The 72,089-nt window shown below is 34.4% G+C and overlaps 3 protein-coding genes across 8 annotated transcripts; 2 read left to right on the forward strand and 1 right to left on the reverse strand.

The window, feature by feature from the left end:
* Positions 1-2,632: 2,632 nt before the first annotated feature.
* LOC142644594 (disease resistance protein At4g27190-like) lies at positions 2,633-30,936 on the forward strand. 5 transcript variants are annotated; one of them, XM_075819195.1, is made up of 7 exons: positions 2,633-2,773; positions 2,856-2,936; positions 18,551-18,617; positions 26,099-29,083; positions 29,719-30,047; positions 30,182-30,300; positions 30,443-30,936. In XM_075819195.1, the coding sequence occupies exon 4, from the start codon at positions 26,101-26,103 to the stop codon at positions 29,038-29,040; it is 2,940 nt and encodes a 979-aa protein (XP_075675310.1). In that variant the 5' UTR covers positions 2,633-2,773; positions 2,856-2,936; positions 18,551-18,617; positions 26,099-26,100; the 3' UTR covers positions 29,041-29,083; positions 29,719-30,047; positions 30,182-30,300; positions 30,443-30,936. The 5 variants fall into 5 exon arrangements, with proteins under 5 accessions (XP_075675310.1, XP_075675315.1, XP_075675305.1 ...); XM_075819200.1 differs by having other exon boundaries at positions 29,719-29,760; XM_075819190.1 differs by having other exon boundaries at positions 29,719-30,039; positions 30,443-30,935.
* A 22,604-nt stretch (positions 30,937-53,540) lies between these two features.
* LOC142637009 (uncharacterized) lies at positions 53,541-55,524 on the reverse strand. Its single transcript, XM_075811303.1, has 2 exons — positions 54,816-55,524; positions 53,541-54,298 (listed from the first exon to the last, which is right to left on the reverse strand). The coding sequence occupies exons 1-2, from the start codon at positions 55,522-55,524 to the stop codon at positions 53,541-53,543; spliced, it is 1,467 nt and encodes a 488-aa protein (XP_075667418.1).
* Positions 55,525-58,151: 2,627 nt separating this feature from the next.
* On the forward strand, positions 58,152-70,831 carry LOC142640923 (uncharacterized protein At5g08430-like). 2 transcript variants are annotated; one of them, XM_075815246.1, is made up of 11 exons: positions 58,152-58,360; positions 58,903-59,069; positions 60,163-60,242; positions 60,825-61,012; positions 62,012-62,930; positions 63,645-63,745; positions 64,288-64,347; positions 66,308-66,358; positions 67,392-67,461; positions 68,349-68,591; positions 69,662-70,831. In XM_075815246.1, exons 2-11 carry the CDS (start codon positions 58,975-58,977, stop codon positions 70,282-70,284), a joined length of 2,430 nt encoding a protein of 809 aa, XP_075671361.1. In that variant the 5' UTR covers positions 58,152-58,360; positions 58,903-58,974; the 3' UTR covers positions 70,285-70,831. The 2 variants fall into 2 exon arrangements, with proteins under 2 accessions (XP_075671361.1, XP_075671369.1); XM_075815254.1 differs by lacking the exons at positions 58,152-58,360; positions 58,903-59,069 and having other exon boundaries at positions 60,166-60,279.
* The last annotated feature ends 1,258 nt before the right edge of the window (positions 70,832-72,089 follow it).

Here is a 72,089-nt window from a genome sequence, read left to right on the forward strand (position 1 = left end):
CCTTGCTAAATATTTTATTTCTACATCCTTAACATGTCATGTTTACTTTATGCATTATTGCATTATGTTTTTAAGGTGTTTTGTCTTTTGTTTGAGCCTCTTTCTCATTCATCTTGTACCCTATATTTATTCATATCCTTTTTCATTTCTTCATTTTTTCCCTCATTCTTCTTGGCGCCTTTGTCTATTCATGTCAAAAAGGGGGAGAGCATACTGGTCTTATGCACATTCTTAGGGGGAAAAATTTCTTAGGGGAGATGCATATATCAAGGGGAGAAGACATCTTTTTATGCGAAAACCTTGTTTAGTTTTGTTTTGTTTTGCTTTATGTTTCTATTCTCGTTTTTTTTTTATTTTTTTTTTTATGGTGCTTTGAGTTACTTTTAGTTTCTATACTTTGTTGTTCTCAACACATCGTATTTATATGTTGGACATGCATACATTCTTTATGCCTTATGCTTTATTGATTTCATGTTAGGATGATCATTTGTTTTGCTAAGTGATCATTGTAGTAAATTCCATATGACTGTCATGTGTTTGAACAAGTTGCTCATATGTTTCACATCATGTTTACTTGATCGCAATTTACTTGTTACTTTATTCTTGTCCTTTATTGCTTGCTTTATCTTGATGGTCTAATGTATTTTGTGCAAGTGTTTCAAGAAACAGATGTTTTTTTTCCAAGTTCATCACATGTTTTAGATTTGAGTGTGAGTGAGTTTTGCCATTGTTCTCAAAGTTATGTTTAAGTTTAGAGTCTGTTATAATGTGTTTTGTCATGGAATAGACAAAGGAAGAGATTGTAAAGTTATGGTTTTTACGTAACATTTATGTGGGCTTTATTCCATGATAAAAAGTGTTGTAATTTCATTAATTTATTTTCTTGTATTTTGTGGGATTTAATTATAATGGATTTTGTCTTAAGTGGTGAAAATTTGATCAAGACAGTTGAAGGTCACATGAAGAGCACATGCTGAAAGTTGAAGATTCAGTGTATCTTGTGAGTAATCTCGCAACTTGGTCAACTCACGAGATGACTTGCAAGATGCACTGATAGCTAAGATTTCAAGTGTAACTTTTATACTCTTCACCCATACTATATATACTCTTATTACCCACAAAATTGTAAGAAGATTATTCAAATAGAAAACCCTAGAGAGAGCTACTCATTCTTAAGTGAGAATTCTTTTGTAGTCTCTTCTCCTTCCTCTCTCCCATTGTCATACCTTGAAAGGAGATTTGTACCCAAATATAACTCACACCTATTCAAAGTGTAGATAGTATTTTGGAGCTTGGAAAGCATTGGGTCTTTGCCAAAATAAGTCGGTGAGGCTTGGCAATGTAATCGAGTGGTATTGCAGGATTCGGGAAACTACTTAAGAAAAGACTTCGAGAAATTCATTGGTAGTTGGAGCTTGAAGGACTCAAGTACTTTGGGTAGATTAGGCTTGGAGAGTATTTTTGGTTATCCTTGTACTCCAACTTATAGGGTTGCTGAGAAGTTTTTACACTGAATTCTTCAGTTTTACTCTTTGATAATACATCGCCGTATTATCTTGGGTTTGCTATTCTTTGATAATACTGCACTTTACATTTTAGTGTTGCATCCTTGTGCCCATCCATGCAATTGTTGAATGTTTTGATTAATTAATTTGCTAAACACGTATATTTTGCATAAAGTGTGTTAAGCTTAAAATTAATCAAGCTGCAATTAAGAATTGGGGGTCTAAACAACCTCTAGCATTTGCTATATCAAGCCTTCACAAACAATTCTCCACCATTGCTCAAAGGGCACAGGCCGACAGAGAATCGGCATTCGCTGTGCCAAGCCGTGCTTTTTGCTCCACCATTGCTCATCTTTCTCCCCATTGCGGCCCAGATGGGTCAAATTGACTTTTGTCTTTTGAGTTTGTATTTTAGTTGTGCTTGAATTTAGAAATGTTGGAGAGAGAAAGAATTTGAGATTTGGTTGTGTTTGTAGCCGTTGTGAATGTTATGTAAAAGTTGGATATTTTAGTTAGTTGGGTTAGATTTTTTATTCAAGTTAATTTTTTGCTAATAAACAGTACTCTGCAAACCAATAGAGTGAATATATTTATCAGCAAAAATAGAATTCACAATTTAAAGAGTGCGTTGGAGCAACTTTTGTGGGTATACTTACTAAACTAAGATTAAGGTACCGTTTGGATAGCATGTTTACTGCATCTGCCTCTGCTTTTGCGTTTTTTTTTTTTTTTGAACTGCGTTTTTGACTTTTTGTGACTTTGAGGGCGTTTGGATAGCCCAAACGTGCGTTCACGTCTAAGATTTGTTTTTTGTTTTTTGTTTTCAACGCGTGTTTGTTACTGTTCATTGGCCTAAAATCACTTTTAGGCCAATGAACAGTATTTTTTACTCATTTAAAAATTATTTTGTTACAGTATTTTCAATTTTCAGCAATAAATTCTATCCAAATGGACCCTTTATGTTATACCAGTGTACTTTTCAGCAAAATAAGCGTTATTTAAACAAGGAGATTGGATTTAAAGAAACCGTCGAAAATGCTGGCCAGTTTTTGGTAGCTGTAATGTAACATGTAACATTGTTCTATTATTAACGTCGATCCCAAAACTTTTTCTTTTTCGGGGAACATGTGGGCCCCAAAACTTGCCCTGTCTACTTTATGCTTTGTCAATGGCTAGGCAGGGGAGTCGGAAGTTCCAGATCTTCTTCTTTGTACTCTGAAAAAAAAGAAGAGAAACACTCATTGGTGATTTCATTGAACTGCTCCGAGGTTAGTTTTCATAATTGTAACATTGCTATATTATTACTGGGGGGCCAAAACTTACGCCGTCTAACCTTACGCTTTTTCTTAGAAGTCAATGGCTAGGTAGAGGGAGCCGGAGGCCCGGAAGTTCCAGATCTCCTTGTTGGTGATTTCTTTGAGCTGTTCCAAGGTCAGTTTTCTTATTAATATATACCATTCTCTCATTCATGCTTAGGCTATGCTTTTGGAATAGAGTGCTTGAACTTATTACAGTATTATTTATATGCCTTCTCTTTAATTGGGGAAATTACTAAATTGTATGCCTCTTCGGTGTTCAATTTGGCCTGGATTACGATCTTTTTTGTTCAATCTTATCTGATTTTTAGCTGTCCATTATTACCATTTCTTATCATGAAATGAAAATTTATGGGGGGTAATAGTTAGCTGGTAAATTTCTTAACGCACTATTAGATATGTGGAATTGATAATTTGTTGGAAATACATGAGGTGTCACTTGAGCGCTCTTGGCTCTTGGAATCAAATTCTAATTTAATTTTCCGGGGATTAAGGATGGAGGGAGGGCTACCTCATTGTGTAACCAAGCACTAGACCAAAACCAAAAATAGAAGAAATTTAAACCATTAAATACTCTCTCTAAATAAAACAGGAGCGATTTTATTGATTTGAGTGTGTTAAGGATAATTTCAATGAAGCTCTGCTGTTTATAGCTAAGCCTGAGCAAGAGAGAAATGAGAACAAACCACATATATACACTGTTACAACTGAAATTAAATTAAGCTAACTCCACTAAAGCTAGTTAGATCTGATGACCTTATGATACGTTGCCCATTACTTAAGCCTTTCGCTTGCTTCGCTAAAATTAGTGTTGTTTTGGGCTTCACCCCGAGTTGTAGTTTTCTTAGATCTCAATGATAGGACCTCTCGTTATCCCTTACAGGACAGCATGCGATCTTCACTGACATCTTGCTTTCATGTTTCAACTTCACTTTTGTTAATCCCCCTCAAAATGACAGCTGCTGACTTCACAAGGTCATTTTGATGTGAAACAGTGCAGATATGTAAAAGTCCTAATTTGTTTGTCAATGTTGAGAATGCAGGAATTCCAAAATTTTTTGTAAAAATGTCTGCCACTTGATGAAAACTTGAGACAAGAAGAGTTTTGACCATCCCTTCATTAATTTTATCTTGAACTATATGGCAGTTTACTTCAATATGTTCTTGTACGAAATACTGGGTTAGTTGCAATATCCAGTGCTGCCAGATTATCATAGTGCATGTAAAAACACAGAGAACACAGAGAGAGAGAGAGAGAATTTTATCTATTGAAGAAAACTTGTTATTAATGACTTAATTTACAAATAAGCAAAGCTTGTACAATATATACCAAGAGAAACAAGAAACAGAAAATATCTAGAAACGGTTACAAAATTCTGTTAACAACTTCTCCCACGTGCACATGCACGATCACTGACAAACTTAATACACATATACTAAACGACATCGTTTTACTTAAGAGAAATGGCACCGTTTGCATTTAATTGAGACGCGTGTATTGTCCTTCTTAGACGACACTGTTTCTGTGTTACCATTGGAGCAGTTTCGTCTTCATTCTCTTCAAATCTGCAACTGGGGCTTTCAACCCCCCCCCTCAAACAAAAGGGGAATTTCCACATGAGTTTGGAGGTAAGCCAATGAAAACGTGGAGAAGGCAAAACTTTCGTAAAGATATCAGTAAGCTGATCATGGGAAGATATAAACTTCGCCTGAATATCATGTTTGAGAACCCTTTCATGGACAAAATGGTAGTCCACCTCAATGTGCTTTGTATGAGCATGGAAGACAGGATTCGAAGTTATAGCCAAAACACTAACATTATCACACCACAAGAGAGGTGGTTGGGAAAGACAAATTCCCAAATCACGAAAAAGCATGCAAATCCAACACAACTCAGTTGCTGTGGATGCTAAGGCTCTATATTTTGCCTCAGTAGAGGACCTAGAAACTGTGGCTTGCTTCTTAGCAGACCAGGTAATTTGAAAAATACCAAAGAAAACAATAATACCAATGATGGACTTACGATCAACTGGATCCCCAGTCCAGTTAGCATCACTATAAGCAGATAAAGAAGGATAGCTAGGAGTGAAAGCAAGACTCCCCCCTCCTGTGAAAACCAGGTGGCAAACACGTTTAAACCTCCTCCTCTAAACCATTATAAAGGAACTCATTGTTCATTAGGAGGTGCCATCTTTTCACAGCAGCCACGAAGAGCAAGGTTCTGATAGTGATGAACTTAGCCAGTAGGGAGAAAGTTCTAGAATAATCCAACCCCTCCCTTGGAGTATACCCCTTAGCCACTAAAAAGGCTTTATATAGCTTAATAAAACCATCAAAGTGGTATTATGTGATAAACCGTAAACCCATTTGCAGTGAATAGTAGTCTTGTTAGGAGGAAGTTTAGCGAGCGTCAAGGTTTGATTAGCTTCCAAGGCTAAGATTTCAGCAGTCATTGATGCCTCCTATGAGAGTGCTGGACTGCTTGATCGTAAGATTTAGGTTGCTGGAAGTGAGAGCTAAAGCAAAGCATTTATGCTTAGGAGATAAACGAGAATAAGAGAGGTAGCATGCAAGATTATATGGTTTACCTGTAGGAGGGGAATGCCCAATAGGTGATGAAGGAATGAGTGCATAAGCAATGTGGCATGAAGAAACCCATTTGATTACTGATATTAAAATAATATCCCAAAGGAATAACGAAAAAAAAAAAAAAAAAACTGAACAACAAAGGGAGAAAATAAAAATATGCAATGCAAGATCAATAGCTTCATTTTGCTGCTTATATTTTACCCCAAAATATCTATCAAAACCTTTACATGTTGTTTAACAAGAGTTTTATTGCTTAAACACTGCTCCATGTTTACAATTAAAAAATAAATATATCAAAATTTCCTTCTCTTTTATGTTTTTTTTTTACACAAATAAATTTGTTTATTTTTAAAATGTCAGATTTAAACAAATTGAAGGGTAAAACATAGTTACGAAATAAAAATTGTAAAACAAAGAACATGCATAGCAAAAAAAAAAAAAAACTCGTAGAGATTTCTAAATCCCAAAAACCCCTTCTCATCATTGGAAAACCAAACCCTAACCATCCCACCAAAAGAAGATTTAGCCACAAACCATCAACAATGCAATTAAAAAGCCGAAGAAAATTGGGGGGGGGGAAGAAATAAAGACCAAATGGAAATGCTTGGAATCCTTGCCATTGTCTTTATCATTGTTAAATTATCAATTGTCTCAAAAGTTTAAACTATTAGGAAATAATGTATTTAATTATTTAGCCATAGTTCTAACACCTCCCTTCACGTGTGAGCCTAAACTCTCCCTTAATAAGTGGGGCCCAACATGTGGAGTTTTTAACATGTTAAATAGGAGGTAGAGTAAAACTAGAGATTGGACTCATGATCTTCAGCTTTGATACCATGTTAAATTAACAATTGTCCCAAAAGCTTTAGCTATTAAGAAATAATAAATTTAATCATGTAATCATAGTTTTAATAGTCATGGGATTTCGTAAACCACTTCTTTATATCTGTCTTCCTGTTCTCTGATTATAATTCCAACAAAACACTCAATACTTCAAATTTGCAAACTATGATATTAGATTAATAGCATTGCAATTCATCCCTAACTCTCTGTTGGTTTATATAGATATAAATTTTAAAATAAATAAATTTAGTTCATATTTGTTAAAGCATTGTATTTTGTTTTTCCTCTTCCTTACCCAAGAGCGCAATGACTTTTCCCGAAAGGGGAAAAAGAATAAAATTGTAAACCCTTACTAAGGGTCTGTTTGGATGTAGCTGAAACTGAAAACTGAAAAATACTGTAGCAAAATAATTTTTTTATGTGAAAAAACACTGTTCACGCCTAAAATCACTATTCATAGCCAATGAACAGTGAACAAAGCGCGTCCCAGAGAAGAAAAAAAAGTAAGGGGCTGAAACGCAGACGCTGGGCGTTTCAGCCCCTCCCAAACGCATTCTATTCATGTTTGAACTTTATGGAGTCCAAAATATAAAACCATGATTTTGCCTTACGATTTTGTGTTTGAAGAACAATTTGGCCAATAACACAGTAAGATTTTGAGTTGCAAAACAGTGTTTGCTAAAAAGCATGTTAGAATTACCACTATGACATACTGATGATTGTGGCATTGACAAATTCCAAATTTTAGAAAAAAAAACAAAACAAAACAAAAAAGGAGAAAAGTTAAAGAAATGAAGAGAAGTGATGGTAAAAGGTTATCAAAATGTTTTTGGGTTTCAATGTACACTAATAGAAACTAGAAAACAGAATTCTGGTAGAGGTCTTATAAGAACCCTAAGTTTTGAAAGAAACTAGTCGCTAACTCATGCGATTCACGGATTTATAAATTATCTCTTATTTGAGTAGTTTTGCTATGAACATGTGAGTTCAAGCTTATAGAATGATTTGGTGTCCATAATTTTTTTTTCATGGTATAATAGCATCCATAAATTGCAAGAAATATTATATAGCTGAAACACTCAAACATGCAATGTAGTTCAAACTAATACAAAGTTTGAACATCTGTGTTTGTAATTTACTCTCATGAACAAATAATTAGAAAGCTGGTATTTTTCATTTTGAACATAAGTTGATAGTACATTTTCACATTTTAAAAAAACACAAAACAAATAATTAGAAAAAATAAAATGATTTTCAAAAGAGAATCACATATTTGAATCTTTATCTAAGTAGATAACTTGAAACTTTCTCACATCTTAATTATCGTGTGTGGTACATTGCAACTTGTTGAGGAAATTTCTCTTTGGATTCTCCCCTAGGGTTTTGGTGCTTCCATTTGAACCATACACTTTCCCCTTTGATTGAAGATATCTTAGCAATATCAAGTTAGGATCTAAGACACAAAAATCCACCTCCAAAATATGCATGCAGATTATATATATATGAAATGCTTCTAGTTCAACCTTAAAGTCCTTTAGCAAAACTACACCAATTATGCTTTATTTGCCATTAATCCCACAAAGCAAAGCAAAAAATCAACAAACAAATTGATATTATGAAATACCTAATCATTAACCTTCTTCAATTACTTATATATCATTGAATTAGATAGCCAATCCAATGAATCAGAAGACAGAACCAATCCCTTCTATTCTATAATTTGACATCCAATTCTCTTTTAATAGCATCCAGTGATTCATTGTGTATTAATAATTTATATCAATCAAAAGAGTTATGGATTAAAAAAAAATTAAATAATAATATAGTTCCCATAATCTAGATTTAGTGGGTACTAAATAACTTTTTCTATTTTATCTAAATAGCAAGCACAACAAATAACCAAAAGAATGATATCTATAATACAAAGCTATAGAGCCAATAATTTGAATAGCGCCAAGAATAGCCAAGCTTCTTAATAGAGCTAATACTTTTGAATTGAAAAAAGCTAAAGACAAAACAATACTTTGAATTAAAAGAAAATATAATCTTAAAATATTAGTAAACCAAAGTGCTTCACAAAGAGAACAGGTTAAGTGACAAAATCCTAAAATTACATTGTAATCTTATCTTATAAGGCCGAATGTATAGATGAAATTATATAGATAAAATCCTAAAATTATACAGATTTTTTTTTTGTTGGCAAAATTCTTTATAACTTTATATACTTGTTTTCTTTTAAAAAATAGATATCTAATGACATACATAAAGAATTTAATCTTTAAGGCAAAGAAAACTAAATATATTATGAAATGTGTTTAAATGGTACTAAATATATTTATATATTAAGCTCCACCAAGGAAATATATTTATTATAAATGAAAGAATTTTAAGATATGAGATGTATATATAGATAGCAAGAGTGTAAATTTTTATTAAGAAATTTTGTGGTTAAGCAGCTATGAAGTAAGGTGACCTTGATAACATAAGTAAGCTTCCTTCACACCCTTGAGCATAAGAGCCTAGGCATCCACCCCAAATTTATTATCTTTGACCCCATAGTTTCTTCTCAAACTCAATCTACTACCAATCTAAATCACACACAAAAATAAAACACAACAAAAATAGGGGGATCAATACAAACACCAATGCTATAACACAGATAATTATATAAGTTCCACAGTTAAAGTAAATACAACCACTGATTCTCTCACCTGCTGGGTTGTGTTCCTAGCAACCTTACACAAGTAAAAGCAAAAGCAAAATTAAAAAAGCATTAAGATTTTTTTCCTTTATACAGCAGTAAGTTTTATAACCATGAACAAAAAAGAATTAAAGATATCAACTATTCTAATTCTTTCTCTTTTGATGTTGGTTTTCCAACATGTTCTCAGGAGCAAATAGAAAAAGGGCCAATCAAAATCAAATAAACCCAATTGTAAATCACAAAGCAAGTGCAGCAACTTAGATTACTAAGCATCAGAATTAGATAGTGACTGGACAGTCTTAACCAACCAATGACCGCAATAAAATCAAGAAAAAAGAGGAACAAAATTAAGACATTGAATGTTGTTGCAAATGCTTCATTGCCGACAAGGAGTTCTAAATTCTAATTACCAGAATCGGGTACATGTTTCATGTGTTGAAGAGCCCCTGCTCAATGTTATGTCACACACACAAGCTACCTACGCCATGAAGAAAGAAATTAAAGATAGAAGGAAACTATCAGCTAGTTATTTGTCTCCCAAAACAAAATCACAACATTTTAATAAGCAGTTTGTATTAGCTGAACTTTAGACCCAAGAGAAATTCTCCTGTATTTGGTCATACAGATTTTTTTTTTGGACTTTAAATTTATCTTCTCCCCCACTACTTTTGTGGGTTGGCCAAGGTACTCAAGTGAAAATCAAGGAAGGTATCAAGTAGAACAGACAAAGTAGATAATATCTGATATAAGAATTATAAATGTCCTATTATCATCATTAGCGACAATGATATCTCCCAGTGCTAGATTTCCATTATAGATAAGCTCAACTACCACCATGTTTCAAATCTTCAGGTACATATAGATCTGTTATGCAGTAAAATTATGCAGAAAACTTACCGCAAAAATTGAAACACCCAAAAAAATTTGCTTTGATCCTAGCACTATTGAGCAGCATAAACAGCTCCTTTTATTTTTGAAACAACATTCAAACAATCTCACAAACACATCAAAGGCAAGCCAAGGATGCTCGTCTAATATAAACACAAACACAAACAAACGAAAAAAAAGGGGTCTCATATTAATTTAAACAGAGCATAAAAGTTTTGCACCCAAAAAAAAGAATTGAGATGTGGAGATACCTCAACCAAAGCACGTTACAATCTTCAAACTCTCTCGCTTCCCTTTTTTTTTTTTTTCTCTTCCAAACCTGCTTGAACTTAAAACCCTGAATGCTTCCCCTTGTTTTTTTTGTTTTTTTTTTTAATTTCAAACTAGCTTGAACGTTTTATATTTTTAATTTCTTTTTCTTTTAAGCTGAACTGAAAATGCTTTGGGTTGGGCTTGATAGTGGAACTAAATAAATAAGAGCTGGGCTAGATTAATTATACAAATTTATTATAGGGTGATAGTGGGAGTAAATAAATAAGTAGTGGGGTGCATTTATAGGGCTGGGATTTATAGGGTTGAAAATTGTAAAAACCATTTTAAAATTGAATGAAAAATTATATATATTTTTTTAAAGAAAATGACGTGGCAGCTGATGTGGCGCAATGTGAGAGCAACAATATTAAACTCTACGCTTCAGCTTTTAGTAATATATAGATATAGATATAGATGGGTAGAGAAAGAGGGCATACTATAATAATAATTTAGTCTAATAGTTAATTTCATAATGGCTAGCAAAAGAATTAAAGGGTTTGGATAGCCAATGATGAAAGTGCACTAATCTAATTACTAGGTGCTAATTAAGACTCCCAAATTTTAATTACGGCTGGATTAATTTTAAGCTTAACACACCAAATGTGGAATTTAAGTGATTAGCAAATTAATCAACCGAAACCAACAACTAAAGCATGAACATACATAATTGACAAGTAAATAAACAAGAGTATTAAGGGAGAATATAGTGCAAACACAAAATAATACCAAAAGTGTTATCAAAGAGGCAAACTGGAGAACCTAGTCGGCAAAACATCTCTACGGCCCGAAAAACCGAAATAATCCACTAGTAAATCAGTTGGAAGCTTGGAGCACAAGAATACATAAAGACCCTAAAAGCCTAAGCTACTCAAGGTACTTGAACCCTCTGAGCTCCTACTACCTACAGACTTAACGGAGTCTTATCTTTATTAGCTTTTCAGATCCTGCAATTATGCCTAATTGCACTACCAAAGATTAGTATATAGATCCAATGCTTCCCAATTACTCCAAATCAAGACTCTACACTCAAATTGTGTGTAGGTTTTGTTTGGGCTAATAACTTCGAATTTCAATACATATCAAGAATTAGTCAAACTCATTATATACAAATCTACTTTCTTGGTCAAAGACCTCATTATCTAAGTAGCCAAATAGAAATCTTTTTTAATTCCCAAATTTTACTTTAACGCATACAATAGTGTGTGTGTGTGTAAGCTGAAGCGTAGTATTTACTGCTGCTATGTTCCTGTTGAGCCACATTAGCAGCCACATTATCCACTCATTTCCAATGTTCTCTCTCTTCTTCTTCTTCTTCTTCTTCTTCTTTTTAACTTTTTTTTTGTTTTTCTCTCTTATTAATTTTCCAACTTAGGGTCCATTTGGATACCGCTTATTTTGCTAAAAACTGAAAACAATAAAAAAAATAATAAAAAAGTTATTGTTCACGCGTTTGACATTGTTCATAAGTCTAAAAGCATTGTTCATGACAATGAACAGTGCAAGAGGCGCTGTCCAGGGAAAAAAAACGCAAAACCCAAACGCATACTTAGAGTCCGTTTGAATACAGCTGAAAACTGAAAATACTGTAGCAAAATAATTTCTAAATGTGTGAATAGTGCTGCAGGACTCATTTTTAATAAAAAATTGTTGAAAAGTGTGTGAATAGTGCGCACACAGTACGTGCATAGGCGTTGTCCCCTGCAGCAGAAACAAAAAAAAAAAAAAAAAAAAAGGAGGAAAACGCGTTCAGCACTATCCAAGCCAAGCCTTAATGTTATACTTTCACCAACTTTTCCCTTATTTTTATCTTTTTATCTCTCTACTACTATCTATCTTAATATCACTTTTCCCCAATCCCTTTATCTTCCTTTATTTTTGGCTTTTCTTATTCCCCCTCTAACTATAAATTTACAATTCTCTTCTATACATAGTTTTCTCACACACATAAGGTTATTTCTCTCTCAAATTATTATCATTTTTTTTATTTTTTGGTGGATTTTTTATTATTTTTCTTGCATCTATACTTTAAGTTGATAAGTTTTTGTATTATTTGAAACTCTACGTTGGGTTGATATGATTAAGTTAAGTTTTAAGTTGTTATCTTTATTCTTCTCTTTGATTTCATAGATATTATCCTATTGCATTATATATAAATATAATATATAAGAATATAATGCTATTTTATTACATAACATGACTTGGATAATTTGGTATTTATCACAATATTTTTTATTTTTACTTTTTTTCTTCTCATATTATTTTCTATAAATTTCTTATTATTCTCTCACAGTCTCTCTTGAAATATGGTTTCTCTCTCTCTCTCTCTCTCTCTCTCTTCTCTCTCTCTATATATATATATATATATATATATATATATATCTAAAAATTGAAACGTAGCATTTATTGTTACTACGCTCCTAGTGTGCCATATCAGCAGCCACATCATCCACCCATTTCCAATGTTCTCTCTCTTCTTTTTTATAACTCCTTTTTTTTGTTATTAATTTCTCAACTTAATGTTATACTTTCACCAACTTTTTCCCTCCCTTTTGTCTCTTTATTACTATCTATCTTAATATCACTTTTCCTCAATTCTTCTATCTTCCTTTATTTTTGGCTTTTCTTATTCCCTCTCTTCCTATAAATTTACAATTCTCAATTTCATTCTATACATAGTTTTCCCACACACATAAGGTTATTTCTCTCTCTTTCCCTCTCTCTCTCTCTCTCTCTCAATTTTTTATTTTTTGGTGGATTTTTAAATTATTTTTCTTGCATTTCTACTTTAAGTTGATAAGTTTTTGTATTATTTGAAACTCTACTTTGGGTTGATGTGATTAAGTTATATTTTTTCTTTTCTTTGATTTCATAAATATTATCCTATTGCATTATGTATAAAGATAGTATATGAGAATATAATGTTATTTTATTACATAATATAATATGACTTGGATAATTTGGTGTTTATTATAATATTTTTATTTTTACTTTTTTTTCTTCTCATATTATTTTCCATTTAAATTTCTTGTTATTCTCTCACATTCTCTCTTGAAACATGGTTATTCTCTCTCTCTCTCTCTCTTCATTTTTTTATTCTTTCTTACAACCCTTCTTTACATTGATGAATCATTGTGATTTTTAAAATTCTATTTTGGGTTCATACGTTTTGGTGTTGAATTTTTTAGTTTTCCATTACAAGTAGCATATTTTTCTCTCTTATAGTTTTGGTTTGATTTTTGTTTGAGTTAGTACTTGATTATTTTGGAAGTAAGAATTTGAATTTATATCAAAACACAATCTTGGCTATGCTAATATCAGATTGGCATTTGGTCCATTTCGTCAATTTGGTCCGATTCAGTCTACTTTGGTCAATTTTGGTCTAATTCGGTCTACTTTAGTCCACTTCAATTCAATTAAGTTCATTCGGACTACTTCGGTCAATTCAGTCAAATTCGGTCCATTCAGTCTACTTTGGTTAATTCGGTCCAGTTCGTCCAATCCGGTCCATATTGTCCATTCAGTCCACTTTGATCTATTCGATCTATTCGGTCCAATTTGGTCCATGCGGGCAACCTAAGTCTATTCAGTCCAATTTGGCAAATTCGGTCCAGTTAGGTCTATTAGGTCCATACGGTCCACTTAGGTCTATTCAGTCAAATTTGGTCCATTCCGTCTATTTAGGTCTACTCGGTCCAATTTGGCCAATTCGGTTCAATTAGGTCTATCCGGTCCAATTTGGTCCATACGGTCAGCATAGGCAATTTGGTCCAGTTCGGTCGTTTAGGTTTAATTTAGTCAATTTGGTCCTGTTCGGCCCATTCGGTCCAATCCAGTCCATTCTATCCACTTCAATCTATTCGGTCTAATTTGATCCATTAGGTCCACCTAGGTCTATTCGGTCCAATTTGGCGAATTCGGTCCAATTAGGTCTATTTGGTCAATGCGGTTCACTAAGCTCTGTTCAGTCCAATTTGGTCCATACGGTCCATTTAGGTCTATTCGGTCCATTTCAGTGGATTCGGTCCAATTTGGCCAATTCGGTCCAGTTAGGTCTATTCGGTCTAATTTGGTCCATATGGTCCACTTGGCCAATTCGGTCCAGTTAGGTCTATTAGGACCAGTTCGGTTCAATCCGGTCCATACGGTCCATTCAGTCCACTTCAATTGGACCAAATAACAATTGTTTAATTTTTATAGAGAACAAATTACATATTATATTACAATTACAAAATAATTATTTATTCCCATGCATCGCGTGGGTTTGACAAGTCTATATATATAATACTTGGAGGGAATGATTCCTTCTTCAATGCAGTTAAGATCAGCACCTGAGTCTATTAAGGCGATGACCTTAAATTCAAAATCTTTACTGATGACAATCCTGACTTTGGAATACCATTTGTGGAAGTTAATTCTGCTGATGGTATCTAAGAACTTTTCACCTTAAGCATCTTCAAGATGAGATGAAGTACAAGAAAGTTGAGGAACAACTAACTTGTAAAATCTTCCAAGAAAAGATCAGAAAGTTTGAAGAAGACTTAAGCAGGAAATTTGTTCTGATCTACCCACAGCCTTTTGGCATAGAAAGAGACACGAGGTAGCTCTCCCATATGTCAAAGATTTCAATGAAAAGGATATCCCTACCGAAGCTCGACCTATCCAAATGAACCAAGAACTCATGGATACTTGCAGAGTAGAAATAGAGGACCTCCTAAGGAAAGGAATCATCAGAAAGTCTAGATCACCCTGGTCTTGCCCAGCCTTTTATGTCCAGAAAAACGCTGAAATAGAAAGAGGTGTCCCTAGATTAGTTATCAACTACAAGCCCCTTAACAAAGTCTTAGAATGGGTAAGGTACTCAATTCCCAACAAGAAATACTTAGTCAACAGGCTTAGTAGAGCAGTGGTCTTCAATAAGTTTGATATGAAGAGTGAATTTTGGCAAATACAAATCAGAGAGCCTGATAGGTATAAGACAGCCTTTACTACACCCTTCAGACATTACGAATGGAATGTAATGCCCTACGGTCTCAAGAATGCACCTTCTGAATTCCAAAATATCATGAATTTTCAATCCATTCTCCAGCCATGCAATTGTGTATATTGATGATGTGCTCATCTTTTCAGAATCCTTGGAACAACATCAAAAACACCTAAGAGCATTCCTCCATACCATCAAGCTCAATGATCTTGTTGTTTCAGCTCCAAAGATTAAACTTTTCCAAACCAAAGTTCGATTCTTAGGTTTTGATATTCATTATGGAGTTATCAAACCCATAGAAAGAGCTATTCAGTTTGCGGATAAGTTTCCAGATGAAATTCTAGACAAAATACAGCTTCAAAGATTTCTAGGATCCCTCAATTACATTTCAGATTTCTATCAAAATCTCAGACAGCAGTGCAAACCTCTCTTTGATAGGCTTCGCACCAATCCATCCCCATGGACTCCAACCCATACCACAGTGGTCCAACATATCAAAAAATATGTCAAGTCCCTCCCTTGTCTAGGAATTCCCACAGATAATTCCTTCAAGATTGTCCAAACAGATGCCTCTAACATAGGTTATGGTGGCATTCTCCTCCAGCGTGTTAGTCCCAATTCCCCTGAACAGATAGTCTGTTTCATTCGGGAATATAGACTCCCACTCAGATCAATTATAGTACTATTAAGAAAGAAATATTATCCATAGTACTATGCATCTCCAAATTTTAAAGTGATCTTTTGAATCAAAAGTTTTTAATAAGAATTGATTGTAAATCTGCAAAACATGTTTTAGAAAAAAATGTTCAAAACATTGCATCAAAACAGATTTTTGCAAGATGGCAAGCCATCCTTTCAGTTTTTGACTTTGATTTAGAATTCATAGAAGGAAGCCAGAACAGCATCCATGATTTCCTAACCCGTGAATTTTTGCAGAATCACAGTCAAGATGTCCGAGAAGAAACCCGTACAACCCCAACCCCCAAAACTGCCTAAACAGCAAACACCTGGTGGTACCAGTCAGGCACAAAACCCTGCCAAACTTGTACCAATCACTCGTAGCCAGATTGTACCATTCTCCCCTAGCCAGGCAAAAAACCCTAGCCAGCATGCTCCAGCCTCACCATCAGCCATTGCCAATCGTTATTTGGTTTCAACAATTCCAAAACCAAATTATGAAAGGCCACCTTATGGTCAGCTCAGCTATAGTTCAGCTTTAGCCACCCCAGCACCAAAAGCAATCAACCCTTACTTGGTAGAAGAACCTTTTGGCCCTATCCAAAGGCCTTCATATTCAACCAAGAAAGCAAATTCTTCTTATATTAAGAAATCTTATCTCCAGCATATCTTTTATATTGAGCCCCACTTGGTTCATATAACAGATCCTCTTGCCCTAGCCATGGAAGTTCTGTGACAAGGATGGCATTTCTTACCAAAGCATCCAGAGAAAAATATCAAGTTGTACAAAATCCTCAGCCAGGAAAAGTCTGTTCAATTAGAAAACATCTTCAATAATAGGGACCCCTCAGTAGTCCTCTATCACAAGTTCATCATCACAGGCTTTGTCAGTTGCCAAGATTGGGGCAACATCCTTCTGAATTAAGGACCCTCAAGAATTACAAATCTCCCTTAGGCTCAGCACTCTGTTATAGTTATTATGACTATATTGATGCCTTTGAGAAAGTTCTCTTCATTCAGAATCAGAATTACAACCATTCATGGTTCTTAATGTTTAGCAAAGACTTCTTCGGTCAGCTTCCCTCTTGGTTTCTCAAATGGTGGGAAATGTTTGGATTAATCCCTTAGATTTTTCCGAAACCTTTATAGGATGCCCTGAGGTACTTTGATTCAAGATATAAGACTTCAAGCCATCGCTCTCAGTTTGCGATAATTCTACTTTTTACCCAAAGATTCAGAATCCACTGGATTAGTAAGTGGGATTATAAAATCAATACCAATCTCTTAGACAGGGAATTTTCGGTAAAATGGTGGGACAATCTAAGGATTGAACAAATCATCAAACAAGTCTATAAGAACTATCCTCCTCCAATCCAGCAACCCATTGCTCATAGAACAAGATCTCAGTCCAGCCTAGATTCTGTCCAGATCGCCGGAAAATCTAGCAGAGAATTAAAAGATCTTGCCCAGCAACTCATAGACCGGTCAGAACAACTAGAGACAGAAGAAAAGGTTTCTCGTGCCTCTTTAGAAGCCTCAGTAAACCGATGCCCAATTGACCCCTTGCAGGATTCACAAGATCATTATAGTGGTTACAATTTGGATAGTGATTAAAGCATCTTGACCAAGCAACTCAGGATAAGGTTTCAATTTGGTTACTATTAGCACCAGCCACTAATATGAACAGTACCCGCATCATGAACAGTACCAGCACTCAGCTGATTCCCCGACAGATTACTATTCATCCAACAGCGACAGATGAACAGTAGCCCGAAAAGCAAGGGGACAAGTCACTATTCATTGAACGGTAAAAGTTACTATTCACAATCATTTCACAGACACAATCATTCAGAAGCACTATTTGCTTTTGGTGGAAAGAGTTTTCACCTCAGTAAAAGCATTTCACCGTCCGTGATTCCAGCAATCCTCAGATAGCATCCAAGGCTCCCTCTAGTCTATATAAGGCAGCCAAGACTCCATTCTGAGGCAAGTCCAATTGTAGCATCAATTACCTCAGAGCCAAGATTCCTCACTCAACCTTTAGCATTGTTATAGATGGCAACCACATACACAACCACATACACTTGTATTACCCCAACCGGTTTTCACAATTGTAATCACATGGCCTCAACCGGCCTTTTGTATTTTCCGCACATGGCCTCAACTGGCCTTAGTCTGTAACTTATATATATATATATATTATATAACTGAAGCCTCTAAAACTCCCACAATTTTTCACGTCAGCATAATATTTAAATAAAATTATTTTTGTTTAGTCCAAACTTAATAAGGAGTGAAAATCTATCTCTCTAACAAGTTCAACTTAAACTTAAACTTAAACTCAAATTCAAACTCAAACTCATCATTTTCATTTTTTTTTAAACAAAATTATTTTTGTTTAATTAAAACTTAATAAGGAGTGAAACTTTATCTCTCTAATAAGTCCAACTAAAACACAAACTCAAACGTTAATAATTTATATATAAACAAAAATTCTGATAGGACTAAAAAAAAAAGACTTACGTTGGAAAAAGAAGACACGAATAAAATTTCAATGAATTTTATGTCAAATTTGTTTATATTGTTATTATTAATAAAATTTCAATTCAACATATGTGAATATTTGTTTATACTGTTATTAATGAATTTTATCTTTTATGTCGAATTTTTTATTTGCTTTCATATGTGCTTGAGATTTTCTACTAATAATTTTTTTTTATATTGTACATGGCAGATAAGACATCTTTATTTTTTTGGAGAAAAATCATCTTCCAGCGTAGGGAACGATAAGTTTTTATTTGGTATGTTATATATAAATTTGTTGAATTTGGTTTGGTTTTAAAGTAGAATTTGAGGATTTTATAAATTTTGAAGTTTTTAAGTCTTGAGATTTTAGGTATTTGTGTCTCAGTAGGTTGATCTGAATTCTTCATCTTAAATGCTTTTTATTTAGGTTCATGTGATCTTTTTTTTCTTATTAAAAGTTATGATTTTTGTTAATTAATTATTTGTTTGGATTAATTTCAATTAATTATTTGTTTGAATTCAACATAAAAGATAATAGAATTAGGTATTATAATTTTGATATTGTTCCATATTTTGAATTATCTATATTGTTATTACTACAAGAAAATCATATTACTACTTAAATTTGAAACTTGGTGTGTCTTCCCATATCATGATTTTTGTTTATATATTTGCAGTTTATATTAGTTTTAAGTGTGTGTGTGTATAAAACTATTGAGAGTTTTGTTTTATTAATTTAATAATTGCAAATTACTTAGTAGGTTTCGGTAACTATACATTTGCAACTCAATAATGTTCAAGGTCGTTTTGGTCGCCATCGTAATGGAGATATCTGGAAGGCCGTTCCTCATTGCTTGTTGTGGTGTATTTGGAAGGAGAGAAATAGTAGATGTTTTGAAGACATCGAGAGTTCCATGCCTGATCTTAAGTCTCTTTTTTTCCGAACCTTACTAGATTGGTTCTCTGTGTGGAGAAGCCTTCCTTTTCTTTCTATTTTGGATTTTCTTGATTTTTGTAATGTTCGTCTTTGATTTGTTCTCCCTTGTATACTTCCTGTGTACTTGGGTGACTCTCTCTTTTTTTTAATAAATTTCTTTATTACTTATCAAAAAAAATATTAGACATCTAAACTATGGAAAAGTATAGAAGTTAGATATTTCTTAATTTTTTTTCAGAGTCAATAACTTTTCGTGCATCGCACAGGTTAGCGACTAGTTTTCTTAATAACCAAACCTAGAGTACTAGTGGCAACAAATTAGCTATGCAACAATGAAATTGAAACATCTTTCACTTAAGAAAAAAAAGTAATTTACAAACCTAATGCGAATCAAAGACAATTTAAACAAACATTTAGCATAAATTTATCTAAAATTTCAAAGTCAAATTATATAATTAATTAATTATAGTAGAGGGTAAGGTTAGAGATCTGAGCTATGAAGCACGGGTGTGTTTCCAGATTCGGGTGCGGGTGCGGGACTAGGTAATTTTTGAAAAAGTAGGGTGCGGGTGCGGCGATTAAAAAATTATTAAAAATATTTTTATTTATATTTTCTATATATTTTTACTATTAAAATATTTTTAAAAAACACATTACTATGCCTTGAGTCACAAAACAAAGAAAGAAGAAGGCAAGAAACACAAAACAAAACACAAAACACAAAACACAAAACACAAAAGAAGCAACAAATATTCGTAATAAAATTTAGGAATGATAGATTTAGGATGTTTGGGCCTAATTCAAAGCCGATTTCAGCTGTTCTAGCATGTTTCAAGGCTGATTTCGGCCATTTCAGTCGCCAGCCGATACGACCCGATTTGGCCGTATCGGCCCTACTCTGGCCAATATTGGCCCGGTTCGGCGTGAGTCAAGCCGAGTCGGTGCGAATTCGTGAAAAAGAAACAAAAAATAAAAAGCCTAGACGCAGCACCAACGCGTGGGCAGCCACGTTGGATGCCGCACCCCGCATCGAACTCCGGTGCAGCACCCTCCCAGCCACGTCCGTGCTTCATAGGATCTGAGAGACGAGCCTAAAATAAATTGTAGAGAAGATGAAGCAAAAATAGAAAGCAATAAAGCCAAAATGAATGGAGCCAACTTAAAGGAGGAAGCAGATTGGAGAGAGAGAGGGCAGCAAAGCCGGTGAAGAAACCCATCTCAAAGCAGAGGTTCATTAAGAGTTACTATTGTGGTCTCTTTTGGCTTTCCCTGGCTTATGAACCCTCTCTTTCTCTCTCTACACATCTTTAGTGCCTCGCGACTCTCTCCATTGCAGTATTTTATTTTTACAAAAAAAAAAAAAAAAATACCTGTAACAGATCTGGTGGTACGATGGTTGAGGAAAGCCAGTTTTCTAGTGGTTGGAGATGGATGGTGGTGTTACTCTCAATCTCTCTTGAACCTGTCAGGTTTTTGTATTAAGTTAAATGGTTTTTTTTTTTTTGAAACGTATTAAGTTAAACGGCGTCATCTTATAGGTATGTTTTCATATACAACGTATATTTAGGCAAAAATGGCCAAATACCATCATTGGTCGAAATTATTAGTGTTTTACCACTGTTTGAGAAATAATTAGTGATCTATCACCTTTTTCAAACTTGAGCTTGTGAAACTCGAGTTATACATGTAACTCAAGTTTCAAAAACTCAAGTTCCATTAAAAAATACTAGTGGCACGCACTGACCTAGAAAATTCGAGTTTCATAAACTCGAGTTCCTTGTAAATAAGACCCGAGCTCTATAAGCTTGAATTATATAAAAATTTGAACATAGAACTGGAGGTTTACAAACTCGAGTTCTGTGTAATTTGCATGCTTGAACTTTAAAATTATGTCTTGAACTTTAAGTTTTTTTGGGTTAGATGAGAAGTCACTATTTATGCTCTGAACTTGCAAAATGGAAACAAAGTTTCACACTTTATGCCTAATGCCTTTCTAGATCTGGGCTCTAATGCAGGACTTGGCAGTTTATGGCATTTATTGTGTTTTTAAAATTTTCAAAGATACTATTTACACTGCATTATTAGCATGCAAACCAACATTGACTGACTTTGCTCGTGGAAGACTTCCAGTTATTTAAACTACGTTGATTACAACATTGACAGATTTCACTACTCATTTTTCCTTCGTCATTTGTTCGCAGAATCAACCTTTATATGCAGATGGGCTGGCTTTCATCCTCACACCTAATGAATATGCAAATGAATATGCTATTTTTATTTATCATCCTTTCTTTCTTACATGTTACTCAAGTTTTATAAACTTGAGTAACACATTACAAGAAACTCGAGGTACATGTCAAACTCGAGTTTTTAATTAAAATAATCAACATCAGTGGGTGCCACTGTGCAGATTTTTATGAAACTCAAGTTACATGTCAAACTCGAGTTTTACAAACCCGAGTTTTAAAAAGGTATTAGATCGCTAATTATTTCTCAAACAGTGGTAGAACACTAATAATTTCTACCAAAAATGGTATTTGGCCACTTTTGCTCCGTATATTTATGGGAGGGAAATAAGGATTAGGCTTTTGCTATTATATACACACACACACACCCATCTCTCTCTCTCTCTCTCTCTCTCTATATATATATATATATATATAGCTATTTTTAGAAACATTTTATTGGGAGAATAATAAAACAATAAAGTTGTTGACAGCGTTTTATATTACTCATGAAAGTGGTGTCAAAATTTTCCTATTATGGTTTATTAATAATTGCCCTAAGGGCATCCATTAACATGACCCATATATTTTAAGGTTTGGCTTACCTCCAGTACTTTTTAAACTGGACGTGTTCTTTTGTTTTAAATATATAATGATAAGTGGTAGTAAGTTTTAATCTCCACATTTTATTTAGTTAGTGGATGACGTGGCAGTCTCTCATTAAAATAAAAAGAGATTCCAGTTGAAAAAGTACTGAAGGTAAACCAAACCCTATATATATATATATATATATATATATATATATATATATATATATATATATATATTTCTCTTTTTGATGTTAGGACAATGAATCAGTGATGCAAGACAACCAGAACAAAACTAAATAATGGAAAAATAAAGGGATATGACCTTGAAGTCAGCACTTAGGCCTGACTTGGAGTCAACACCAAGCAGGGAGACCACTAGGAGTCAACACCAGACCAAAGAAAGACCATACGACCATTTTTTCATTCATCAAAAATTTACTATCTGCTCAAGGAGTACAATAGGTTGCTTATAAAGGATTGCTAAACTCTAATTTTAATTGGTTAGGAAACTCTAATTGCCTTATTACAAAAATAACCTTGCTTCCAAATTAAAATACTATAGCCTAATAAACTATTAGGACCTAAAACATAAAAATACAATTGACTTGCAAATATAAATAATATTAAATAATAATTTTCTTGCATCTCCAGCATCATTCTCCTTTGGTTGAAGAAAACCCAACCTCGAGTTTTAAAGCATTGAAGGATTAGGATACTAACAAGTAACACTTGCTTCCAATTTGGAATCACCTTAGGAAGCGTAGAGAAAAGAAAAACCTTGAATTTCACCGTGTCAAACTCTTCTGGAATAACAAAATCAATGTGTGGAATCAACATAATCTTATCTTAAACCATTGGAAGCATTATGTTATCCACTTTCTCCACTTTAGCAAACTATTTGTCTTCATGCACTATGGAAGGCTGATCAAAAACAGATTCATTAGCTTCCAATGTCACATCATGTGCACCCTCTAACATAATACTCTCTGTAGAAACCATCTCTTCACCTTGCTGCTCTTCAAACTTGTCGAGGCATGTACGTTTGTGTCAACATTAGGCTTTGGTGTTGCTTGAGAATTCTCCACGACCAAGATATCATCATCAATGTTATCTTCAATGAGGGTAACTATAAGTTCATTGTGATCAATTATCCTTGGTTTCCCAATTGAATCGGTTTGAGTCTTCATTTGCTTTATCTGAGCAATCCTGTCTTGAACATCTTTCATGAGCTTTACAGATAATTCCTTTAATTCCTTGGTAGATAATTCCTTGATAAATTGTTCAAAAGTGTGCTGAGGACATGAAATGGGATGAGAATTCATCGTATTTGCTTCAACTTGAAAAGTACCACATTGAGATTGGGCTGATATACCCTTTTTTTTTGGGTATTGTGTCAGGAAATGGTGGAGTATTAAAGGTTAAAACAAAAAATCTAGGTGACAAATTACCTTTTAGATGGAGTTGAGGGGTTGCTGGTGGACTTGCTATGGCATGGCGGCGAGCAAGTGATGGTCATGGCAACGCGAGACAAGGATGGAAGGGATCAAAGCTGCTTGCGGTGAGTCATTGCAACTGGGGCTTGCGAGTGTGTATAGCGGTAGTCACGACGGCAAGCAAGAATTGATGGAGGTGGATCTTCGACACGAGGAAGACCAAAAATTAATGAACCAGGGTCAGCGGTGATAGAACTTCTCTGTCTTCGTGGTTGCAACTGGTTTGGTGATTTGAGTATGGGCTTAGGATTTGTTGCCGTTGGGTTGGGGTCTTGGAGTGATTGGGATGTTTGTGTCAAATTGTAAATGGTGGCGATATGATGGTGGTGTTGGCAGGATTTTTTTTTTTGTGGGGTCTTCTAGTGGTGGTAAGAAGCAATGGTGATTGGAATTTCTAATGGGTTGTGACGGTGGTTCAACATTTTTTTTTTCTTTTTGGTTCTGGATTGACTGCGATGATACTTCAAACAGATCGAAGTTTGCTCTGATACCAAAATTGGCGTAGGACAACCACACTATTTCAATGGAACAAGTAAATAACAAAATAAACCCTACGAGTCAGCACCTAAGGGCTACTTGGAGTTAGCACCAAGTAAAAACTGGAGTTGGCGCCAGTGTAAAAGAAACACACGTTGTTTTATAATCCTCAAAATTGTCTTACAATAATAATAAAAAGTGCTTAAATAGCTAACAATAAAATGCATAAAGAAACCCTAATTATTAAATGCTCAGGCTTGCTTAATCTCAAGCCCAATAACTAACAGGCTTCATTCATAAGGCCACAGGTTGGACCATATTCTTTTTGCTCTTCCTCCCATACATGCATATAATAGGGGGCTTGTACCTTGTGTCCACACCAATCAACTTCCAAAGTAAGGGTCGGTATCACAAATCAGAAATGGTTCTCTGTGATCACCATCTAGTTTAACAGTGGAGTACATAAGAGTATCAACAAGACAAGCACCCAAGAGCCTAATTTCATATAGAAGATGAAGTACATACTTCCTTTGACAAAGAGAGATGCCTTTTCTATATTTTATTACACCTTATTGCCTCATAATAGATTATTTTTTACATGGTAACCATTTTTTTTTTATGAGGATTGGGACTGGTATTATTCATTAAGCTGGAAAATCAGAAACAACAAGATTAAAAATCTTTAGTGGAGCAGACAGCATCTAGACTAATAAAGGAAAAGAAATCCTAGTTAAGGCATGAGCAACAGAATTAACATGCCTTCTAATATGAGAGAAAGAATGAACTCGTAAAGAGTTTGTTAAAGACTTAAAATGTCTTTTAACAGATGACCAAGAGACGAGAGGGGAGCCACATCGCTTGACAAAGCCTTAAAAACAGTTTCAGAATCTCCTTCAAAAACAGCCCAGTGATAACCGAGTTCCACAGCTAATTGAACTGCTCTCCTAGCTGCCATCAGCTCCAAGGTTTCCACTGTGGGGGGTAAAGGAATTTTTTTCAGATAAAGTCACTGTCACCTCGCTCCTGCTGTTCCAAAACACAACTCCAATGCCAGCTTCATCTGAATCTTCAAACACAGCTCCATCGTAATTTGCTTTCAACATCTCAAGGTCTGGTGGCTTCTATTTGATTTCTGACCATCGTGATGGAGTAAAGCGAGTCAGATATTTTTGTCCCATTTCTGTCAGCAATACAATGGCCGCCTCGTAGGTCTTCTGAAGTGTGAGTGCTTCCTCATGACACTGAATTTTACTGCATTGAAACCACACGGACCTGGCTATCACGGCAAATAGCTCTAGAGTCTGAAGCTGTTGCCTCACTAACGTGACCAGATCATTGGAATTTGTGAGGTGTGGAAAGTCACGTGGAATCCAAGTAAATTTCGTAATCCAAATACCTTGAATACAATCCCATGGAGCATGCAAAGTATCTTTGGGAGCTTTGTTGCACTGGCTGCACAGGGGATTGTCTATTATTGTACGCTTTCTGAGATTTGTTTTTGTTGGAAGGGCATCAGAGCAAGCACGCCATACTGGTTTAACTTTTCTCTAAAGTTGGGGTATTGATATATAGACCGACTAAATGGAATGAATACATATTTGAAGGAAAAAAGGGCTTTTAATTTACTACTATTTTAGATTTGAAACATTAATTATAAATAACAAATCATCATTTCCTACTTTATTACACGATTAAAAAGATATTTTAAAAAAAAAAAACCCATTAGCCGATCTATGGATAACTCTTCATTGATTAAAATAAGGTCAAAGTCCTTTTCCAATGACTAAGAAAACGATTCTCAAACCAAAAAAAAAAAATGACTGCGAAAACTGTTGTTTTGATTTTGTAATTAAACCATGTGAGTCCCTCAACTAACAATTCAGCGGAATCAAGTTAGCATCTTTTGACATGCCAAAACTCTTGTTTGTCTTGTTACCTACATTTTCATTCTACTTAGCTGAACTGAAAAGTTTTTCTTCATTTTGCATTTTGAGTTTTTGTCAGTATATTAAATTTATATTTGTTCTACCACAGGTATGTTGGTGGCAGCAACTTCTGCTGCAACGTCTGCAGCAGCAGTTGAGGCGTTCAATGAAGGGAAAGAGTTGGTAAGTAAAGTGAAACGGAATGTTGAGTATGCAAATGATTTGGAAAGCAACTTCAAACTTTTAATGGAGAAGGCAGAGAAGTTGTATGCTAGGAAGGAAAGTATAGTTGCTGAAGCAAACAAACATAAGACAAAGCAGTTCACTAGAGAATGCGAAGTTTGGATTTCTAGTGTGATGAAGAGCAAAGAAGAGGTGCAAGAACTGAAAACCAAGTATGATAAAGAAAAAACTAAAAGTAGTAAATTGAAGTTTTTAAAATCTTCACGGGCAAAACTTAGCAAACGCATGGTAGAGAAGTGCGACAAACTACATAGCCTCTGGGTAGAGGGAAATTTTGAGAGAGTATTGGTTGAGAAATTGCCAGAGCGTGTGAGAACTATGAATGCACCCAAAATAGAAGATAAGCCATCTCTCTATGGGTATGTTGAAGAAATACTGGGCCTTCTAAGAGATAGGAACGTAAGAAAAATTGGACTTTGGGGAATGGCAGGAATCGGGAAAACAACAATAATGAAGAACTTAAATAACAATGAAGATATTGCAAAAATGTTTGATATTGTTATTTGGGTCCCTGTATCAAAAGATTTTAGTGTAGGAGAGTTGCAACGTGCAATTACAGATCGGCTAAAATTGAATATGGAAGGCATCACTACCCAAGATGAAATAGCCTGGCGAATATCTTTGGAGTTAGAATGCAAAAGGTATCTACTTCTATTGGATGAAGTTTGTGAGACTCTTGATCTAGATATGATAGGTATTCTTGACAACCAAAAGGATAGCAAGGTGGTATTGGCGACTAGAAACCGTAACATTTGTCGTTTTATGAGCCTTGATGAGTCAATTAATGTGAAACGAATGTCTTCAACTGATGCATGGAAAATGTTCATAGAGAAAGTCGGTCCAAAAGTAAATCTTCCAGGAATTAAATATATAGCCGAGCAAGTTGTTGATCAGTGTTCTGGTTTGCCGCTCTTGATAGATAAGGTAGCAAGCACCTTCAGAAAAAAGGATAACATTTACCTGTGGAAAGACGGTTTAAGGAGTTTGAAGATATGGCCTAATATCAGAACCCAAGGCATGGATGAATTGATTGAGATCTTACAGTATTGTTATAAAGATTTAGAATGCAAGGATCAAAAGGATTGCTTTCTGTATGGTGCATTGTATCCTGAAGAATGTGAGGTATATATAGATTATTTGTTAGAATGTTGGAGAGCTGAAGGTTTCATCTATGATGTCAATGAGTTTAGAGATGCACGTGGCAGAGGGCATACAATATTAGATGAACTTATTGGCTTGTCTTTGCTAGAGAAGAGTGAGAAGATGAATCATGTAAGGATGAACAAAGTGTTGCGGAATATGGCCGTTAAAATTTCTTTCCAAAGTGACCATTTTAAGATTTTTGTGAAAGTCAGAGAGGGGCTCAAAGAACCCCCTAATGCTTTAGAATGGCATAAGGTAAATCGAATCTCCTTGATGGATAACAAATTGTGCACTTTACCAGAAAGTCCAAGTTGCAACAATCTTTCAACATTGTTGCTACAAAAAAATCGTGACTTGGAAAAAATTCCTGATACATTCTTTGAATTCATGCAAAATCTAAGAGTTCTAGACTTACATGACACTAGAATTGCATTATTACCATCATCTATATCTCGCTTGACATGTCTGAGAGCATTGTATTTAAATTCTTGCATTCGTTTAACTGAGCTCCCTGACTTAGATAAATTTGAGCATCTTGAGGTGCTTGATATTCGAGGTAGTGGTATTAATCAATTACCAATTCAGATTAGTTGTTTGGTTCAATTGAAGTGTTTGCGTATGTCATTGCCAAATTTTGACATGGGATGGTCAGAGATGGTTGAATTTCATCGAAATGTCTTTTCAAGTCTTTCTTTATTGGAAGAACTAATGATTGATATGGATCCAAATAATCAAAGGTGGGAGGCAGTTGTTGAGGGTATTATTAAGGGGGTGGCTACCTTGACACGTTTGACTTCGCTCTCAATTTGCTTCCCTAATGTGAATTTTCTCGAGTATTTTATCTCGGCAAGCCCATCGTGGAATGTTGGTCACTTCAGATTCCAATTTTTTGTCGGTTGTCATGACTCAAACAGTTATAAAATGTTTGATCATTCTGAACTTCAAAGGTATTTTAAGTTTGTAAATGGTGAAGGTGTAAATACTTCAATTTCAAAGGTGCTTGAAGAAACTGATGTATTTGAATTGGTTGGCCACAAAGGAGCTTCAAATCTATCAGATTTTGGTATCGAGAGTATTAACAAGATGAGAGTTTGTTTGATTGAAGGGTGTGATGAAATTGAAACAATTGTTGATGGTAATACTGTAGGAATTAATGCATTGAAATGGTTAGAAATGATGAGAATAAATAATGTCTCAAAATTAGAAAGCATCTGGGAAGGTCCTATACATGCGGGAAGCCTAAGCCGACTATCAACTTTAACTTTATGGAGATGTGCGAAGTTGAAAAAGATATTCTCCAATGACATGATTGAACAACTCTTTGAACTTGAACACTTAAATGTTGAAGAATGTCATGAAATTGAAGAGATAATAACAAAGTCTGAGAATCGTGGGTTGGAACCTGAAGTGCTTCCAAAGTTAAAAACCCTTGTGCTCTCTGATCTTCCAAAAGTAAAAAGCATTTGCACTGAGGACTCATTGAAGTGGCTATCTCTAAAGAAGATTAAGATCTCCATGTGCCAATTGTTGAAATCATTACCCTTCAATAATGAGAATGCAACCAATTTGAGATGTATTGAAGCCCATCAATCATGGTGGAGTGAATTGGAATGGAAAGAAGATACTATTAAACAAAGATTGCAGTCTATATGCATCTTCAACTAGCGCCTTTGGTTTCATTCTTCTTCACATTAGTTCTTCTATTGAGGTAACGATAGAAATATTTGCTCCATCAACTTTTGGTTTGCAAGATTTAAAATTTTCATGTTCTTCCCTTTTCGATAATATATATATCATTGTGAGTTTGTCTATCATGTTGACATCACGTGTCATTGTTTAGTATTTGTGATATATACACATATGTTGGACTACAACCTTCCTTATAGGTAGTCATGATTGTCTCAAATATTTAATGAAAACTTTTTAAAATTTAAGTTATACTATCGAAACTCCATCCCTCCTTACCCAACCTAGGTCTCCCAACCCAAGCATTGGTTCTTCAATCTTCAGCATGTAGATGCTGCTATGGTAATGCCTAGGCATGGATTTCCAGGAATTAATTGCCCCTTGCCCTTCTATATCTAGTAAAAATGTTATATCGTTGAAGATAGCAATCTTGCTTTACTCTAATTTTGGGTAGCCAAACCTACCATATATAGGTTTTTTTTTTTTTTTTTTTGAGAATGATATAGGTGTTTTGTTGATTAATCGAATTAGTAATAATGATATTTTAAATAATGAAAAATCTTGTCTCAATATTGAAATATTGCTTCCAAAAAGCATTTGAAAAGGTCTTGTATATGCTGGAAGCATGGCTCAACTAACAATTTTAATTTTATGCAGATATCCAAATTTGAAGATGATATTCTCCAATGGCATGATTGAGTAGGTCTTCATCTTCAACGGTCAAGAATGGATTAATGTCTTGAAATTGAATAGATAATTTATGGGTTCGAATTTTGTGCTTCCAAGTCTGAAGATTTGTGCTTTCTGATCTTCCAAGAGTAAAAAGCATTTGAGTTGATGACTCGTTGAATAAACCGTCTTTACTAATTACTAATGGTTTGATTGGATGACTCATTAAAAAAATGCTACTGAACAACAAAGGTTATGGCCTAATATTTATCTTCAACTAGCCATTCTTCTTCACAACAATTCTCCTAAGTAAGATGGTAGAAATGTTTGCTCCGTCAACTTTTGGTTTGCAAGATTTAAAAATTTTCGCATTCTTTTCTTTTCAAAATAACATATGAATTTGTGTTTGACTATTATCTTGACACGTATTGTTGATGCCAAAAATCACCAGTTGAGTTATTCGTCCAAATCCGGAGCTCTGGAATGTCTTCTAGGATTCTGCAAGAAAAAGAAAGCTGATTGAAGAGACACCACCGGGATGTGGCTGATGGGAGAGCCTCCGATGCTTAAGTTAGTATCAATTTATGTATTTTGTATGTAGATAGTATTTTTTTTGTTTTTTACTCATACCTTAGCAAGTGGACAAATTCCATTTTGTAGGTAGCTTAGTTAGCTGTTGTGCTCATAAATGTCTTCCTTTACATATTTGCAGGTGGTTATTTCCCCGAGTGTTATGGTATTTGTCTTGATGAGAGTTTAAGGCCGATGAGTAATGGTCATCATTTAATGTGTTGAATGTACTTGAGCGGTTGTGTCTTTTTCCTTGATGGTCTACTAATGACACAAGGTTGTCCATTAAGGTGGACAACCTTGATGAATTTTCTAGACTCATCAGTTTCCCCCCATTCCCATGGCTTAAGGAGTTTTCTTGACTTGTTTTTGGAATATCAATATAATTTTTTTAGATTCAAACTTCTTTGTTTTTCATTTACTTTCTTCTTTAGGGATGGTGGTTTATCTGTAATGACTTCTCAATGTCTACCTTTTGAAGGTCTTTTTGGACGTTTAGGGGATCATTAATGATCCCCTAAACATAAGCAAGCCCTAAACGTGAGCAAGCTAGTCTCTTTGGACGACCTTTTGAGTAAACACATGGATTACTGCTTGTTCTTAAAAGCAGGTTGATTGTTTTCGGATGATTATTGGGTGTGTGGGTTACTGCATATAAGCGAGATGATCCTTTTGGTAACTTTAAGACTATCATTGCGATCTTCTTATAGAGTTTTGGACAACCAACGTTTAAAAGCATTGTGATTTGTTGGACGACTGGTGCCTGAGAGTTGTCGTCTTTCTAGACAATCACTTCTTAAAGCAATTTCATTTTCTTCATTGATCATTGCTTACAGGATGGAGCCACGACTTAGAATTAGGGGCAGAAGTATTAAAAAAAAAAATGAAACTTTAAATAAACACTCATTTAATAAACCATCAACAAAATAAAATACACAAAATTATTGTTTTAAAGATATTACAATACAATCATTATACACAATAGACAAACACTATACACACAAGCATTCAACAATTAACCAATAAATTTTAAAGTTACAAATAATCTCTTTAATTTTTTAAAAGATACCAAATTAATATACAATTACAGAAACACTAATGCCTCGTTTGGGAGAAGGGAATGGATTGGAATGGAATGGAAAGAAATTAAAAGAATAATATTAGAATATTCTTCCCTTCCTTTGTTTGGAAGTTTTAATGGAGGGAATGGAAAGTTTATTCCCTTGTTTGGGAGTTTAAGTGGGAGGGAATGGAATGGGTAGGAGGGAACACTCATTCCTCTCTACTCCCTTAAAACCTCAAAATTAGACTTAATGAATTTTTTACTAAAACTCTCAAAATACCTCTATATATTTAACTCTTTATTTTAAAATAGGGGTCTAATAGTAATATTGTCATAAAATGATTTCATTTCATTTCCTCCATGTTACTCCCAAACAAGATTATTTATATTCCATTCATTTCCATTCCCTCATTTTAAAACATCCAATCAAGGTTACTTAATTTCATTCCATTCTTTTCCATTCATTTCTCTTACTTAAATACATTCCATTCCATTCCATTCCATTCCTTTAAGATCATTTCATTTCATTCTATTTCATTCCCTTATGAACTCCCAAACGAAGCCTAAGAGCTTTTACATTAGAAATGGCATATGCCATACATTGGTTCAATTTTGCAATTGTTCTACGGTGTGATTCTATGTAGAATCGCACGCTCAATTATAAAACAAATTATTAACATTTTATTCAATTTTCACTGTTTGCTTTAACTAATATTTGTCTTTCAACTCCTCTCCCTCTCTCTCACCAGTCACTCTCATCTCCTTTTTTTTTTTTTTTTTTCTTTTTTTGATTCTTATTCTTTCATGGCAAACGCAAAACCTATTTCGACACAAGCCAAACTAATTTTGCATAAAATTTGCAAAACACTCACATCCCAAACCCATACCCGCCGCACACACAGCAAGGTCAGATCATCATCTTCAACGAAATTGACAACTCTTGCAACATCAGTAGCGGCTCCGGCGACAAAGGTGAGGTCATATCACGGCATCTCTAGTGGGTTTTGCATTGGGTTTTCTTATGGGTTTGATTTTGAGTTGATTTTGGTTTTGGTTGATTTTGAGTTAGGTTTAGGATGTGTTCCGGTAGGGTTTGGGGTGATTTTGAGTTGTTTTTGGTTTGATTTTGTGTTTGGAAAATCAACTATTAAAATGGGTTGTATTGGTGGTAGTTGGGATGCATTTCTGTGCTGTGTTTGTCTGGGGTTTGGGATGAGTTTCTGTGTTAGGGGTATTGGGTTTTCTTTGTGGTGAGGTGATGACTGGCTGAGAGAGAGAGAGAGAGAGAGAGAGAGGAAGGGAGACAGAAATGAGAGAGAATGAAATATATTTTATTGTATAATTTATATTATTTTAATGTGTTATATTGTAAAATAAAAGTTTAGATGTTAGAGAATTGTAAAATGATATGGTATAATTGATAAAATAGCTTTGGCTAATAGACAAAAGAAAAGCACTACAAAAAATGAACAAAACAACACATCACATGGGCTGTTGGGCATTAAGATTAGGTGTTGACGTGTTGAAGTTGAATTGCTGGGCATTTGGTGAATAAGTGTTGACATGTTAAATTGCTGGGCATTAGATGTTGCGTGTTTGGGTGAGTTTGGTTCAGATTTTTCAAATTGTGTGTTTTTTTTTAAAAAGTGGTAATTTTAAAAAGTTTGGTATGAAATTAGACTAATTTTAAAAATTGAGTGTTTGACTAACAATTATAAAAGTGGAGGTTTGAGTTATAAATTACAAAAAATGACAATATATATATATATATATATATATATATATATATATATATATATATATAATAGAATTCTTTGTTTTAATTATCTCTCTTAATGCAAGTTAGTACACAACATTTTTACAAAAATTTCACAATAAAGTCTATATGATAAGTTGTTAATGGTAGATAAAAAAATAATAATGTCACTAGCAAGTCCAAATGAGAACCAATAACAACTTATTGTGTAAAATTTATTATGAAATGGTTATGAAAATATTGTGTCAATAACACTTGTTGAGTTATTTAGAACCCTTAAACACACAATTGGATTAACTTAGTTAGCAAGCCAAGTTATTACTTAGTCCAAATTCAGATCTAGGTTTACACAATCATATAATCATATCAATGTAAAGTGCGGAATATAAAACACAAAGATATGATGACTCAAGAAAACCAAACCGGTAAAAAACTTGGGGAGGATTTAACCTAGCTATCCTTAAGGTAAAACTGAATCCACTATGAAAGAATCGAAATTTGTACAATAGCGACTTAGACCACTAACATCCTATTGCTACCCACTAGTAGAAAACTTACTAATACGACCACGTGCAAGCTCCGAGACTACGGACTCCTTCTTTTGTCAATTCTCCAGCAAGTACAAAAACTGCCGCTTGTGTATCTTTAAGCTCTTATGGCAGCAACTGAATGATCAAGAAGTTCTTGAAGTAATCTCCTTCTCGATAATCCTAAGTTTGTGTGAAAGCAAGCACCTCTCAGATCTCACAAGAGATTCACACAAACAGCAATATGAGCAACCTCAAAAACGTGGCTAGGATTTGCCTTTTATACCTAGGGCAAAACATAAAACCCTACACATCATATGAGCTTAGGGCTGAGTTGGAAATTCTGCAGAAAACAATCTGCACAGCTTTCGATCAGTCAAGTCTAATTCTCGATCGATCGAGTCAGGTAGAAATGCACAGTAACTTCTGCAGTTAACTCAATTCCAACTTTTCATAAATAACATACTTTGAGCAAGTCTAAAACACAACTAGACACCTGTTTTGATCATGATTTGCCAACAATACACATTAAAGTTCTAATACATTAATTCCTAAGTACTTAGAACCTAACAACACTATGTTTTTTCTAAAGAAAATAGCACTAATTTAAAAAGTCCAGAGATACAATAAAATGTGAAAATATTTTCACAATACTATTTGTTTTTAGTTGTAGTCAATCCTAGTCTAATAAAATATTTGATACCTCAACTGTTGTGAAACTTTTGTGATAATTTCTTGTGTCCTAATACAGTTGTAATTTTCATTTTGTAAATTTCTTTGCATGGACCCGTATCCCACTCTACCTTTGTTATTTATTTATTTTTTTACTTCTCTTTTTTTTTCTCAACCACACGTTTCCTTTCACCCTTATCTTCTTCCACCTTTATATTCTCCCATCCACTATTATCTTCTTTCTGCTTCTCATTTTCTCTAATTTCATCAAATAGCTTCCAAGAACCAAACTAAACTCCTCTCAAATTTGTCATCCAACCTCATGCATGCCAATTAAAAATCAAGGGCAAATAACACTCCCCTCTCTTAAGGTTTGGAGAAATGACACTCACCCCCAAACTTGAAAGGAAAAAACACTCCTCTCCCTTGAGATTTGAAAAAAAATAACACTCCCCCCCTTCTGTTAATATTAGTAATGGAATATTCTAATTTTTTAAAAGATTCTCTTTACCAAAGTTTAACTATAATTAGTGAAAAGAGCATTCACATAAAATAAAATAAAATAAATGAAAAGAGAACATGTAGCTTAAGTGGATTTTTTAGTCTCTTCTAGCACCTTTCCAATTATTTTTTAAAGTTTGATGATCCTCTTAGATTTTTTTATTGCACATCTCTCCAACATTTTGGATCAAATTTTATGAAATAAAACAATTTGCAAAAGCTTTCAAGCTTTTATTGTATAAAAATGTGTTTGAAACTTTCAAAGTCACTTATCAATATAAAAAACTTTCAGCGTCAATTTAATTGATTGGTGAACGGCCAAACTCTTTGCAAGAAGTACACCTCATAGTGCATGACCTACTTGCTTCTTGTAGCCCTGGTAGTGCAAGTTCACCTTGCTCTCTTTTTCTCTTCTTCTTTGGTCTGCCAATCAACTTTTTCCATTTTGGAGGAAGCATGGTGTCTTAGCCTGTTTCCAGCTCACCCTTAGGTAACATATCAATATCAGTCATTGGGTGAAGGATTTGGCTATAGGCACGAATATACATGCTGATGGAGTAGAATGGATCACAATAATCTTGAATGTCATCCCTTTTGTATGTGATACATTTTTCTACATGCTTACAAGGCAAGCCACTAATTTCCCAAATACCACAAGGACATTTTTTGGGTTTTGTAAAACTTTTAAGAATAAGTTAAGGGCAATTTTAGGAATATATTCTTAACCAAAGGGTAGGTTAGTACACAACGTTTTTAACATCAATTTAACAGAGTTTAGTTAAATGAATGTCAAATGGGGAAAATGTTTTTCCCTTTAAGTTTGGGGGTAAGTGTCATTTTCCCAAACCTCAAGGGAGGGGAGTGTTATTTGCCCAAAAATCAATTAAGGTGAGTTAATTTTTCTCAATTTCACCCAAAACCAACTCCTCTCTCTCTCTCTCTCTCTCTCTCTCTAACCCCAAAACCAAATTGGAAGTGAGATCAGATGTTGAGATTTAAGAGTGAGATCAGCAGCACGGAGAGGACCTTTGCAACACGGAGGGGAGCAGAGCAGAGAGATGAGACTTCTGGCGTGAGATACACAGAGATGGACAGTTGTCAAATCAAATGGTAAAATTGGGTTTCAATAAAACATGTGGCCAATTTAGTACTTGACCTTCAAATCCAATAGTAATATTAATCAAAAGTGCTTTTGCGTTTGCAAAAGCTCCTTAAACCTGTCCGCACGTTTTGGCTCAATTCTTTGCGTTTTAAAATGCAGTTTTTTTAAGAAAGCACGTATTGAAACATTACCAAACGCCGAACTTTCACTTTTTGCTCTCAAGAAGTGCGTTTTGGCTTCTAAAAGCCTAAACAACTAGGTACTTTAGCTTTTTAATTATCAAAAGAGAGGACTGGAGTCACCGGACAATTTTTTTATTCATAAAAAAATATAAATTTTATTATTAAAAGAGAGAAAGAGAACGACAAGACAGAGACTCAGAAGTTTATCTTTCTTTTTCATAGTTTCACTCTTTCTCTCTAGTGTCTTCTAGTCTCTGGACTCTCTTTTGTCTCTCTTCTATGCCTCTTTTTAAATTTTCTTCACAAATCACAATCTAAGTTAATCAAACAAGCATTAGAGATTTAGATATAAGAGGGATACAATATTCTCATTCAAAAAAATTACCAAGTTTGGGCAGTGCTGCGGTGGACTGGTGGTGGCTAGACATGGCAAAATTGGTCAAAATTTTCTAACCCGACCCAACCCAACCTGAAAAATACTCGACCTGAACCCGATTTTTTTCACCCAAAATAAAAACGGGTTAACCCGTGACTCGACCTGAGTTTTTCGAGTTTTTTGCGAGTCAACCCGACCCGACCCACGACCCAACTCGAACCCAAATCACTTTTTTAAAGCTTTTTTTTTTTGGTAAAAAAAAAGTAAAATTAAGACAATAGTAGTTTAATTGTTTATTGTGAGCTTTAAGGAAACAATTGATACATTTACATATGCAAATTAATTGAAAGATAAAAGGTTGAGCATTCTGTAATGAGTAAATATTTTTAGATATCAAATAATAAAGTACATGCCAAAATAATATGGTTACAGTAGAGTTAAAAATATAGATTTAAAATTGTAGACATGTATGAGAAACATTTACAAGTATAAAAAAAGTGAAGCCAAAGTATCAAATTAGCATAAATTATGAATGCTTAGACTTATTTTTTAACAATTTATGTCCAAAATAAACGGCTTTTCAAAATAAATTATGATATTTCCTAGAGTGCATGTTGCTTAACAATGATATAATATTCATAAAAGAGACCATGTATAAATAAGTAAGCAATCAAATTTTAATGTATATCTCAAATTGAAATAGAGTGTCAACCACAATTGATAATAGATTATAAAATTAATTTTCAAGATTGTAAATTTCTTATATGTTTTTATTCTTTATCAAATGAGTTATCCAATAAGTCATTTGCAATTTTGTTTTATATATTGGAATGTTGATATTGTGTAGAAATAAAACATGTGTATTTGTTTTACTTATGTTTGTATTATTTTGTTTTAGATAGCAATGTTAGGATTTGTATAATTTTAAAATTATTGAATAAGTATTAATAAGTTTAACTGAATTCATTCTTGATATAAGTGATGAAGTCAAAATAATGCATTTTACATCAAATAATTTGTTGCATAACTTTCCAAATGACAAATACATGTTGTTTTATTTATAAATTTTTTTTAAAAAAATTCATGTGAAAAATACGGGTCAACCCGACCCAACCCGCAACCCGATTGACCTGAACCCGTTTTTAACCCGCTTAAGATGACTCGTTTTTTACCCGTGACCTGTTTGACCCGTAACCCGATTGACCCGACTCGACCCACCCGTTTTGCCCTGTCTAGTGGTGGCGGTGGCATCAGGCATGGTGTGCTAGTCAACCTCAGTCTGAGGTCCTTGCATTCTGCCTTAAGTTAGGTTTTTTTTTTTTTTTTTTTTTTGAGTGGCTTAGAAATCCCCTCCTTTTTCCCTTTTATATGTGTGTCTTGCCTTAGGGTGTTCTCCTCCTCCTAATTAGAATCGTCTTTGAATTTTTTTTTTTTTTTTTTTGCTCGTGTGTTTTGGGGTGTTGTTTGGGCTTAATTTTTGTTGTTTGTTGTTGGGCTAATATTTTTTTATGGCTTTTAAAAATATCAATAATATTGTTGAGGGGGCAAAGTTCAATTTTATTGAAACAAAGTGCTAAAAATAATATATTATATATATACTAAAAATTCTTTTAAAAAACGTCCAACAATAGCTCCATCCCTGATTGCTTAACACAATCTATTATGAGATTGCTTTGCCAATTGGCACTTGGACCAGATCCTCCCAGACCTTTTCCTTGTTTGGTTCATCAATTTTTGATTCAGTTTTGATTTGATTCTTTCGGAAATTCAACCCTTTTTTTATAACCTTCTTGGTTGTCAAGTTCGGCATATTAATTCCAAATATGTTTAATTAATTAATTGACTTTTTAATTATTCAATTTTTACCAATTTTGCAAGGAATCAATTAATATTTTGTTTCAAGATTAAATCAAGTGCATGCAACTTTATCATAAACTATATCCTCCATCAGTAGCATTATGATACATCATTCAATTTTAATTGGACTAAATATGTGGGTTTCAGTTAGCTCAACTAGTAAAGGCTCTGATGGTTGAATAAGAGATCTGGGATTCAATCCCCGTCTACACCAAAAACCGATTGGTGTCTTGGTCTGATGATAAAGAGCTATCATCAAGAGCGGACGCCATAGTTTGAAACTTTCTTTAAAAAAAATTGGACTAAAGATAGACCAATTAGAATTAAGAGATCATGATCAAGTATGGTCGAAACCTATTCATGCAAGTGCATTTTATCGTTAAAACTTGTTTCTTTGATATCTTTCAATCCAGATGTCCAATTAAGACACATGAGCATTTATATCATGCAAAATAATTAGAAATCAAATGGTTGAAATTACAGTTCTTCCATGTGATGTGATATGCAATGGGATGCATAGTGCAACGCAAGTGAGGTTAAATAAGAGTTGCAAAATAAGGTGTCTATAACACTAAGGATAAAATTTCCATTCCTATAGGCCTAGGAAAAATCTCATCTTAATGCCACATTCAACATCTTATTCCAATTAACCTCCCTATAGGGCCAAGTCATTATTTTCATTAATGAATTTTAGCTGATCTAGATCAACTAAAATTCATGTTGATCATTGCAATATGCACTCAAAATAACAAAAATAATATATTCAACTCAAGAGAAGTGCAAAATCCCTAAAACCACTTAAACATATCTTTCACTTTTATGATCTAATAACAAAAATTTCATATATAGTCACAAACAATTACACACGGCTAACCTTAGTATCATTCTAGTAACCATTCAGCTACAATGAAACACACATTCTTATAACCAATAAAAGTGTGCAAGAGGGAGCTTTACACGCATATTTGGAATTAATTAAAAAAAATCGGTCTTCTAGTCTATGGCATTTTCTTCCAGACTTGGAATTAATTAATTGATAAAACCAGTCTTTTAGTCTATGGCATTTTCCACACATAACCTTTAGACGGAGACAGGCTATGTACATGCTAGATTAGGGACCTTCTTAATTTAAGATTTGTTTAATAACTCTCCTTCCATCAAGGAGTTTAATCAATTGTAACTTTATGGTGTTTACTCACCATAGGGGTTATTACAAGGTGTGTTAACTTAAAACATGAGTTTTTCATCTATCACTTAAATATGGGCCACATAAAGTCTCCTAAAAGAGATAATCTTATACACTAGTTACATTCTACAAAGATAAAATTACATGGATAAGAAACTAATCTATTACCCTTAATCTAAATTTGGAGGCTAGGCTACAATTAAAATTGGGTTAGGCACCCACCTTACCCGATGAAACCGGTATTTTAGATTATGGTGGTCAATGATCATGTCACATCATCCATACAGGTTACAACTATATATGTCATCAATTAATTGCATGTTATTGCCTGAAATTAAATGTGTGTGCAAAGTGAGAATCCCAATTTTCATTATATTCATGTTCTCATGTATAAAACACAGCAATAGACACGCTTTAAGCTATGGTTAGGGAAAAACAGCTGTAGGTAGGCTATAGCCGCAGTTTTAAAACGTGGCTATAGGTCCTTTTTCAAAAAAAAAAATTTGTTCAACCTATAGCCGCGCTTAAAACACGTGGCTACAAACAAAACTATAATCACGTTTCTGTAAAACGCGGCTTTAGGTGTGCCTATGGCTGCGTTTTCCAAACGCAGCTATAGGACATCTGTAAAAATAAAAAATAAAAATCGGCATGTCTATAGTAGCGTTTTTCAAATGTGGCCATAAGCCTACCCTTATAAACGCCGCTAAAAAACCAAAAAACGCAGCTACAAATGTCATCTATAGCAGCATTTAGTAAACACAGCTATAGGTCTATCATTGTTGCCACATTTTTAGTAAACACGCCTAAAAAAAGCCCCTATAGCTAGTGTTTTTTGTAGTGATCGATGACATTCCAAGATTTACACATATAATTGAACTTGAAAGATAACATGGTGATTGTGTGTGGCTAGTGTTATTCTAAATCTAGCATTTGAGAGAAATTGGAAGTAAACATGTTATTTCTTATGTTTGAGATAAATCTAAGATAAAAAACTAGTACATACATGAATATGTGAAGAACATTTAAGAACGTGTGAAGAATATTCAACCATATTCAAAAAGCATGACAACCAACTAGCATGCTTTGATCTAAATTAAAATCATAACAATATGAAAAAATTTATCACACCCTGCCCCTGTGTGCATGATATTGTCCTCTTTGGGTGGCCCGAAGGCTTTCTTAGTCCCTCAAGGTTTTGTTCTTCCCCAAGTTGCGCTGGGGAAAAGGCCTCATACACAACAAGGGAGGGCATTCCTTATAAGCACATCCTTATGAAATGTGGGATTCCATGAAATGTAAGACCCCCTTTTGGGTCACTACAATCCACCCCCCTTACGGTCACACGCGTCCTCACGTGTGGGGTCCACACTTCTAGCTAGGGCATGGCTCTAATACCATTTATCACAACCATTTTAAGGAAAGAAAGTATACCTACATGCAAATCTATCATGGTGTAGGAATGGCTTTTTTAGGTGTTCCCAAGGGAAAGCTATGGAAGTACTCACTCATCAATATCATGAATCTCAGGAAGTTTGGGGTATGACAAAACTTTTCCCTACTTTCTTCGAATTTAGGAAGGGAAATAGAATGAATTTTAAGAGGCATGGAGAAGTACAACCTCAAATCCCGAATCCAAGAAAGACCGAGAGATAACCTTTCCTACTTTACTAGAACTCTAGCAAGAGAGAGGAGGAGGTTTTGGAATGAAGGCCTCACCCCCTTTTATTGTGGGCAGTGGAAAATTCTAAAGAGAGGGCATTTAATTTGTGGTTGTATAGGTGAAGGGAAAAAGGACGGGAAAAAATTGAATTTCAAATTGAGGGGGGAATCAAGTGGCGCAATTGGTGGTTGCACAATTGGTGGTTGCAAACAACAATAACAAGTGGCGCAATTTTTTATCCATTTAGGATGAAGTGGACAAATACTGCCGCATGGAAATGGACTATTAGTTGGCCAAGACTTACTCTTAAGTGATTTTACCCTCTCTCAAACGTTACTCTTTCTTTCTTTCTCCCTCTGTCTCAGATCAACAGAAAATGTTTGCTTCCCATACGTTTTGATTTTTTTCATTTTTTGTGAAGTAAATGGGTATCGCATCTGCAAATGTTCTCCCTTTCTCTCAGATCGGCAGTGTTGTGGATTCGGTGGTTTGCTCTCTTTCTCCCTCTATCAAATTGGTGGCTTGGTTTTGTTCTGTGGAGTTCGGCGGTGCTATGGTGGTGGGTTTGGTATGGGTATTTTGCGTGGTGGGCCTATGGTGGTCTGTGGTGGTGCTAGTTTGCTGGGTCTATGATTTTCTTTTTTTTGGCAGTAGGTTTACTAGTGGTGGTGGTGTGTAGTGCAATGATGGTGGATTGGGGTTGCTGGGGTTTCCTTTTTTGCTCTGATTTTTTGTTGTGGGTATTGTGGCTGATTTGTGGGTAGCCGATGGTGGTTGCTTTTGATTTATGGCTGATTTTTTGTTGTGGGATGTATGGGTTTGATGGTGGTGGTGGTGGGGATGGGTTCGCTAAGGTGGAGGTGGCTATGGTTTTTGGTCGAATTTGGGGTCTATAGGTCAGATTTGGGTGGTTTGGATCAGATTTGGTGGCGTTTGGATGGCTGAGTGTGGCTGAGTTTTGGTGGAAGGTGTTGACAGTTGATAGGAATTTAAAATATCAGATTTGTTTTTAATCCAATTAATATGATTTTTCAATTTCATCTAACGTGAAAAATATTTTTTAAAATTTTTAATTAAAAACATGCCACATCATTTAAAAAAATACCAAGTCATTGTTCCGTTAGCCACATAAGTAACACCGTTAACAGCAGTTAGGAAAATGACCAATACAACTCACTTTTAAAACCTAAGGGACTAATTGTGCTCGCTTCAAATTTGGGGGACCAATTGCGCACACAGGGTAAACTTTAGGGACCAATAGTGTAGTTTCGCCATTTAAATTTCTATGGTTGATTTGTTTACAGGTCGAGCTGCAAGGACAAAATCAAATCTTGTGCCACATGATAGAAAATTGGAATTGGCTTCATGAATGACAAGGCCAACCTCCACCACAAGGCGCTGATGTTGAAAGAGTTTTGTTTAACTGGAAAACTTCATGCAGCTAAGTAAAATCATCCAGTGGCATGGAATTTACTGACTGTTGAATGATTAAGGGGAATTTGGCTTGTAAATTCTCGTCTCTTATCAATTAGGAGTACGCATTAGTATTAATTACTTCATAATCCCACCGAAAAACCAGCAAAACAAGGAGTGACAATGTGTATTCATTCCCTGATTAGATGGTGCTGGTAGTGAACTTGTAACTTTGTGTTTAAGGATGGACTAGAGTATGGACAATGTATCTATGATATGAACTACTGGGTTATTTATTAGTTTATACATTATTTTAAAAGCTTTGAGTTCTTACTCCATGTTCTTGACTGGGTCTGTTCTAATTATTAGTAGCTGGAGGTAGGTTGTTGTTAAGATGCTCTAATTGGTGATTGGCAAATAAGCGAGAGGTTAATAGCATGGTGGCAGTTGTGGCAGCTGACCAGTATGAGATTCAGCAAAATAAGAGGATCATAGGAGAAAAGCCAGGTTCAAACCTTAAGTTACAATGGTGGTTTAATGGTAAAGACCCATCCAATGCATTTTTTACGATTTTGTATTTAAATTAGGACTATCATCATTTTGGTATCTATTTAAATTAGGACAAGATTTAGGTATAATTTCTTATGTTTTGTAATTTCTCCAAGTAAGTTCAATCGCATGACTATATTGACCAATAAGCCACATGGTTTAATTTGATTTTTTTTGCTCAATACATGGTTGAATTTAATAATCCTTAGAGGAATATCACTTCTGTGTCGTGATTGAATTTGATTAGAGAACTAAAGAGTTGTATTACAATAGAAGTCCTCAAGTCTTAAAACACACATAACTCACCAAAATGATACATTATATATTTCATATATTACATAAAACTTATTAAAATAGAAAATGCTTTTAAATAATACATGCACTTCTTTTTTTTTTTTTTGAGAAAATTGTAAGTCAATTTTATTCAGGCAAATCAGAATAGAATACAGCATCCAACTCACTAGGCAGCTCTTCTACCCATACATCAAAATCTGCGGATGAAACCGCTCTCCTAGCTAGAGCATGTGCCAACTTATTACCATCCCGTCGAACATGCTGAAATTTGCAAAACTGCAGAGACATACTTTGACAGTGCGCATCTTCAATTATGTTCCCATACAGAGCGTTACATCTTTCTTTAGCTGTTAAGGCCTGAACCACCCTTAAGCAATCCCCTTCCACAACCACCTTAAAAATACATAGCTCTTTTACATTATATTCTTATAAATAATTACCAAAGTTTTTTCAATGTTTAAGTAATCTCAGTATCCATAGTCCATACACTCAATTTTCAACTTCCACTTGTGAATGAAATGGAGTTAATGCATGTAAATTGCAATTGTTAAATTTATTATGAATTGGGGAACTGCTTTTAATTTGAAGGAATACCGAACCTACATATATAACATGATGATAATGATGATGATGATCTTCTTAAGCTCAAAATCGGTAACCCTAAATCATCAATTAAGTGGTAAGAGTACTGTACTACTGTTGCTAAAGTTCGATTTACTTTGGGCTCCAATGGTTCTATTAGTCAGGAGAAACTCTCTACGTCTTCTTCGATTCTCTATTAATATACATAAGTAAAACTGTAAAAACAACATAAAAATTATAATTAAATTTAGAATACTAAACTTAATGGCTAACACTTAGTTTTTTATTTTTCTTCTTCTGACCAAGATTGTAACCCAAATATTTGCCACAACAGACGATAAGAGTGCTACTGTGACTACTCATGCATTGGTTGGAGATTCTAAATGTGAAATCTGCAACAATGTTAGTTGTTTCTTGCATGTTTTCTAACTATGTAGGAAATATAAACTTTACTCTTACAATAACAGAAATTGTATACGTTACCAGTTTGGTACTGTTGGTTTCTCAAAAAAAAAGTTTGGTACTGTTGGATTTAAGTAGTACTCTTACTTTGTGTAATTAGTAATTACACAAAGTTCAAGCGAAAGTCTCAAAGACAATAAGAAAACCAACTTGTTTACTACATTTCATAATTAGTTATTAACAATTAATAAGTGGCATTGGTTTTTCTCAACCAAAAAAAAAAAAAAGTTGCGTTGGTTAAAGTAAATTTTTTTTTTTTTGGGGGGGTGAAAATACTTGTTTCACGGCCTTGACCACCACCTAGGAAATTGAGTATAGTAATTATGCTTATTTATTATCCTATAAATTTGGGAATGTACTAGTATATTAGATTATGAATAGATCTAATACAGAATGCTCTTGATGATCCATAACCAATCCTAAAAAAGTTGGGAGTAAAAAGCTTTCTTGCTAGTTGTTGTACTAGCATGTTGCACTTTTTTAAGCTTGATTTGTTTTATCCGATTCTCAACAAAAAAAAAAAAATTGATTTGTTTTACCCCTTTTCTTCGCATATTTCAAATAGGTGTGTTGGTGATGATGATTCCATAAAAACCATTAAGGTCGTCCATCTTAATGGACGATCATTGCGTCATAAGTAGGCCATCAAAGAGAGATGAGTAACCACCTAACACATTCAATAACGACCATCAAATGTCTTAAACTCTCTAATCAAGATAAAGAACGTTACAATTAGGGTAATAATCACCCTCATTTATGTCCAACAGTTACCTAAGTCACCTATAAAAGGGACAATCTGTCCATTTTCTAAGGTATGTCAAAAACCACTACAAATTGCTATCTATAGTAAAAAAGATATAGGCCGATACTAACTTAAGTATCGGAGACTCCCCCACCGGGCACAATCCGATGGTCTCTTCGATCAACTCTCCGGAGCTTTAGACGACCTTGTAGGACCTGCAAGATAAAGAGAGTTGATCGAAGAGACCACCGAATTGTGCCCGGTGGGGGAGTCTCCGATGCTTAAGTTAGTATCGGCCTATATCTTTTTTACTATAGATAGCAATTTGTAGTGGTTTTTGACATACCTTAGAAAATGGACAGATTGTCCCTTTTATAGGTGACTTAGGTAACTGTTGGACATAAATGAGGGTGATTGTTACCCTAATTGTAACGTTCTTTATCTTGATGAGAGAGTTTAAGACCTTTGATGGTCGTTATTGAATGTGTTGGGTGGTTACTCATCTATCTTTGATGGCCTACTTATGACGCAATGATCGTCCATTAAGATGGACGACCTTAATGGTTTTTATGGACTCATTAGTTGCCCCCCATTCCCAAGTCTGATTTTGCTTTATGCTGGTCAGACTTAGGGAATGTTCTTGACTGGTTTAGATTCGGACTTCTTTATCATCAACTACTTTCTTCTTTAAGAATGGTAGTATTTTTGTGACGACTTCTTAGTATCTGCCTTTTGAAGGTCTTTGTGGACGTTCGAGAGATCATAGCTTGATCTTGAAAGTGAGCTAATTTCTTTGGACGATCATTTTTTATCACTACTGAAGAGCAAGCTAATTTCTTTGGGCGACCACTTTTTATCACTGCTAAAGAGCAAGCTAATTTCTTTGGACGACCATTTTTGATCACTTTGATGCTTCTTCTTTCATTCATTCTCTGGTTGTCACGTTTAATATTCTTGATCTGTGTGTGACTTGCGTTTGTGTGAGAATCCTTGTTTGCTTACACTCATCTAAGGGTATTTAGCCACTTTTAGGTGACTTACATCCAGTTACAAAGCTTTGTCATTTAGATTTCGTCAACGATTGACATCCATCTTGGCAGAATCTTATCACTTAGCCATTTTTTGGTGACTTACATTCATCTAAGGAATCTTGTCACTTAGGCTTCGTTAGTGATTTACATCCATCTTGGCAGAATCTTATTACTTAGCCATTTTTCGGTGACTTACATCCATTTAAGGAATCTTGTCACTTAGGCTTTGTCAGTGATTTACATCCGTCTTGGCAGAATCTTATCACTTAGCCATTTTTTGGTGACTTACATCCATCTAAGGAATCTTGTCACTTAGGCTTCGTTAGTGACTTACATCCGTCTGGGCAGAATCTTATCACTTAGTCATTTTTTGGTGACTTACATCCATCTAAGGAATCTTGTCACTTAGGCTTCGTTAGTGATTTACATCCATCTTGGCAGAATCTTATCACTTAGCCATTTTTTGGTGACTTACATCCATCTAAGAAATCTTGTCACTTAGGCTTTGTTAGTGATTTACATCCGTCTTGGCGGAATCTTATCACTTAGCCATTTTTTGGTGACTTACACCCATTTAAGGAATCTTGTCACTTAGGCTTCGTCAGTGATTTACATCCGTCTTGGCGGAATCTTATCACTTAGCCATTTTTTGGTGACTTACATCTATTTAAGGAATCTTGTCACTTGTTGCTGAAATGATTCCTTGATGCTATGTCGTTTTGGACCTTCTTGAGGCTATGTTGATATCTGCATTAAGTAGCACATGCACTTGCCAAGACTTGGTTAAACAAGAATTTTAGAACAATTCATATATGAATAATAAGTTACCAATAGCCTAGGTGAACCTTTGTCTTATTTCCTTGTAATCCTAGAGTTTTACCTCTTTTGTGATCTATCTAGTAATACATACATTTTTGCATGAAACCTTACTAGGTGTAAATTTTTATAGATGAATATAAAAGAGACAGAGACAAATGTGTTACCTTAAATGACGATATTATTTTGTCATATACATCGATCTTTTTATTGCTAGGATCTTCTTGACAAATTCTTCCCTTTTTAAAATGACAAGCTCTTCTCTTTTCAAGATTTTTTTTCTTTTTTTTATAAAGTCCGGCATGATACTTCATGTCTAAGACCTAGATCTCTTTTGCTTCAAATTTTTTTTTTGAAGGCGTAAAAACTAGGCCACATTTTTGCCCCCGTTCAAACGTGAAAGGTACAATTCTCGTTTTTTGACGACTAGAGAAATGGTTTATCACGATTGGATCCTTTTTTTTTTTTTTTGGCGTGCTTTGATGACTATGGTCATTGCCATTTGTAATAGCAATTTCCTCTTCCTTCTTCTTTAATGGTATGCTTAAGTCACTTTAATAATGCTAGTTGCATGACAATGTACGAATGTGCAATTGCATGCTATACAAGACGAAGTGCATTCTATATGAATCATAGAGAAGTATAAAAATTGAAGCTATTTGACTATATGCTTCTTTAAACTGGTCTTTATTAGGTGCTTGCACTGTATATGATTTTTAAAGCAATTTAAGAAGATTTTGGTGAGTTGATGGAGATAGCGGAAATTTATTGAGACTTAAATTGATGAGCATATTGTGAACACGGTCATCTAGCATTTTAAGTTTAGGAAACTTAAAAGAACTTCTCAAATTCATGACGATGAAACATATGCCATTAATAATATAGTCATATTGATTGTGATAGTTGTAACAATTTTATAGCAATATTTTCAGCATGTTCTACATACACATTTGTAATAATTATGCAAGCTTGATATTTATTTGGCTTCAATGAAATAATCTTTTGCATGGATAATTAAACAGAAAGAAAGAAATGAGTTACCTCAATAGAAGACCTTGAATCTCGATACTATTTTGTACATACCTTGATTTTTTCATTGTCGTAGTCTTCTTGACGAACTCTCCGTCATTGAACTCTTACTTATAGAGCTCTTATTTGTTGGATTTGAAGTAGGCACCAAAGTAAAAGTGGGTGCTATCAATGTTTTCATGTCAGATGCATATGCATTTTAAAAAGAAATAAATGAATAAGTTACCTGAATAAGAGACCTTAGATCATGACATTATTTTGACACGTACATTGATCTTTTTACTATTGGAGTCTCCTTGACGAGTTCTCCTCCTTTGAGATCTTTTTTGTTAAGCTTAACATGATATTTCATGTTGAGGGCCTAGATCTCTCTTGCTTCATTCATTTGAAGGGATGAGAGCTAGGCCACATTGTTGTACTTCGTCGAGGTCGCTCCAAGGCTATATTTCATTTCTCAAAGGATCGACGAAGGTCATCCTAAGTTCTTTTATCGTTGTTGTCCTTGGTATCTGAGGTCGACCAAAGGGTTTGCCCCCATTTAAACATGAAGGCTGTAGTCATTTGTTTGATGATAACCAAGGGAATGAACAGTCATGGTTTGAACCCGTATATTTCTTTCTTGGGGCTTAATCTTAGCTTTAATTGTGTACTCAAAATGAGTCACCTCAATAATTCTTGTTGCATTTTGTTAGGAATGACAATATCCAAATAGGCAAATTGCATGTTGAACTATAATAGATATCTTTTGACGAAGTGAACTAAATGTGAATCATAGAGAAGTATACTCCGATATATGAATACTAAAGCTACTGATTATATGCTTCTTTAAAGTATCGAGGGACAAAAATTTGATCTTTTTCTTGGCAGGGTCTCTTAACAAGTTCTCATTCTTAATCTTATGAACTTAAAGAATATATGTATAGTAGCTAGTCTAGTTGTTGTACTATAGTGTGCTCTTACTGCATAAAGTGTTAGATTTAGAGCTATATTGTCAAGCATATAGATACCACTAAAGTTTTCATGAAACCATATGGTGGGATGTATAAATGGAATAATTTAAATTCTCCATTCTCAAAGTCAAAGTAACATGTAATTATACATGGAAAAGTTTGAATAGTAAACTTTGTTCATTCTATGGTGGAACATTTCAAGATATAAAATTTCATATCTTAGTAACGATGATGGAATTTATTTCAAGAAGAAATGTACTGATACTAAATAAATCTTTACGTATATTGGCATAAATTCCAATGATTTTTGAATTATGAAATTTTACAAACTTGCATTCCTTATATAACTGGATCCTTTGACCCAAAAATAATGTCATCATATTTTTTAAATCATCTTATATCTAATGATATTGACCACTCTGGAACTAAAAACATAACATTTTATTCATTTAATTGACTACTCTAAGGAGCATTTATAAAATTAATTTACATTAGGAAACTAATTGTAGAAAGTAAAAACATATAGGAGTATTCACTAACTTTCTTCATCCAGAAATTCTTTAACTTTAAAAATCGAAATTGAATAACTTCGGGTTTAATACCTAAAGCAGTTTTTTTTTTTAAATTATTTAGACAGGCAATAAGATTCCAATACACCTTTTTAGTGCTCAGAATTATGACATGCTATAATTATATTAAGATAATAAATTTCAGTTTTACTTTTTTCAAATGCAGAAAGTTAAGATTTATTATCTTTGGCAAAGCAATAATCCTTGGCTTCCATCTTTCCTATCTTAGCAAGATGTATTAGGAAAGAAAAGTAGTGATATGAAAAGCCATAATGCTTGAATATCAACTAGGATGTTATCAGAATATCAATTGAAGACACAAACGGTCTATTACAATCTTAGGAAAGGTAATAAAACCCTTTCTAATGGCCATAAATTGGATTCAAGGTCATAATACTTTGCCGGTATTTGGCCATGAATATTTTTTATTCCTCTTTCTTTTACTATATATTTATAGTGTGTTTCGTGTATAGGTTGTAGATTCTTAAACTTCATAGTTGTAAAAATATTTAAACCCTCTTTTGGATAAGTGTATCTCTTGTGATTTCTATGACTATTTGAAACAAGTAATATGAGAATAAAACTATTCTTGTGAAATCATTCACTATTTTTGGTGTAGCAACAATTATGGTAAGTTTCTAAAAGAATTTGAATTGTTATGCATGTATCTATTATCTCTATAGTTGACCTCTTTAATAGGTACTTGGCTTAATTGGAACCATTCCTTTTTAAGCAAATTTTCTAGAAGACTTACCTAAAATTAAGTTATGCAATACCAAATTGTAAATACACGATTTGATAACTATAACGTAATTGTTTCCGAGAAAAGTTTATGCCTTATTTAGAGTCACCTAAACGGTAAGACTTTCAGATCTTAGGCAATACGTTTCTACCAAATAAAAATATTACTATAAGGAGAATCAAGCCATCAAACATACCTGAGCGATTGTACTCAATGGACGGATTAGTGGGTTAGCCCATGGAATGCATCCATTTACCATTCATTTATGAGAAGGATTTTTTCTTTACATGTGTCCTTCGCCAGCAAAACGACGAAGGTGCTCCAGTAGTGTATTAGAGATTTAGATGGGAGGATTCCTTGATTGGAGTGAGATTTTGGGTTATTTGGTATTGCACTTTAGTGTCCATTACTCCAAATTGAAAAGAGTAACCCTTTGTTGTAGGAAGGGCTTAATGGCAAATCTTTCCCACAGACAGCGCCAAACTGATGATGCTAAAATCGTCAATTGGATCACTCGTTTAATCCGGAGCTTTAGACGACCTTGTAGGACCTGCAAGATAAAGAGAGTTGATCGAAGAGACCACCGGATTGTGCCCGGTGGGGGAGTCTCCGATGCTTAAGTTAGTATCGGCCTATATCTTTTTTACTATAGATAGCAATTTGTAGTGGTTTTTGACATACCTTAGAAAATGGACAGATTGTCCCTTTTATAGGTGACTTAGGTAACTGTTGGACATAAATGAGGGTGATTATTACCCTAATTGTAACGTTCTTTATCTTGATGAGAGAGTTTAAGACCTTTGATGGTCGTTATTGAATATGTTGGGTGGTTACTCATCTATCTTTGATGGCCTACTTATGACGCAATGATCGTCCATTAAGATAGACGACCTTAATGGTTTTTATGGACTCATCAGTTGATGATGAATTTCACAACTACATCACAAACTGGCAAATTGCCTACATATTATCAACATTGACACCTAAAAGGGATTTACCCAGTCGGAGAGCATCTTTAGAATTCTTTTAGAGCCCAAAGAGATTAAAATGTTCTATCAATTCATTTAAAAATAAGTTGGTTAAATTTTACCACATCATTAATAATTTAATAATTAAATAGATACTAAAATTGTGACGGACAATCTTTTTCTAAATATTAATAATGTGATAAAACTCAATTCACTTATTTCATAAGTGATGAATAAGATTTTAGAAAATTTATAACGAAGTTACCTTAAAACTCTTTACCATAGAATTATCTTAAATACTGTAAAAGATCTTAATTAAGTAGTTGAATCCCCATAATGAATTTGACTTACTTCCCAAGATTGGAAAGTAACAAATAAAAGAAGAACAAATGTAGTCTATGGATGAGTCTTATTGCACTACTAAAACCCTATAATAAATTTTGGATGTCTTGAAAATATTAGAATGTATCAATCAGTTAAATTACAGGACTCTTGATGAAGCATTTTAAACTTTATTTGTTAAAGGTGGTATAAGATGATAGAATTTATGTGAAGTGCTCATTAGCCACTTCGAGAGGAAATATAATAAACATGACATCGTAAGTTAAATCAAAATATTGGGAGATGAAGTGAATTGAAAATAATAATTTCTTTTTAGAAATTATTATTTTTTAATTCAAATGTGTCTTTTTAAGTGTGGGCATTAATGATTCTCTAACCAAAAAGAGCGTTAATTTTTCCATAATTGTGCTTTGTAATACATTATAGCAAGTTTACAAGATGTGTTTTTTTTTTTTTAGGGGAAAACACATCAACGTATTTTATTAATAAAAGCCCGATAAATCGGTTTGAAATACAGAATAAAGCTGCGATGGAACATCCTCCATCCAAACTAGAAAATCTGGAATGCCTATTGCATATCTAGCCAGACTATGTGCTAAATTGTTGCCTTCCCTCTTTGTATGAGAGAAAACAGCTCATCAAATTGTTGAGAAAAAAACTTTGCATCCTCCAACAGTAGTCCGTATGGCACCAAAACCTTCTCATCCTCCCTTAAACCTATAAAAATTGCCATGGAGTCTCCCTCTAACACAGCCCTCCTCACACCCACGTCTGATGCGAAATTTAGAGCCCACACCGCAACCATAGCTTCAATATCAGAACAGCCTAGCATCTGGTGCACCACCTTCGAACATGATGCAATTACTAGACCTTTGTTATCTCTGATGACTACACCTATACCAGATTTCTTCTCCTTTTGGAAAGTCACCCCATCAAAATTAATTTTAAAATAATCCGATGGGGGAGGCTTCCACCTACATCTCACTGGTTGAGTGTGAATCGGTATTGAAACTTGGTTGGCCTGTCTTGCTTGGAATTCAGCTAACCAAGTCTTGGAGAGATGAGCAATCTGCTGGATGGCATCTGCTGGTTGATTAAGTCGAGCTCGGTTTCGCTGGTTCCATATGGACCACACCGTAACTGCAAATAATTCCAACAGCTAAGTGTGTTTTATTATCCAAGATAAGAGTTCCTTAAAGCTTACAAATTGCACTTCTCCACGGAAACTCCACAGCTCTGGTTCTGCCCACACCACGTCCAGCTCAGAGCACGACCACAAAGCATGTAGGGAATCTTCTGTGGCAACTCGGCATCTCACGCATAAATCTTCCTTTGTAATTTTGCGCCGAAACAGAGCATGTTTAGTTGGCATGGCTTCTTGGCAAGCCCTCCACAGCAATGTCTTCACCTTTTGTGGTACACTCATGGACCAAATTTGCTTCCAGGCCTGTGTATCTCCAGTATTCACCGAAACATGAGTTCTGTCCATCATCTCCTCTTCCATTTTTAAGTATTTATATCCTGACTTGCAGCTATACAGTCCGTTACTTGAGTAGGGCCAATACAAAGTATCTTCCGCAGCAACTCGGCTTAATGGGATTTCCTTCATGATTTCCGCATCTTCCTCATTAAATAACCCCTCCACCATCTCTACATTCCATTGTCTAGTGTGTGGATCAATAAGGATATCAACAGTTGAGTCTTCATGATATGCTATTGGGCATGCAGATAGAAGGGGAGGATGTTTCCTTGGCAGCCAGTGGTCCTGCCAAATTCTTTTTTTTTTTCATTGTTGACCCTCCACCTCGCTCCCCTTTGAACAACATCCCTCCCAATGAGTATACTTCTCCATGCATAAGAACCCATTCATGAGTCCTTAGCCTCCATGATCGTTGTGTTTGGAAAAAAACGTGCTTTAAAGACCTTGTAGAAGAGATTATTATGGTCATGCAAGAGTCGCCAAACTTGCTTTTCTAAAAGTGAGTTGTTGAACAAAGCAAGATCCCTAAAACCCATACCACCCACTGCTTTAGATTTTGTCATCTCATTCCATTTCACCCAATGGATTTTCCTCCGGTCACCTCGTTGTCCCCACCAAAACTTCTTTATCATAGCTTCAATCTCATTGCATAGGCTCAATGGAATTTTGAAACATCCCATTGTGTATGTTGGAATGACTTGGATGACTGATTTTATCAACACTTCCCTACCCACTTGTGAAAGTAGCTTCCCTTCCCAACCTTGGATTTTCCTCCCCACCCTCTCCTTGATATAGTTGAAGCTTGCTTTCTTTCCTTTTCCAACAAATGAAGATAGGCCCAAATATTTCTCGTATTGCATAATTTCAGTAACTCCCCAAGCTTCTTTGATATTATTCTTCATTGCGGCATCTGTTGTTTTGCTAAAGAAAATGGCTGTTTTATTTTTGTTTATTTTTTGTCCCGAGGCCTCCTTATAATCATTCAAAATATCCAACAACTTCCCACACTCATTCATGGTGGCCCTGCAAAAGAGAAGACAATCATCTGCAAAAAGCAAATGTGTTAGTTTTGGGCCTCTCCTACATAGGGAAAACCCTTGAATATCTCCATCCCTCTCTGCCTTTTTAATCATACCATTCAGCCCTTTAGTGCAAAGCAAAAACAGAAATAGAGATAATGGGTCTCCTTGCCTTATACCCCTTGTTGGATGAATTAAACCACTAGGGTCTCCATTTACCAAAACTGAGTAGGTAACTGTTCTCACACACACCATAATAAGATTAATCCATCCTTCATTAAAACTCAATCCTCCTCATAATTCCTTCAAGAAAAGGTCATTCTACCCGGTCATAGGCCTTGCTCATATCTAGCTTTATGGCCATATAGCCATGGCTACCAAAATTATATTTTTGTAGGCAATGTAAAGTCTCAAATGCCACCATAATGTTATCAGAAATTAATCTATCCTTAGTAAAGGCAGATTGGTGTTCAGTAATGATGAGAGGTAGTATTTTCTTCAAACGGTTGGCTAAAACTTTGGAGAAGATTTTATACAACACATTGCAAAGGCTTATAGGGTGGTATTGGTGAACATGCTCGGGTGAATTAATCTTTGGGATTAGTGTAATAAAGGTATGGTTTAGGGGAGTAGGTAAAGTACCTGAATTTAACCACATCAAAATGGAGGAGGTGACATCATGGTTTACCGTCCCCCAAAAGTGTTGGTAAAATAGTGGGGGCATTCCATTTGGTCCAGGAGCTTTTAGAGGAGCCATTTGTTGCAAAGCCACCTTAACTTCACTTGCTTCAAAAACACGACTTAATGAGGAATTCATCTCTTCCATAATCACAGTCGGTACATACTCTAATACCCTTGAAAACTCATTATGTCCCGAAGAAGAAAAAAGAGTATTGAAGTAACTTACAAAAACTGACGCTATCTCCTCCGGATGAACTATCCAAATACCATCTTCATCTCTAACTCCCTCAATCAAGTTTTTCCTATACCTCTTCGTGGCACAACTGTGAAAATATTTTGTATTTTTATCTCCTTGTCTTGCCCACAGTAATCTTGACCTCTGAGCCCACATAGTTGCCTCCCTATCCCTCAATACTTCAAGATCCTTCTTCAATTGCCTAACCCGAGCATTGTTACCACTTAGCACAGCCTCACCTTCAGCCTTGAGGAGTAATTTCCTCAATTTTTCCAACTCCCTACGCACATTCCCAAATACATTCCTATCCCACCAACTCAAATCCCTACCACACTTCTCCACCCTTTGTAAAATTCCCTCCCTAGACTCAGTGACACTAGAACTATGCCACACGGCTTCAACAATTTCATTACAACCCAGATTAGAAAGCCACATCTCCTCAAATCGAAACAACTTCTTTCTATTGTGTGGTTCCAAACCTGAAAAAATAATGTGTAGGGGGATATGGTCTGATGAGTCACACCTTAAGTGATAAACCTTCATGCTTGGGAATTTTAGGAACCAACTATTTGTGGCTAATCCTCTATCTAGTCTCTCCCAAATGGAGCTTCCATTCTCAAAGTGTCTAGCCCATGTGTTGAAACTGATTTCATGCATATGGATTCACCCCTTGTGTTCTTTGCAAGCTTTGACAATGCATGAGCCATATTTCCTTCTCATCTTTTACATGGCTAAAACGATACCATCTCATGGTTTATGGCTTTCTATTTATCACGCCAATTGTAATGCATGCATTACAGTTAGAGCCTCGATTTCTTCAAAATAGAATTATTATATTGTGTAACTGACTAACGGTTACTCCTCTTATATGATCATGGGCCCACAATGAGAATGACGTTACATGCAATTTGTTACGCAAAATGCCACTCAAACGACACTTACTAGTCTATTTGGAAAAGAAAAATTACTTTACTTACTTTAGATTTTAATTAATGTTTATCTCTTTTTTTGCCTCTAAAAAATCTTTTTTTCTAGTTTTACACTAAAAAATTGCAAATTTTCTGAAACATAGAAATCTTTATAAAGTTATTTTTTTTAATGTATCATCCCATTTATTTCTATCATACTTGTCAAAATTGTACTCAATTTTCAAAGTTAAAAGGTGAAAATAGTTTAAGATGAGTGAAAATATAATCATCAAAATCTTGATTTATCATGATCAACTTTTTTTTAATGAGACATATATATTGTACTCATTGTATCTCAAAGTATTCCTATGATGCAATTTATTTTTTTAGTTTTTTAAGTGATTTATTAAAAGAAAGACTTAGAAACCAATAAAAAGAGTTTAGGTGATATTTTTACTTTTTTGTTCACTTAAGGTTTTTTATTTATTCAGTTAGCATGTTATGATTTGTGTATAATTAAAATAGTGTCAATAGTGAAACATGCAGAAATGATGTTACATTAATCACAATTTGCCACCTAAGTTATGACCAAAAATTGTAAATTTTTTTTGTATCCCTAACATTGTTCAATAAATAACTAGATGAGTTAGATGTTGTTTATTACAAATACATTAGGGCAAGTTTACAAGATGTGTTTAAACTGATTCCATGCACATAGATTCACCCTCTATGTCCTTTGCAAGATTTGTCAATGCATGAGCCATTGATTTCCTTCTCATCTTTTACATGGCTAAAACGATAACATCTCATGGTTTTTGCTTATCGTGCCAATTGTAACGCATGCATTATTGTTAGAGCCTCAATTTCTTCAAATTAGAATTTTTATATTGTGTAATTGACTAACGGTTACTCCTCTTATATGGTTATGGACCCCATAATGAGAATGGCATTACATGCAATTAATTACGTTAGATGCCCCCTTGGACGACACTTAATAATCTATTTGAAAAAGAAAAATTACTTACTTTATATTTTAATTAATGTTTATATCTTCTTTTAAATGAGACATATATTGTACTCATTACATCTCTAAGTGTTTGTATGATACAATTTATTTTTTTTAGTTTTTTTAAGTGGTTTATTTTTATTTTTTTTGAAAAGAATGACTTAGAACCAAATAAAATAAAAAGTTTATGGGACAATTTTTACTTTTTTGTTCACTTAAGTCTTTTTTTTTTTCCACTTAATCAGAATGTTATAATTCGAGTATAATTAAAATAGTATTAGTAGTGAACCATGCAAAATTGATATTGTATTAATCACAATTTTGCCACTTAATAAGTTGCAGCAAAAAAAATTGTAAAATTCTTTTGTGCCCCTAACACCTAACATTGATTATTCAATAAAAGGTTGATTTTGAAAGTAAAATTTCTTTTTTAGATGAAGATATAAGTTGTTTACTACGAATACACTTAAGCAAGTTTACAAGATGTGTAGGAACCAATTCCCATTTCAAAATTGATTCACCCTCTATTTCATTTGCAAGCATTGTCAATGCATGAGCTATTGAATTTTCTACTAATCTTACATGACTAAATCAATACCATCTCATAGTTTTTGCGCAATCCATTGCGGTTATCTATGATCATAGATGATAAGATGGGCCTCCTTCAAATTCACAATCCCAAAGTCCAATCTCGCATGCAAGTTTCACCACACTTCTTGCTGCTAGAGCCTCAATTTCTTCAAAACAAATTTATTATATTATGTAACGGTTACTTTTTTTTATATGGTTATAGACCCATAATAAAAATAGCGTTACATGCAATTTGTTACAAAAGATGCCATCTTAAACGACCTTAAATAATCTAAGTGTCTACGTAAGATGCCATCTCAAACAACAATAGTCTAAGTTCCATTTAAAAAAGAAATAATCACCTACTTAAATCTTAATTTATCAACATTAAATTTTTTTACCTTGAGGCTTGAGATTTAAATTGAAAAGGTCAAAAATTATTTTGCCTATTTTTTGGCAATAGAGTACTACCATTACTAATTTACTATGTAAAAACAAAACCAAAAAAGAAAATGCAGATTTTTCAGAACATGAGATTTTATAAGTTAAAATAATCCAGAACCTGAATAATGATATTAACGTCCGACACTTGACGCAAATCCTCTGACATAAACGCTGAAAACCCACTATAAATACAATCCCAATGCCACGGTTGCCACCCAACACTGTTGTGTTTTCTCGCTGGCTCAAGTCTCAAACGCCATCTTTTTAGCTTTACTTTTCACAAGGGTCTTCTACCCAAGTTTCATTGCTACATTTTTAGCTGCTTAGTTTGCAAATTTGAAAGGTAAAGGTCTGTGCTTTATTCTATTTTTTTGGTCTTTTTTCTCAGATGGGTCTTCATAGAATTACCTAAATAAAAATAAGGCCATTTCTGTGATGACCAAGTTTTAGAGAGACGAAAAAAGCGTCCTTTTTTTTTTTTTTTGGAGAGAGTAACTTTCAGAGAAGGAACATCTTAAATTACTTTTCTGATTTTATAAGGTCATTCCCTCACAAGTTGGTTTTTTTAATGTATAATGAAGAATTTCATATATTGCCCAGAATGCTATTCTAGTATTTGGTTTAATATATCTTTGGTTTTGTTTTATATTATTGTGTTATACATATATTTTAAGGTTTTCATTCAACATTACTTTTTTATGATTAATTCTCTTTTCCCTTAGATTTGCAAATTTGTTGTTACATTCTGTGCTTCCTTTTTGCAAATGGGACTGTGATAATTTAGCATAAGTTTAGTTTAACTTGATCGTAGTGGGGAGAGAGAGAGAGAGTGAGAGATGGTGTATGTATATCTGATATCTCTTGTTTATTTGACATGTTTCTCAGCTTTTGAGTTTCAAAGATTTGGGTTGCCCTGGGATTAATTTTGGAAGTTAGATAGTGTTTGATTCAAAGATTATGGCAAGGAAAAATAGGAGAAAGAAGGAAGAGATTGCAGAAGATTACTGCTTCATCTGCAAAGATGGAGGGTTGCTCATGGTCTGTGAGTACAAGTAAGTTCTCAAAAGAACCACAACTTTTTTCATTTGGGCATGCTAATTATTTATTTAAGAAAATTCAAAAGTTGGTCCTCTCAATCTTTAGTAATAAAGGCAGTTTTGTCATATAAAATGCTATGGAAGAGAGAGTTGGATAAAATAAAATAATGGGTGTACAAATCAGCATCAAACATGTTTGTTTGTTGGATTGTGTTGCACGTTCCATGCATGTGATTGAGTGAGCCAATGTAAGGCACTTGTGGTGGAGGGTAGCTCATTGGCTTTGGAATTATTATTATAACTGTGATATAAAGCAGGGGTGTGGTGCCTGGATTGAATGAACAGTAAATTTGGATGAAATATTTTGGTCCTTTTATTTTTATTTGGTCACTTTTGTTTTTGTGGTATTAGAATGATGTTTAAATAATCTGCCCAAAATTTGGATAAATTAACTTGTCATTACCTGATTACCAACCCTTTCTGATGGTGGGTTACTGCTGCTGGTTTTCCTCCTATACAATATGATCCATATGTCTAAAATAAAACTTAAATGCTAGGTTAAGTCATCAAAGATATCGTAGGTGTAGTATTGGTTTCAGAATTAAGAAACTCAGTAATTTGATACATTTGCTTTGTGGTAAACAGTATTTAGATACAAGCTTGGCAATTAGGCACACAAGTATTCCTATGATACGTTACTAATGGCACCGGATGATTTGAAAGTCTGGTCAAATTTATGATTTTGCTTATATCTTACATGTTTGATCAAAGGAATTGTATATCTACTTTTAGTTTTTCGAATTAAGAAACTTGTCATAGTGCATATTTGATTTCTGGTTACCAGTTCCGTGCTACAAACTTGGTCTTTGCTAGCACAAACATGCTATGTTTCTAATGGGGCTAGGTGATTTGTGATGCTGGCCAGATGTATAAATTCCTATATATCCTATATAATTGGATACTGATACATCTCTTTCTCCTAAGAACTTTCAAATATAATTGGAAATTAGTATGTCTCTTTCTCCTTAAGAACTTTCATATAAAATATACTTTTTGGTGGGGTCAAAAGGCATTGTCAGTTTTTTTATAGCATATTCATTGCTTTCAGGGATTGTCTTAAAGCGTACCATCCTCATTGTGTGGGAAGAGATGATTCTTTTGTGAAGACTGTAGATCGCTGGACTTGCGGTTAGCGACTAAATTTTATCTATGATGATACTTCTGTGTAATATTCTGTCATTTTGAATGAATTCTACTGTTCAAGCATCATGCAGATTAGGTATATGTGAAATACATGGAGCCTGACAACACATCCCTTTTTTATGTATGATACATGTGATATGCGTGCCACAACCTTTTCCCCATTTTGATTATCCTAGATGTCACACCTGCCGCATTATCTTAATGGTTTAGGGAAATAGCACCATTTAAATATGGACCAGATTTTTGCCTATTGGATATTGAATCAAGTAATATTAGTATGATTTTTTACCTCAAATAATGAAAAATGCATACCCAACTTTGCAATCGATAGAGAAAATATGTTCCATCATATTATGCCAATGTTTTTTTCATCCTAAATTTGTGCAGTTACGGAAGATAGATCATCTTTCAGCTCCTTTTCATCGGCATTACTTTACTTTCTAAATAAACTAAGCCTTTCTATAGTACTTTGTGGTGCTTTCTTAGTATTTTGTTAGCCCCTCTTTTTTATGCTTGCATCATTGTAGTTGTAACTGCTTATAAAAAGCATAAAGTTTTATATTTCAGGTTGGCATTCTTGCTTCATTTGCCAGAAAAACTCAAAATTTCAGTGCTTTTGTTGCCCAAATGCTGTTTGTGGACGCTGCATCTGCGATGCTGAGTTTGCATGTGTTAGAGGGAAGAAGGGATTTTGCAATCACTGCTTGATTCTTGCACAACTTATAGAAGAAAACATTGATGTCGACTTTGATGGGGTATGGTCGTCTCTGGAAATATGTCTCTAATTTGAATTAAACATTGATGTCAACTTTGATGGGTATGGTCGTCTTTGGAAATACATCTCTAATTTGATTTTTATTTTTTTTTGATAGATAATAGAAGTTTTATTAAATAAAAATGTACTCCGCGTTCACAATGATGAACACATTGTACCTGAAACAATTACTAACAAATCAATAAGAAATGCTAACAGATTATGGTGCCGGCGTGTCTTATGTGATTAACTTGGAAGGAACACAATGCCCGAACATTTGAGGACACTGAAAGAACTGTGGAGCTTTTGAAGTCTTTACTAACTAGGACTTTTTTTGAGTGGTCTTGTATATGGGGTTTTACGCATTGTACTTCTTTGCTTGATTTCATTAATTCTGTTAGCCTTTCCCTTTGATCTGTTTGTATCTGCTTTTTTGCAGTGAGTTTACTATCGTAAACTCATTGTACTTTTCTTATTAATAAAGTTTTTATTACCTATCAAGAGAGAGAGAGAGAGAGAGAGAGAGAGAGAGAGAGAGAGAGAGAGAATAGCTGTCTTGACATAACGCTAGCTTATCTCCATTGTTTGATTGTTTGCATTTTTGTTACATTTAGAATTTTTCAAAATAATTTTTTTAAGGAAGTTCTCCCAATTATTCACAGAACCAGTGATTTATAACAAAAGAAAATAGCTCTTCAGCCTATAGCTTGCCACAGTTCACTACAAGGATAAGTGGCTTGCAAGTGAAATGAAAAGATGAGAATTTAATGCTGATCTTTAGATTATGAAGGTTAAGTCTCAGGTGAAAAAAAGTCACAATTTCATTTTGCAAATAACCTAAACCTTATTTTCATCAATGGATTCAAATAATCAGTTTTCCTATTTTTGTTTCAGCTTCTTGAGGGTTCTTTTTCTTCTTTCAATACTTGTCTTATTGGTTTGGCCAAATAAATTTGGGCCTTGTTACTTTTTTCCCACTAGCTATCTGGTTATGATACAGGGCAAGATAGACTTCAAAGACAGAGATACATATGAGGGCCTTTTCAAGGAATATTGGGAGATAATCAAAGAAAAAGAAGGGTTAACTTCAAAGCATGTCCATTCCGCAGATAAATTACTGAAGAAGAATAAGAACTACGTGGCTGGCTATGATTCAAATGAAACTTGTGAAGGGGAAGAAGATGAAGACGATGATCAATTTGATGAAGAAAGTGACCTTATAGTATCTGATTATGAGGACCTGGATGATATAAAAGAAAACAAGGCTGTGGGAAAAAGGAAGAGATCCAAGGGAGATAAAAGTGCAATGAAAAAGAAGGCAAAATCAAAGAAAAAGGAGTTCATTGGATGGGGCTCAAGACCTCTCATAGAATTTCTTTCTTCCATCGGTAAAGACTCAACCAAAGAATTATCACAAAATGATGTTACGACTATCATTACTGATTATTGTAGAGAGAACAAGCTTTTTGACCCAGAAAAAAAGAAGAGAGTTCTTTGTGATGAGAGGCTACAATCTCTCTTAGGAAGAAAGTCGGTGATTAAAAATAGTATACATAACCTCCTGAAAGCTCACTTTGCTGTGAACCTTGAGCAATGGGAGGAATATGAGTTTGGGTGTAGTTCAGAAGAAAGGGATGAGGGTGTTTTGTTTCCCTCTAAAAGGCAGAGAAAGTTGAGCTCAGATGGAATATCTCTGAAGGAATCAACTCCAATTCTAACTCCAGTTGTACAGCGAAGCTGTTTTGCATCCATAGTTGTTGAAAACATCAAGCTTGTCTATTTGAAGAGAAGTTTAGTGGAAGAGCTGTTGAAGCAGCCTGAAACTTTTGAAGGCAAATTGATGGGAAGTTTTGTGAGAATAAAATCAGACCCAAATGACTACTTGCAAAAAAATACTCATCAGCTTGTGCAAGTTCAAGGTAATTTCCTCATCAATGGTTACAATTATGAATAACTAATAGCTACAGGGATCTTTGCTGTCATAGCTATTCCAGAGAGTTATTGTTATATTTGTCACTTTTGAATTTACTTTAATAACATAATGTCGTTTCTGAGTAAAAATTATGGCAAAGCTTAATTCTTTATTATGTCAATTTTTTTATTTAATACTTTTAATCGCTAAAACAACTTAGGTACAAATATGGTGTGGAATTTTCTGCTTGGACTGATAAACCTTTACGTGGATCATATACATAAAAGTAGTACTAGATTATGGGTTTCACAAATTTGTGGCGTTTTAATGCCTTAAAGATGTGGCTTGTAACTTAGCAAAAAAAAATGATGTGGCTTGTAGTTTTAGGAATTGGTTCTGATAACATGAAAAAAACTCCATAATTTACGCCCCATTAAGAACTTTAATTTCAAAAACCATCCTGGTGGGAAATGTAAATTACTTTTTTAATGAAGTTGATTCCAAGTCGAGACCATGTTGTATAAAGACAGCTTATGGGAAGACAGAGAAGAGTAGCTCAGAAGATCTAGGATTCATCTAATTATATATCTCCTTTCTGTCACTTGCACTGGACATGAAACTAGATCAGTCTTTTGGTGAATGTTCTTTCAGTGAATGCCATAAAGTTCCTGTCTTGGGAGACTAAACCTTCTGTTCTGTGTTGTAACTTTTATCATCACAGGCATAAAGAGAGCTTCAACAAATGGTGAAACACTCCTTCAAGTTTCCAATCGTCCAAAAGATGTATCCATTTGCAAGCTTTCTGATGATGACTTCTCTAAGGTAACAACAGTGTTAGTGTTTTGAATGTCTTTATTCTTCTGTTTCTATAGTATTTTTGTCCTATTTATAAAGATATAAAAGCACAATAGTATAAAAATCAAAAGAAACATGGGATGATTAATTTCCTAAGTCAGTTATAATAATTAAATTTATATATCTACTAGTTTAATTTATGTTGGTTTAGTTATGAGCTACCTATCAGAAAAAATGATGGTTTAGTTATGAGCTTTGCTAGAAAAAGAAAATGAAAATCTTGGGACATGTTTCTATGGTGAGCATTGGGTTTATCCAGAGTTGATGTTGTAAAAGATTTTCTTAAATATGGTTTCTACTGATCTGTAATTGCAAAGGAAAAATGCTTTTTAATTTTCTGGTTGAGTAGAGTTTTTAGCCATAGTTCATCAGTGAAACCTTTCCTAATTACAATATTTTCCTCACCAATTGACATACCCCTCGCTTTCTAGCAGAAAATTATTCTTTAGTTCCAAATATGTGCTGGTTTTAAATGAAAATCCCAATGATCAGATGCTGTCTTTTTTCAGGAAGAATGTGAGGATCTGCTCCAAAGAGTGAAAGATGGCCTGCTCAGAAAGCCTACTGTTGTAAGTAGTGTCACTTACTGTATATTCAAAAGGCATTGTGGAAATTTCAAAGTCACTAGTACTAATATATATCAGATCTCAAGAAATTGATCAAGTGTTTTAATTTTTTTTTTTCTTTCATGACACGTGCAAAAATTGATGTAAAAAGATGCCAAGGGGATGGCACCCAGATACACTAGGGTTTAACTACACTAATAGAATCAATATTGGATTATCTTTAAAATGGAAAACAATATGTAAAAGCACATTGCTTTCTTTGGGGAAACGAATTACAACTAACAACAGTCCTTTGCAAAGGACTCTTGATTTTATATATCTAGAGCCTTAGTCATTGGAAAGGTACAAACTATTGGAATTTTCTTCCACATGGTAGACATTATTTTCTGAAGGTCTTGCCCTTTTTTCTTTTTCTTTTTTTTTTTTTTAAGTTCTGTCTCTTTTGGCCATGGAGTGAGTCTTTTAGAAAATCTGCTTTCAACCTGAGGTAATTTGGAAATGAAAGGATGGAACATGCATGAACCTCATATTTTCGACTTTAAGTAGATTATAATTAAAATCCTCATAAGCATTTTCAAGAATTTTCAGGACTATTTATGGACACCATTTTAATGTTCTTCTGAGATATAGCTACCTGTTACTTGGATATATCATGATTGGCTCTTTGCTTCAGAGGCTCGAGCATCTTTCTTTTGAAATTGAAACACTTCCCACTATCTAAGTGGTGCCTATATCTGCTAAATTGTGTAATAATTATTCTTGAATAGCAGACCACCGTATTGTGGAAATAAAGTAACAAACTGGATGAGAGTGATTCAAGAAGCGTGAAGACAAATTTATTTTTATATAATTTTAGAAGTCATTTGCATTTTTATTGGTCAATTAGATTTTATTTTGATTCTTAATAGTTAATTAAGTTATATATATTTTATTTTATTTCCTAGAGTCAAGTGTATATCTGCAATTCATATAATTGGGAAGTCCTAAGTCAATTAGATATAGGGTTCTTCTCATAAAAAAGAAAAAAAGAATTAATAGTAATCTATATAAGCACGCTATTGTATTCCTACGGAGGCGCACTTAAACAATTTACTCAAGTAAGAAAATTAGTAGTTGGAGTTTTCCCTCAATAGTTTGGTGTTACTACGAGGTGACTCTAGGTGTGTATTCCTAGGCTTTGCTTTCTTGCTTGGTACCGATTCCAAGCAAGCCTAGGTGTTGATTCCTTCGTTATTTTTATTTTTCTGTTCTTTAATTTCAGAGTTGCACTGGTTTTGGTTTTCCTCTATCCCCAAATACCTGGCTTTAAAATATTCTAGATAAGCACCTTTGTAATATTGGAACAGTCAAACAGGAATGATTAAAATTCTTGGAAGGAGACCTAGTTAGGAAATAATTGTCCACATATTATGGAAACAAGTTTTCTAGTAAGGAATTGAGGAACCTTCTCTTATGTTGTGCTTCACTACATGATCTAGAAAGTATAATTAGTGGCCTGTCTTTTCATGCTTAAACTGCTTTTTGTGCTTGCGTAGTGTAATTATGTGTATTATGAGTGTTTATTGCTCATTGCTCCAAGAATATATTTATTACTTTTGAGGATTCTAAACTAGCAGCCAAAAAAGAAATGCAAACTTTAGATTGTAAATTTTATGGGGACCTTTTGTATACTCCTCGTATACATAAGTTGTTCTTCTTTCTTTTAATAAATTTAAGTTTATCCAATAGAAAAGAAAAAATTAATTTTATATTTCATTTATATTTTTACTATTATTGGTGTTTGTTGAGGTTTTTAACCTTGTGGGATGATATATTTCGTTTATATCATGTATCTGGGATGATACAGTTTTCACCTTTTGCTGTATTCGTTGTGAATAATTTTATGGTGTTTATGTAATACCTTGCAAGTAATGAATTAAAAACTGCTATTCCAGCTCCTTAAATAGTTTGCCTTCTTTTATAGGTGGAGCTTGAGGAGAAGGCTAGAACTCTGCATGAGGATATAACAAAGCATGTATGTATCGAGACTATATGTTCTCTTTTTTGATACACATGTTTTTATTTTAATTTTTCTCTATCTACTTAAGAAGTTAGAAGATTATGTCATTTATAGTGTAATTCCAAGAGTACATATGGGCTGACAAGAATGCATGTGGAAAAGGAAGAAATGACATTCAACGGTAGAAGAAGAAAAGAAAGGAAAACTTTTCTGGATGTGTCAAATATTAGGATCCACTATAACTTCTTTATGTTTACTTTGGGGCTCCTTGGCCTATTCTTTGCAGTCTTGGAGTATAAATTGAAAGACAACAAAATTTTCAGGTCTAGGGTGCCTCCCTGATTATTGTTAGAGACAGATTGATAACTGAATTTCTCATATTTGATAGCCAAAAAAAAAACACTCAAGCATGATAATGAAAGATCTAAAACAAATCATAATTTTGAGGACATGTGATATGATATTCATAATCATTTCTCTGGAGCGACTTGGTGCTCATTCACCTATTCTCTAAAGTTGTAGAGTTGAATTTGACATGAGTTCAAGATATATTTTAGATTTTTTAGAGTAAGAAGAGTGTAACTGTCTGATTTTTTTGAAGTTTTTGGATGGTTAAATAAATGTGGAGTATTAAAGATTCATATTCTTCAATTCGTTCCCTAATTCTTTCTTTGCACCCCTACCACCGAGAAGGGGGGGTGCATAGCTAATTCTATGTACCTCTAATTCCTTGAAATGAAGTCATTTGACTGTCTTACATGCAGCCTCTCAAATACGGTCATACTGTTTTCCTGCTTTAAATATGTTCATTTTTATTTTTATTTTTGGAATTTATTTATAAGAGTTCAGTTTGGAAGTTTTATAAGCGGGCATCTCTCTATTTTCTCTTTATTAATCTTGGTTATTCTAACCTTCTTGTGTGTTCAAACACAATCTAAAATTCCCAAACACCCCATTGTGTGTTGTGCCTCTCTATTTATTTTGATATCTGCTCTTCTCCTGATTTTGCTGTTATGATTTATATTATCTTGGAATTTTTATATGATAGTGGATTGTGCGAGAGCTGATTGTATTGCAAAGACGCATTGATCAGGCAAATGAAAAGGGCTGGAGAAGAGAATATCCTTTCTTTATGCAGTATATGTAACTCAAATTCAGTATTAATGGACCATTCTGGGAAGCTATGGATTCTCAAATATGATTCTTGTGTTATTAAAACACACCATGAGATTAAGGTTGAGGTGATCATGTAAAAGGTTATTGCCCAGTGTTGGTCCCACTTAAGTGGGATCCTGAACAGGTGGCTTGAATACAGTCTTACATTTCAGCATTTTTTCTTTCATGCATTAAGTGACTGCTCTCAAGAGTCATATTGTGCACTTTTGTTTGTTAGTCGAAGACTTTACCATTATATATATGGGAGCTGCTATTTTAACTCTCCAGATTGTTGCTTGAACATTGCCCCTCTCATGGGATGGGACCCACCACCATGAGAGATGGGAGTGTGAAAACAATTCTTGATTTGAAATGGCAATTACCTATAACATGTGCGTATGTATTGTTATGTTTGTTTATTAGGGGTTTTTATTTCAACTCTCCACATTGTTGCTTGAACAGCCTCTCTCTCATGGGATGGAACCCAGCCCCATGAAAGAGGGGATTGCTGAATCAACAATTCTTGGAGTGGAACATAAAATTCTAAATTCTAAATGCTGAAAAATAAAATCAATAGAAAGCTAATGATGTGTATTCTTCTTACATTAAAGACACCTTCTACTGGGTCACAGGCTCACAGCTTTCTTCTATTCATGTGATGACAAGTCCATTTGAAACCTCATCTCAATTGGAAGTTTCTGTTGATTGGCATTTTTTTATGTTCAGCATAAATCATTAGTGTCTTTATTATTTCTTCCATTTTAATTGATTTCTGTATTTGTAGTGTCCAGAATTAGTCTGGTCTATATATTTCTTGATGAAAAAGAATGTAATGCTTAACTTGCACATAAGCTTTCTGAATACATGGATAGAAAGATGCTGCTTCAGAAACCATCAGAACAGTCACGGTTGCTGCATGAGGTTCCAGAAGTAATTGCTGATGTATTAGAGGCTGAACTCACTTTTGAGGACTCTTCTAGAAAAGACAAACAAGGATGCTTGCCAGAAGCCCCTGGGACTACTGAACTCCCCAGCACTGATTTAAAAGGCAAAGGAACTTCTTCCTACCCAAATGGTGGAAAATATCCTGCAGGTTTGCTGAGTTTTGACTTTTATGATAAAAAATCATATGCATGCATAATAAAGACATGTATCTGTCTGTGTGAGTTGTGTACTTGTGTCTATTACTGTGGATTTTGCAGATTGATCTTTGTTTGAAATTTCAGTAGTTTTTGTGTCTAATAATTGAATGGGAGCTGGACATGTATACATGCAGAATCAAGGTTTCTAAATTCTGACAATACTTCAAGATTCCATTCTTTTTTTGCCTTTTCGAAATCTAATATGTCAAACTAAATCAATGATTCTTCTGCAAAATTTCGAGTATCCTGATGGTTGCAAAAAATTATAGGAAACTGTCTTCCAAGAATCAGCTTCTATAAGTCTGGTCTTTTCCAGAGTCATTTGTGAATATAATTCTACCGTTCTCTGCAATCTAATTATGCATCACTAAAAATGGCTAATCTCACCTTTGATATACTCATACTATAAAATTCTTAGCTTGTATGTCTATAATTTTCAACATCTTTGTATTGAATATGAGAATAATTATCAAATACGTTGACTAGCTTTGTTATTGTCTTAGCTTCTTTTTGCAAGATCAGCTGTTGTTGAACTCTAAATCACTTTTCTACTAAACTCTACAATGCCAACACCCTGTAGAGAAAATAGTGAAGCAGAAAACAAGCAAATAGCTTTGGTCTATGCCCACAAACACACACAACATACACAATACTGTTGAGAAATTATGAACCACACTAATTGGAGGTATAGTTTACCATCAGGGCTTCGTATTCTCCTTGATCTTTGACTAAAATTGGACTAGAGGTACCAATCAAGCATCCTTTTTACTTTCATTTAAGGGAGCTCCTGCATTTACTGCAGAAAATGCATGCAATACTTATTGCCAGTGCATGGGGTTCACTCATGGGAGCCGTGGGGGGTTTTCAGCAAAGACTGTCCAGTTCAGTTGTTGATTTGGCCCCAATTTGGATAATGAAATGCTCTGTAATTTCAATTTAGCTTTTGATTCAATCTGTAGATGTTCTTTGATAAAGTAGAAAGTTTAACCCTCTATATTGTGTGTTCATTTCCATGGCTTAGCTTTAGTCACCCCAGTTAAGGCAGTCCAATTCCATGTGCCTATCCCGGAAGAGAAGCAGCAGTCTGAAGGATCTCTTTACAAAAAATCAACTGAACAATTTCATAAATTTGCCCCTGATGTTAAAGGTGATGACATTCTTCAAAGAGAGCAGCACCATTACAGGGCTTTGCTTCCTGAAGTTTTGCCACGAGGATCTCTCACTTTTACTCCTGAAGTAAAGCAGCACCATTCAAAGTCATTGCTTCTTGAAGAATTGCCACAAAAATCACGCACTTTTGCTCTTGAGGGCCATTGTGATGTTATTTCTCCAAAAATCAGTCAAGAACAGACAAATGAGAAAAAGAAAAACATGTCAACAGTTGAGTTTATCGAGTTAAGTGATGATGATGAACAAATTCTGAATCATGCACCTAGAAAACAAGAAATTGAGAACACTGGCTGTTCTATATGGTATTGTGTGGGTCCACATGGTGAAAAAAGGGGTCCCTTTTCGATGTCAGTGCTCAAACGTTGGAGTGATACTAATTCTCCATTGAACTTCAAGGTTTGGAGGAAAGATCAGAGTGAACAAGATGCAGTCTCTTTGACCAAAGCTCTTAGCCAGAATTTTCCCCAAAACTGAAGCTCTTTGCCAGTGAATTTTCCCCAAGATCTGAGTCGTGCGCCTAGAAAGCAAGCAGTTTAGAATTGTGAATGCTCTATATGGTATTATGTGGGTCCACTTGGTGAAAAAAAGGATCCCTTATCGATTTCATTGTTCAAATGTTGGAATGATACTAATTCTTATACATCAAACTTCTAGGTTTGGAGGACAGTTCAGAATGAAAAAGATGCAATCTCTTTGACTGAAGCTCTTTGTCAGAATTTTCCCCAAAACAGAAGAAAAAGTTTAGGTTTTTGTTACTATGATGTCTGTTATATTTGAAGTCTATGGAGTAGGAAACAGGAAGAGTCCATAAACTAGGTATGAACTTGTTAGTGTAAATGCATCATCTGTATATCTTCAAATGGAACTAGAATGTAAGCATACTCAAGAAAGAATCCTGTAGATAGAATAGATGTCTCGATCTGAAAAATCTAGGTTGCAACTGCTGCTATTTGCAGTGTGATGTACATGACAATAGTATATTACATGGATGTTAATTAGTTCTAGAGGTTCTCTTAATTAATCTTTTTTACTTGTTCTATTATTTCTTGAGGTAAGTTTTGACTTTGAGTATACTATTTTATTTCTCTTAAACTAAGTGTTAGCCCAAAATGAAGATGTCGAAATGATCGGTTCATGACTTGCAAGCCAAGAACTCAATGAGTGATTGAAAGTAAGGGCGTGCATGGGTAGGGTTGGAAATTTACTTTAGAATATGCAGGATCGAACGAAAGTTCAGGAGTATGTTTTAATACTCAAAATTAGATTCATATTGCAAATACTCCCATGTCCCAACTGATGTGAATTTTAAAGAGCACCACCCTGTTAAAATCTATCCACTTGGGTATGTCAGACCCACTTGCAAGACTCAATCTATTAGACATAGAGTAATGTTGACCATTTCAAGTGTTAGTAAGTGGTTACATAATACTTATTTTTTGGAGGAGATTGTTAAGCATTATGAAATTGAAGAAAGGTGTTTCGTAATGAATGAACACAGACTTCATATTGGATTAGAAGATGTGTTGTATACATCTGGATTTCCAAAAAATGGCAAGCCGGTTATAGGCAATGAAAAAGATGTAAATAATTTATTTACTTTGTACTTGGGTGGTAAGATGCAAAATATGTATAGAGGCACAGATGGAAAAGTTGAATATATCACCAACTTAAATTTAGCTCATCTTAGGACTTTTATGGTAGTTCCTCCAGAAATACATGAAAACAGTGATGAGTTTAGGCAGCACGTTAGAGCTACTGCATTGTGTGTAACTGGTTGTATAGTGATGCCGGATACATCTGGATCTGCAGTTTCAAGCTCCTACCTTGGCCTTGTGGAAAACATTGAAGAAATAAAATATTATGCTCGGGGTGCTGCATTGTTGTCTCCGACACATCATTCATTAGATATTTGCAACCAATAGCTCAAACGTGCATTGACCAAGCTGTGTTTTTCTTTAATGGTAAGCATTGATATTTTAAATATAAGGGTATATATTAAATACAACCTCTTCCAACTAGTTAGCCTTCACTCCCTCTTCTCCAAAATAGGATTCCAAATCGTGCTTCTTTTAAAGATAAGACGATTTGGAATCCTATTTTGGAGAAGATAGAGCGAAAGCTAGCTGGTTGGAAGAGGTTGTATTTATCCAAGGGGGGTAAGGTTAACCTTATTAAGAGTACTCTCTCTAGCCTACCTACATATTTCCTTTCTCTTTTCCCTATCCCAGGCAAGGTGGCTAAGAGGATGGAGAAATTACAAAGGGATTTCCTTTGGATTG

Source organism: Castanea sativa, chromosome 1 (genome assembly GCF_040712315.1).
Source record: "Castanea sativa cultivar Marrone di Chiusa Pesio chromosome 1, ASM4071231v1".
Lineage (NCBI taxonomy): Eukaryota > Viridiplantae > Streptophyta > Magnoliopsida > Fagales > Fagaceae > Castanea > Castanea sativa.

Coding starts and splice junctions, on each gene's coding strand:
- LOC142640923 (XM_075815246.1), top strand. CDS start 58,975: ATGGCAAGGAAAAATAGGAGAAAGAAGGAAGAGATTGCAGAAGATTAC. Junction 60,243..60,824: donor TGTAGATCGCTGGACTTGCG/GTTAGCGACTAA, acceptor TTTATATTTCAG/GTTGGCATTCTTGCTTCATT. Junction 62,931..63,644: donor TCAGCTTGTGCAAGTTCAAG/GTAATTTCCTCA, acceptor TTATCATCACAG/GCATAAAGAGAGCTTCAACA.
- LOC142644594 (XM_075819176.1), top strand. CDS start 26,101: ATGTTGGTGGCAGCAACTTCTGCTGCAACGTCTGCAGCAGCAGTTGAG.
- LOC142637009 (XM_075811303.1), bottom strand. CDS start 55,524: ATGTGGCTTTCTAATCTGGGTTGTAATGAAATTGTTGAAGCCGTGTGG. Junction 54,299..54,815: donor TTTGATGTGGTTAAATTCAG/GTACTTTACCTA, acceptor TTTGCACTAAAG/GGCTGAATGGTATGATTAAA.